Source organism: Oncorhynchus mykiss, chromosome 19 (assembly GCF_013265735.2).
Source record: "Oncorhynchus mykiss isolate Arlee chromosome 19, USDA_OmykA_1.1, whole genome shotgun sequence".
Classification (NCBI taxonomy): domain Eukaryota; kingdom Metazoa; phylum Chordata; class Actinopteri; order Salmoniformes; family Salmonidae; genus Oncorhynchus; species Oncorhynchus mykiss.
The window spans coordinates 20,334,682-20,406,770 of NC_048583.1; the positions used below are offsets into that span (position 1 = coordinate 20,334,682).

General features: G+C 43.6%; 2 protein-coding genes across 3 annotated transcripts; both read left to right on the forward strand.

The window, feature by feature from the left end:
- Nucleotides 1-550: 550 nt before the first annotated feature.
- LOC110498677 (spermine oxidase) lies at nucleotides 551-28,099 on the forward strand. Of its 2 annotated transcripts, none has more exons than XM_036954440.1 (7): nucleotides 551-699; nucleotides 9,076-9,310; nucleotides 10,417-10,643; nucleotides 18,675-18,848; nucleotides 22,018-22,768; nucleotides 24,917-25,077; nucleotides 27,607-28,099. In XM_036954440.1, exons 2-7 carry the CDS (start codon nucleotides 9,103-9,105, stop codon nucleotides 27,754-27,756), a joined length of 1,671 nt encoding a protein of 556 aa, XP_036810335.1. In that variant the 5' UTR covers nucleotides 551-699; nucleotides 9,076-9,102; the 3' UTR covers nucleotides 27,757-28,099. The 2 variants fall into 2 exon arrangements, with proteins under 2 accessions (XP_036810335.1, XP_036810336.1); XM_036954441.1 differs by lacking the exon at nucleotides 551-699 and adding an exon at nucleotides 730-840.
- A 37,550-nt stretch (nucleotides 28,100-65,649) lies between these two features.
- LOC110498561 (5-hydroxytryptamine receptor 4-like) lies at nucleotides 65,650-68,719 on the forward strand. The gene is made up of 2 exons (XM_036955488.1): nucleotides 65,650-65,749; nucleotides 67,368-68,719. The coding sequence occupies exons 1-2, from the start codon at nucleotides 65,650-65,652 to the stop codon at nucleotides 68,393-68,395; spliced, it is 1,128 nt and encodes a 375-aa protein (XP_036811383.1). The 3' UTR covers nucleotides 68,396-68,719.
- Nucleotides 68,720-72,089: the final 3,370 nt, after the last annotated feature.

Sequence of the window (72,089 nt, forward strand, 5' to 3'; positions counted from 1 at the left end):
ATATTTACATACACAGCCCTGATTGGCGGATAGGATTGTCTGGACTAGTCTAGAGCATAGCCACATACCACTTCAAAGTAAGAGGATACATATTATACAAATAAAATATGTGATTGGTCAGAATATTCAGGTTGTGATGTCATCGTCTAGGCCAAAAACTCCATGATCAGTGCTATCCGAGATTCTTGGGACATCCGTACCCTAACCTTAACCTTAACCCATACCTTAACCAATACCTTAACCATAACCATAACCTTAACCATAAGCCTTACCCAACCCTAACCATAACCCTTACTGTAACCATTGTAAATATCAGCTTCAGTCAGGGAAGGGAAGTCCTAAGGATCCCATTTAACAAGGACCAAAACTCCATCCCACCTGAACAGGTTGAAATTTTATGCGTTTTTTTTCCTTTCCAAAAGCTCTTAAACTAACAGTGCATTATCATAATTTCCCAAATTTCAGAATGTTATTGCGATCTCATTGCGCGGAAATACCATAAAATGTAAATACATAAATAATAATAATAAATGAAATCACGTTTTTGCACTGCTCCTTTAAGCAGGGAGGCAGCGGCAACAGGGAACTGGCTGCTTCTGGTTTCTAGGCACATAAATACAAAGCGGAGCCGGGTACGAGGAAAACACAAAGGAAAAGAGGAGAATTCTCACGTTTAAAACTGAAGACTAACGGAGTCAGGTAATGAGCGCCTCCTGAAATCAAGCTTGTTTCGTAGAAGGTAAAACATGTGAAACGCCATTTGTCGCAGGTTATAATATTCATCAACATTGTGGACAGCAAAGAAGTAAACAGCTGAGCTGCAGCTGTCAGTAGGCTATGGTGTGTACTTGTTGTAGGCGAAGTCTATTTATGCCAAATGTTGAATTATGTGCCGCTGTATTAGGCCAATAAAATATAACGCAAATGATCGCAATTCCATTATTCACATCGCTTTGTGAAATTATGCGGTTAGATCTTCAAAGCATTATGGCTATAGCCTAAGTTTCATTCTGTGTAAAAATGTGTATTATATTATATTTTCTATTCCGTTTTGACTCGATATGTCTCCCGGTTGAATGGTTACAGGGAATCAGGATATCTCACAGGAAAAGAACCAGTCGTTCTTCTTTGTTTCCAACTGTGGTCTGTGTTGCCACATTGACTATTACGTGGCAGAGGATGAGATACACATAGCCGTGCATAGCCTGTCTGGAACTCAAGGCTACTTTCTCTGTGGTCAGCAAAATAAACTTGAGATCATTTCAGTGACATTTTCTCTCTCTTTCCGTCTCTATCTTGCCTGTATTATTTATCCCTCTTCATTTTTTAATGAATTGAATAGAATATTAATGGGATGCAATATCATTTCATTCAATTGACTTGTTTTACAATGCTATTGTAACTTGATTAAATCCCAGCCACTTATCTGTAACCCAATGAATAAGAAAATAGATGGACAAAAAATAACCACATCGGTTCTTGCGAAATTCCACTAGTTTATGCATTAATAATTACCAGCATATGCACATTGCCTGAAGGTGTGATAGCCTTGTTCTAGAAATCAAGTGAAGTATTATCATTACGTGAGGTAAATAATATGATCTGTCTGAACTCCATGCTGTCGGGTGGTATCCACATATCTTCACCATTCAGAATTACCGCTCTTTGTTTTCAACCTTTTCAAAAGGCACTACTGTCCATTGTGCACCACCTGACTTGATAATCTCCCTTCCTGTCCCTGCCCTTTTTGCTTGTGAATGAGTTTATTGCAACCTGGGTCTTCACTCGGCACCAAATGTAAGAAAACAGACTGAAATAGGGAGGGAATACTCTGAATTTGTCCAATACGAAACACTCATTTGCATTTTCGGTTGCAAAGTGTTTTGGTACGGTGTACACAAATGAATACTGCCGTGAAGGAGCGCATTCCAACCTGTTCCCCTGACGGGGCGGTACCCGTTTAACTGCTGCTTACCTTTGGCATTGCCACTCTAGTCCTAGGAGCACCACACTCCTGTTTATATGGCTCCAGAATGGATGACACCCAAGCATCCGTTCTAGCACTGCCAGCCAGAGGCCGTCCCCTAGCCCTAACATCCCAGCTCTGGAACACCGGAGCTGGGAGAGAGGTGTGGAATGTCTGGGGCCTGTCTGGCACGGGGCCTGGGCCCCTAAGGCTAGAGGGCTCTTGTCCTTTTTGATGTCTGAGGTTTTGAGGAAGTGAGATGTCATGTTGCCACACTAGCAAGCACCGTAGGGCACACTAGGGGGTTTGATCCAGACCAGAGATGTTCCAGGGTTGTCGGGTATGGCATGAAAGCAGCTGTGGAGTGGACTGAAGTGCAGATGAGGAGGAGATGGATGGAGGAATGGTGTGTGTGTTTTTTTTTACATGTATTTTTTAGGAAGGCTGGTATTTGGGAAGGAAAAGGGTGTTGTGGTGACCTTACAACTCAACAAATGACAGGCAGACTGATTGTTTTTAACCTTACAGTCCCTTTTATGCCCTGGCCCGCCCCTGGAAAGAGCAAACTCGAGCCACGTCAGTCAAATGTAGGCTAGGTTGCTCGTTTCTAGGTCACACCCTGTAGAGTTCCCCACCCCGGGTCCAGCCCCCCATTAATCTGCATGCTGCGGCATGACGGGTGAGAGAGGAGTGGTGACATGTGGCGAGTGCATTCACCGGCCAGGGATAATAGAATCACAGCGGCTCTATGTCTAGGTCCAAGGAGAGAGAGAGAGAGAGAAAGAAGTGTGTGTCTGTGTGGGTGTGCACATGCACACGTGAGTGTGACAGAGCGTGTATGTGACCTGTGAAACAGCAACCCCATTCTGTGATCTTAAACAATCTTACAGCTGTTTTGTAGTAAAGTATAGTAGTATCATAGTAGCTTCACTGTATATGCAACACTGTAAATACACTGTTCTGGGACGTTCAATATCTTTTTGCTCTCCTGTGATTCTGAAATTTAAGGCTGAGTTTGCGTGTTATGCCATTTTTACACAGTGATTTATGGTAGTGCTTGCATACGCATCACCGATTGCTTCCCAAGTAAATGTGGATGCAGGAATAAAGCTTTGGAGAGGCATATGTCACGAGCAGGCTTTTCTGTTACTTCCTTTCCTTTCCGATTTTTGTAATCTTTCTTCAGAATCACTGAAGGAATCCAGGGCCCGCTAACAGTTTGTCCCAAATGGCACCCTATTCCCAATACAGTGCACTACTTCTGACCGGGGCCCCAAGTTGTGCGCTATTTGGGACCCTCTGTGTCTCATTTATTACATAGTCACAGGCCCTTCTAGCCTCTGGGAAAGGGGGATACCTAGCCGGTTGCACGCTGAATGCATTCAACCGAAATGTGTCTTGCGTATTTAACCCCACCTCTCTTAATCAATGTCCACGGCACTCGGGGGAGCAGTTGTTGGTGGTTAACTGGGGCAGAACTGCAGATTTTTCCACCTTTTCGCCTCAGGGGTTTTGAACCAGAGACCTCTAACCGCTAGGCTTACATGCCTCTGTAGAGTGACTGTAGTCTTAAGGATGAGTAGGGGTACTTTGCCTGTTTAGGCGTGTCACCTTGTGTTGTGGGGACGGGGGAAGGAACACATGGGGAAACGTGTTTGCTTAATCTTTTTCATCTCGTATTCCCTCTCACTTGATGAGGCAGCCCTAACACAGATTGAGGACTCAGCCTTAGCACTAATAACAAAAAAAGATCTCCACATTTTGGATTTGGCCCTAAAAATAAAATTAGGAAAAAAAGCGGAAATAGTGGTGTTTGTTAATTTTGAGACGTCTTAGCCAGTGTAGACTTCCTCAGAATAGTCCGAATTAACCTTTTGTGACTCCCAAACCCGCATGCGGGAGCGTGATCATCGCTACTGTTGGTACATTCACAGCTGAATAGGGAGTCATTGGAACACAGCGCTTTCAAAACCTGGGGCACCTCCGGATTGGATTTTTCTCAGGCTTTCGCCTGCAACATCAGTTCTGTTATACTCACAGACAATATCTTTACAGTTTTGGAAACGTTGGAGTGTTTTCTAACCAAAGCTGTTATATGCATATTCTAGCATCTTTTCCTGACAAAATATCCTGTTTTAAAACGGGAACGTTTTTTTTTTTCTCCAAAAAATGAAAATACTGCCCCCTGGTACCAAGAGGAGATCTTAGTGGCCTAATTTTTAATCTAGCTAAGACGTTTGATGCCGTAGTTATCAATGAAAAGATGTGCATGAAAATGAGTCGTCTCTCGTTGAATGACAACAAAGACTTTATTGAAGAATCCCTACTGTTGACCAATCACCGACGAACGGGGCGTAGACTTCAGCTCCAAACTTCGGCTGGAAGTGAAAAAAACCTTCACCGACGTCAAAAACGAATGGGAAAAAAAAACGTCACAATGTCGTCATAGTATATGCACAAACTCTTCTGGGCTGTTTTGGCTGGGAAGCGTGCGGACGCCTTTACCTTATCGGCCTTGGGTGAGCTCCACTGTGGGTCCTCCTCCCGGGTCAACAGGAAATGTCTCAGTGACCTACAATAAGGTCACTGAGACATCACACCCCGCTGTATCCTCACGGAGGCCCGCGGTGTGCTCGTGGCTTATCTTACATGTGTCTGCCTGAACTTAGCAAGAGGTCCATTTCATCCCCCGTTACCTCTCATTTCAATTACATTACAACAACTTACTTTTGTATTTTTTTGGGGTCCGTGAAACAAGCTGCACCACAAATGAGAAGAGCACGTGTGTGTTGGTGTGTGTCAACATTTCAATCATGACAATCAAAGACAATCATGAGCAATAAAAATACCTTTTCATTGTTTCCTCAGCCCGCAGGCACTTAGTCAGCTGACTCTTAACTCCACCATCGTTTCAGTTGTGAGGTGACCCGGGGATGCCTATTAGCCCAAAGAAATGGATGAATGTTGTCATAATTAGGATCGTCATTATCGGGAGCATTATTAGTGTGTGTGTTCGTGTGTTTACCAGTGGAGGCTCCTCAGAGGAGGAAGGGGAGGACCGTCCTCAGTGAATTTCATAAAAACAGTGAAACATTTAAAAAGGTATACTTTTTGTTATAAAACTGAACTAAATATATACACGTCACCAAATAATTTATTGAAACAGTGTTTTGCAATGAAGGTCTACAGTAGCCTCAACAGCACTCTGTAGGATAGCACCATGTTGTAGCCGGAGGACAGCTAGCTTCGGGCCTCCTCTGGGTACATTGACTTCAACACAAATACCTAGGAGGCTCATGGTTCTCACACCCTCCAATAGACTTACACGGTAATTATGACAACTTCCGGAAGACATCCTCCAACCTATCAGAGCTCTTGCAGCATGAACTGACATGTTATCCACCCAATCAAAGGATCAGAGAACAAATCTAGCACTGAAAGCATAAGCTACAGCCAGCTAGTACTACAGTGCATACAATTTGGTGAGTTGTTGACTCAGAGAGAGAAAGACAATAGTAGCACAGTTTTGAACAAATGCATTTATTCCAAAATGAGGGAGGGAGGGATTAATTTACTTAGCTAGCTAATGCAGCTAGCTAGTTTAGCCTGCTCAAACAGAGGGATGTTACAGTATGTGTGTGTAGGCACTCAATTCTTGCTGATAAGGTCCCCCCCCTGCTGCTCGGTTGAGGCTATTCGTTCCATGCCTCAAGGCCACAAGACTAATCCTCTGTTCCTAAACATGGCCTATATACGTAGAAACCGCCATTGCTATGCCAAATGAGAATCCATTCTGAAATGATAAGTAATATCACTGCATTATGCTTTTTTTTATAATTAAATGTTTGTCATCTGTGACAAATACCACAACTTTGTTGATCGAGTTAATTGAGATATGATCAGCACTTTTCAGGATCGTGTGAATATTCCAGGTAAGGCATCACAGTCAAATGAATCAAATCTCATTTTATTTGTCACATACACATGGTTAGCAGATGTTAATGTGAGTGTAGCGAAATGCTTGTGCTTCTAGTTCCGACAATGCAGTAATAACCAACGAGTAATCTAACCTACCAATTTCACAACAGCTACCTTATACACACAAGTGTAAAGGGGTGAAGAATATGTACATAAAAATATATGAATGAGTGATGGTACAGAACGGCATAGGCAAGATGCGGTAGATGGTATTGAGTACAGTAAATACATATGAGATGAGCAATGTAGGGTATGTAAACATATAAAATGTGAAGAAATCGATGCAGACAGAGAAAACATCCCAAATGACACCCTATTCCCTATATATTACAACTACTTTTGACCTTTGTAAAGTGCTACAAAACAGATGCAGAAAGAGGACACATCCCAAATGGAACCCTATTCCCTACGTAGTGCACTATATAGGTAATATGGTGCCATTTGGGATGCATCCCAGCCAGCTAGCACTTGTCCAGACATGTTTTTCTTCCTTCTCAGCCTGCTACGATGATCATTTCCCACTACTAAGTTAACACTCTCAGTCTTGGGATGCAGACAGCTGTGAGGTTAAAGGTGAACACAGCTGGGAAGAAGGTTTTGAACTTCTAGTGTTGCAATCACTGCTGCTTGTGCTTGAAATGTATCTAACCTTTCTGCGACACACTGTGAACTATGTTAGTTCCCATAGTCTGTACAGCATTTTGAATATGATCCACACTGCACTTGGCGCCTGTAATGTTGGTGTCTGACTCTCGTGAGATATTTAGGCTGCGTTTACATAGGCAGCCCAATTCTGATATTTTTCCACTAATTGGTCTTTTGACCAATCACATCAGATCTTTTTACATCAGATCTTTTTCAGAGCTGATCTGATTAGTCAAAATACAAATTAGTGAAAAAATGCCTGTGTAAACACACCCACTGTGTACTCTATTCAAGCCTTATTACACACAGCTAGTTTGAAACCGGTTTCGAAGAGACGCCTTGCCCATGACACATTGTGTAAAGAGACAGTTAGTTCCCAGAGTTTCTACACTGCATGTGATATGATTAAGCAATAAGGCCCGAATGGGTGTGGTATATGGCCATTATATTATGGCAACGCGGAGTGCCTAGTTACAGCCCTTAGCCGTGGTATATTGGCAACACCCGAGGGGCCTTATTGCTATGATAAACTGGTTACCAACCTAATTAAAGCAATAAAAAAAAAAAGTTGTCATACCCATTGAATACGGTCTGATATACCACAGCTTTCAGCCAATCAGCATTCAAGGCTGAAACCGCCCAGTTTATAATCCACATTTTGGTCTGGGTGATAGTAAGTGTACTCAAATTGGTTTGTCGTTTTGGCTGCATCCTCTTGCACTTTGTGTACCAATATGGTGTGATTTGAAACAGGAAACAGCAAACCTTCGGGAAGCTCAGATGAGCAGCATGCTTCAGACGGAGCTACAGTTCTAAATAGAAGGGGTAACGGATTCACTGAACCGGTTTGACCCTTTGACCCCGATTCCCGGAGAAACGGCCTTTTTCTTGTGTGTATTGCGAGACATTTCTCAGTATGGTGCAGCAGCATTTCCATGTGCAGCAGCGTTGCCACGGTGACAGAGCGGGGATGTTTTTTGGGGGAGAGGGGAGTGGAGTGCAGTGCGTCACATGTAGGAACTGAAGGTAGCTGGTCTCACATCTGGGGGGGGGGGGTGCTCTCAGGGATGCAACAATTGAAAGATGGAGGGGGGAATGGAACACATTACTACTCTGTTTAGTCTGTTTCATAATTGCATTTTCCTCCCTGGTCCCTCCATCTCCTCTTCATCTTTCTCACACAGACATACTTTTTTCTCTTTGACTCTCCTTGCTTTTCCTAAAAAAAAATCCCCCTCTTTCTTTCTCTCTCTTCTTCTCCTGTGTCCTTTCTTCCTCTGCCTGCTTTGTGTCAAATGTGCCTATTTTCCATTTGGCAAAGGTGCTGGGGTACAGTTCAGCTCACTTGCGTATACACACACACACACACACACACTACCACTACTCAATGAGAGAGGTGGAAGGAAGTCTGTGAGGGGAAAAACGTGTTTCATTTCACCTCAACGTTTCGACCCTGCAATGCCCTGTCGCCCCAAAACAGTCCATTAAGGACCCGAATGGGCCTCGTTCATTTGGTGTTGCTTAGCGTTTTTGTTTCGAGACAATATTAGATTAGTATAATGGAATCAGCGAGATGCGCTTTAAATACAGTATGCTCCCTTTTTGCGTTGGTTGCCTCAGACACAGTTGTCTGTACGTTATTATACACTGAGTGGTTCAAGACCGTATACCACGGGCATGGCAAAACATGTGTTTTTACTGCTCTAATTGCGTTGGTAACCCGTTTACAATAGCAATAAGGCACCTCAGGGGTTTGTGGTATATGGGTAATATACAGGCACATTGCGTCGTGCATAAGAACAGCCCTTAGCCATGGTATATTGGCCATGTACTACACCTCCTCAGGCCTTATTGCTTAAATATAATAAGCCCCAACTACACAGCGCAGCTACTTGTTAGCCATGTAACAGTGAGGTGTTTTTAATCAGGTCTAGGGTAGGTATGTTTTCCAGACACAGTGGCTTAGACAGCTAGACCACACTAGGCCACGAAATATCAAAACCTGTTGTAATAACGTGATGAACCTGTTCCCCTTTCACACTCAAAGTATGCGTACTTGGGAAGGCGTGATGGAATTCTGTTTCCGGAACGGATTGATGTCATAACGGGTATTTGATCTGAAAGAGGGTTTGTGGTCAAGTACTGTGTACGGAGGCCTTTACTTTGAACTGAAAACACTCCATCGAGTACCCACCGATACCCAAGGATGCTATCTTACCCTGTGTGAAAAGATACTTTCTGTCCTCATCTTGCCCGCGTGAAACTGACTTGCTTTGTTTGTTTTTGTTGTTGTTGTTGTGTGCGGTCCCATTCCATTCATGTTTATTGGACAGGACAGTGAGGAAGAATGAGAGGGCAAGGAGTCCCATTCGAACCCGTGCTGGCAGCGGTATGGGTTCCACAGTCAGCGCTTTACTCCGCTAGACCCCCCCCAAGGCTCTCCTTGTTTTTAACTAACGGTTTCTCTGTTTCTGCTTCCCCCTCAGACCCCCTAGAAGAGGAGCTTGGACGGCATGCAAAGTTGCGAAATATCTTCAGACAGCACTGATGACCCCCTTAGTAGAGACCTCCGCACTCGTCGACAGCCTCGAATAGTAGTGATCGGCGCGGGCTTGGCCGGCCTCGCAGCTACCAAGAGCCTCCTGGAGAGCGGCTTCACGGATGTCACAGTCCTAGAGGCGTCAGACCGCGTCGGAGGGAGAGTTCAAAGCATTCAGCACGGTAAGACATGACGCTGTGAACCTTACAGTACAAAGAGTGAGTGAGGAAACAACACGCGGTGGAAATTATGCTAAACCCAACCTTTGAATTTCATGGGTTATGACTGAATGGGTGTTTTTTTGTTTCTTGAATAATTTACATTTTCTGTAAGCTGAAACCTCACTCACTGAGACATTCGACATGTCTGTGTGTAATCATCAGGTTGTTTCCCCCGCACTCGCATCTAGCTGTCAAACAGTCCCCCCCCCCCCCCCGTCTATTCTCTATGGGGCTACGCTATCAGTGCTAATGCTAAAAGCCTTCCCAAAATAACACTGGATCAGAATGTGTGCTTTGCAAAGTCCAATTAAGCTTTCCCAATTCAAAAATGTGAAATGTGATTGGGGAATTTGTCTCTATCTCTCGGATGGATGTGTGGTTAGTCCTGCGAAATCCCCTTTGAGCTGAACAAGTTAGAAGATTACTCCCATTGCCATACATGGCTTTAATTCAATATTTAAAAATATCTATATTTATCCCTGTTCCTCATTCTCTACGAAGTCGTTTCAATCACAAGTATCTCTCGAATAGGTGGTTGTGGCACCCTCAAAATGTCCTGTAGGCTGCAGTCACATTCTTTGACTTGACTCCCTCTAATTGCACTTCCTTTGCACTTCCATTCCATTAAAACAACTTCCTGTTCTCACTTCTCTGTTTATTTAATTGAATTCAAGTTCCATTCCATTCAACTTATTCCCAAATGAATTGACACAAACAATCAAGTTCTTGGGGGTAGATAAACAAAGTTTGTAAGTGTAACCCCAAAGGTGCATCTGATATGGCACATTATTCCCAATATATTGCACTACTTTTGACCAGAACCTAGGCCTGTCCCAAAATCCCCACTACTTGCTATGCCAAAACATTGTTTCATATTGGGACAGAGACTAAGTCTATTATATATTTTTAGGCCATTTAGCAGATGCGTTTATCCAAAGCTTACATTTTGTATGTATGGTCCCAGGAATCCAACCCACTATCCTAGCATTGCAAACGCCATGCTGTACCAACTGAGCTAAAGAGAGGACCACATTCTTCTTCATCTTATTCTCCTCTCTCTATTCCAGGACAAACGACTTTGGAGCTCGGCGCCACCTGGATCCATGGCGCTAACGGGAACCCGGTGTACCACCTGGCGGAGGACAACGGGCTGCTGGAGCACACCACGGACGGCGAGCACAGCGTGGGCCGTATCAGCCTGTACACCAAGAACGGCGTGGCCCACTACCAGACCAACAGCGGTACCAGGATCCCCAAGGACCTGGTCGAGGAGTTCAGTGACCTCTACAATGAGGTGAGGGTAGAGAGGTGTGTGTGTGTGTGTGTGTCCAGATTACCACTGATGTGTGCACATGAAGGGAGCCACCCATGACTGAATGTAGATACTGTACGTACACAGTGGCACATATGCTCAGGTGAGTGTGTATAATACAGGTGCGAGTGTGTATAATACAGGTGCGAGTGTGTGTAATACAGGTGTATGTGTGTGTAATACAGGTGTATGTGTGTATAATACAGGTGTATGTGTGTATAATACAGGTGCAATTGTGTATAATACAGGTGCAATTGTGTATGATACAGGTGCGTGTGTGTATAATACAGGTGTGTGTGTGTGTTCAATACAGGTGCGTGTGTGTTCAATACAGGCTTGCAGGGAAACTCACCGTGGTCCAGTGAAGCGTGTTCAGCTACCTCAGAGAGTTGTGTTAGTCACACAACATTGGCTTCCCCCCCACTACCATTCAGATCTGTGCAATTAGACACGGTGTAGAGCAAAGGGGGACGCTTTCGACACACTTCCCTTTGTCTGTGTTCCTGAGTAAATCTCGCAATAGTTCCGTTCCATAAGTGTTGCAAGCAGCAAAGTTGCCAATAAAGAACACATGCCAGTCAGTTCTTAAAGGATTCACATTGGGTGGGCCAGAAAGAGGTGTAATCAAGCTTGTGGTGACGTCGGATGTTCGGGAACGCTTACGGAACTGGAACCATTTCAAGGCACTTGAACACAGAAGCACTTTCTCTATTCACCTTCACACAGCATTCTCCACAGCAGCACCCGGTCCTTTATGGACACACTGTACGAACAGGAATAATACACGGTTATAACGCAGAGTTTCTAAACCCAGAGGCGCAACATTGCGAGACTTCTGAGAAGTTCATGAGAGAAGTGGGAAAATTCTTCCTTTTCAGCTGTTGATTTTCTTGAAATCTAAAAGCACGTCTTCGATTCGAGCCGATAAGTAACTGAACTTGTTATGACTACAACATGGTGAAAGTGTTCAAAATGACTTAGTGTCTAAGGAGTGCCTTTCGATTTAGACGGACTGCGCATGCACAGTTCGGCGTGAGACGACCGCAATACCCGATAACGTGTTTCTGCGCATGAGCTTAGCTAGCCAACGTCTCCATGGCATCGCCGACAAGCGCGATTGAGGAGTCCTACTGGAAGCCGCTTCTACATATCTTCATACTAAAACCATCGTTGGTAATAATTAGGGAGCTGCAACATACAGTGTGATCAATGCTTTTCTCCTGATTGCTTGCGTGTCAGTCTGCATACCTCTGTGCTGCAGCAGCATCGACACAGCAGAGCATCGCTATGCATTAGGCTAACCCCCCCGACGTGCATCCTTACAGTAGCAGAAAACGGTTATCCCCACCATGTATCATTACAACTGCGCTAATCCACCTGGAAATCAGCATAATTAACTAAGCTGTAGGATTAGCATAACAAGGCTGACTTGTTGTTTTGTTTCGCATGACGATGTGCGGTACGTAGACATCCTGTTGGTTTAGGTCTAGTGTTTCGTGACTGTGAGGCAACGGACAAGAAATAGCTGTACGTTTTATTTAGTCTTCGAAAAATGTGTTTCTTGAGGATCCCATTTCAACCGGAGGCTGTTTTATATTGTCAACAAAGGTGTGCTGCATCCTGGGTCGGGGTCATTAGGTCATGCAACAGAAAAGGTTTTCAAGTTTTGCTAAGGAATTTTAAAATGCCCTTGTCGGGTAGTCCCTCCCCGTTTCAGTCTGTTTTCTTCCGTTTTGGTGCCTAATGAACAGGAGCCTGGTCTTTGTGTGTGAAACATTCCACCAGGGAGGTAAGACAAGATGATAAGGTTATGGAATCGAATATCATGTCATATTATCACATGACCTTTGTGGCTACAATGCAACTCAGTGCAGATATGATAAACGTAAACGTTCTGATTCCATGGGAAAAGAATGTGAACTTTACTCTGGGACAGCTAAAACAGTCATTTGAACTGCTCTTGAACATTTTTCAAGTCATGCCCCCCTCTGTCCTTGCCTTTTCCTATAAGTCTAAATCAAATCAAATTGCATTGGTCACATACACATGGTTAGCAGATGTTATTGCGAGTATATCGAAATGCTTGTGCTTCTAGTTCCGACAGTGCAGCAATATCTAACATGTAATCTAACAATTCCACAACTACCTAATACACACAAATACACACAAACTACCTAATACTACCTAATCACACAAAAAAACTACAAATCTTTACTGTAAGTAAAGGAATACATATATGGATGAGCAATGACAGAGCGGCATAGGCAAGATGCAATATATGGTATAAAATACATGATGAGTAATGCAAGATATGTAAACATTATTAAATTAAAGTGGCATTATTAAAGTGACTAGTGATCTATTTATTAAAGTAGCCAATGATTTCAAGTCTGTCTGTAGGCAGCAGCCTCTCTGTGTTAGTGATGGATGTTTAACAGTCTGATGGCCTTGAGATAGAAGCTGTTTTTCATTCTTTCGGTCCCAGTTTTGATGCACCTGTACTGATCTCGTCTTCTGGATGGTGGCGGGGTGAACAGGCAGTGGCTCGGGTGGTTGTTGTCCTTGATTATCATTTGGTCCTTCCTGTGACATTGGGTGCTGTAGGTGTCCTGTTAGTTTGCCCCCGGCGATGCATTGTGTAGACCGCACCACCCTCTGGAGAGCCTTGCGGTTGTGGGCGGTGCAGTTGCCGTACCAGGCGGCAGGATGCTTTCAATTGTGCATCTATAAAGGTTTGTGAGCGTTTTAGGTGACAACATTTCTTTAGCCTCCTGAGGTTGACGGCCCATCAGAAAGTCCAAGACCCAAATGCACAGGGTGGGTTTGAGATCCAGGGCCTCAAGCTTAATGATGAGCTTGAAAGGTACTATGGTGTTGAATGATGAGCTATAGTCAATGAATAGCATTCTTACATAGGTATTCCTCTTGTCCAGATGGGATAGGGCAGTGTTATGGCAATTGCATTGTCTGTGGACCTTTTGGGGCGGTAAACAAATTGAAGTGGGTCTAGGGTGACAGGTATGGTGGAGGTGATATGATCCTTGACTAGCCTGTCAAAGCACTTCATAATGATGGAAGTGAGTGCTAGTGGTAGTCATTTAGTTCAGTTACCTTTGCTTTCTTGGGTACAGGAACAATGGTGGCCATCTGGAAGCATGTGGGGACAGCAGACTGGGATAGGGAGAGATTGAATATGTCTGTAAACACAGCAGCCAGCTGGTCTGTGCATGCTCTGAGGACGCGGCTAGGGATGCCGTCTGGGCCGGCAGCCTTGCGAGGGTTAACACGTTTAAATGTCTTACTCACATTGGCCAAGGAGAAGGAGAGCCCACTGGCTGCGTTGGTGGCACTGTATTATCCTCAAAGCGGGCAAAGAAGGTGTTTAGTTTGTCTGGAAGCAAGACGTTGGTGTCCGTGACGTGGCTGGTTTTCTTTTTGTAGTCCGTGATTGTCTGTAGACCCTGCCACATACGTCTCGCGTCTGAGCCGTTGAATTGCGACTCCACTTTGTCTCTATACTGATATTTCACTTGTTTGATTGCCTTGCGGAGGGAATAACTACACTGTTTGTATTTGGCCATAATCCCAGTCACCTTTCCATGGTTAAATGCGGTGGTTCGTGCTTTCAGTTTTGCGCAAACTATCCACGGTTTCTGGTTAAGGTAGGTTTTAATAGTCACAGTCGGTACAACATCTACTATGCACTTCCTTATAAACTCACTCACTGAATCAGCGTATACGTCAATATTATTATTTAAGGCTACCCGGAACATGTCCAAGTCCACGTGATCAAAACAATCTTGAAGCATGGATTCCGATTGGTCAGACCAGTGTTGAATAGTTCTTAACACGGGTACATCCTGTTTGAGTTTCTGTCTATAGGAAGGGAGGAGCAAAATGGAGTCGTGGTCAGATTTGCCAAAAGGAGGGCATGGGGAGGGCCTTGTATGCATTGCTGAAGTTAGAGTAGCAGTGATACATAGTTTTGCCAGCATGCGTACTACAGTCAATATGCTGATATAATTTAGTAGCCTTGTTCTCAAATTTGCTTTGTTACAATCCCCAGCTACAATAAATGCAGCTTCGGGATATATGGTTCCCAGTTTGCAAAAAGTCCAGAGAAGTTCCTTGAGGGCCGTCGTAGTATCGGCTAGAAGGGGGATATAAACGGCTGTGACAATAACCGAGGAGTATTCTCTTGGGAGATAATATGGTCGGCATTTGATTGATGAATTCTAGGTCAGGTGAACAAAAGGACTTGAATTCCTGTATGTTTAGGGGGCTCCCGAGTGGTGCAGCGGTCTAAGGCACTGCATCTCAGTGCAAGAGGCATCGCTACAGTCCCTGGTTTGATTCCAGGCTGAGTCACATCCGGCTGTGATTGGGAGTCCCATAGGGCGGCGCACAATTGGACCAGCGTCGTCCGCGTTTGGCCGGGGTAGGCCGTCTTTGTCAATAAGAATTTGTTCTTAACTGACTTGCCTAGTTAAATAAAAAATTTCACCATGAGTCGTTAATCATGAAACATACAACCCCGCCCTTCTTCCCTGAAATATGTTTATTCCTGTTGGCGCGATGTACAAAGAATCCAGGTGGCTGTATCGACTCCGACAGCATATCACGAGAGAGTATGGTACAATACCTGATGTCTCTCTGGATAGCAACCCTTGCCCTAATTTCATCTACCTTGTTATCTAGAGACTGGACATTAGTGAGTAATATACTCTGAAGCGGTGGATGGTCTGCGCGCCTTCAAAGTTTGACCAGAAGACCGCTCCGTCTACCACTTCTCTGGCGGCATTGTTTTGGGTCAGCCTCTGGAATTAGGTCAAATGCCTTGGGTAGTTCGGACAAAGGATCCACTTCGGGAAAGTCATATTCCTGGTCGAAGTGCTGGTAAGTTGACGCTGCTCTGATATGTAATTGTTCAATAACACTTAAGATTTTCTGGGCAAACAATGTAAGAAATAATACATAAAAAAGCAATATACTGCAAAGTTTCCTAAGGACTAGAAGCGAGGCGCCCCTCTCTGTTGCCACCACTTTGTTTCTATATATCCACACTGTTTCATTTGGTGGTTGCTCGGACACCTGCTCAGTGCTCACCGTTCTAGTTTTTTTGTGCTTAGGCCTCGGCGGTGTACAGTATGTTCAGGCTGAGGCTCAGAATCAGAAGAATAATCATCAGAGATGTCATGATTCATTTCTTTCCACCATCTGAGTTGCCTAAGCACAAAAAAGCCTGAACGGTGCGCACTGAGCAGGTGTCCGAGCCACCACCAAATGAAACGGTGAGACCGGAGAGAGGAAGGGACAGCACCGTTTGGATAGAACAAGCCGGTGATAATGCTATGGGACGATTATCAGCACAAAATGTAATCACTGAGAGAGCAGGCCCTCAAGCAAAAAACAACATCAGTAACGCGCTCACCAACTTTGTTGTTTATGTGACATGGACATGCTCCAACTGATGCAATTACGTTAAGACACACACCATGTAAGCAAGACCTGACAATAATTGACTATTTTTGACTATTGTCATATCGGCGCTTACTCCTTATAATGCCATTTATTGCTTTTGTGCTGATTTTCACTATTTATCAAGCGCACTTGGCGCTTATAAGGATGTTTAGGCTACACTCTTAGAAAAAAAGGTTCCAAAAGAGTTCTTCAGCTGTCCCCATAAGAGCACCCTTTTTGGTTCTACGGGCAACCCTTTTCCTCTGTGGAAACGGTTCTACATGGAACCCAAAAGGGTTCTTCAAAGGGTTATCATATGGGGACAGGTGAAAAACCCTTTTAGGTTCTAGATAGCCACTATCTATCTAAGTGTAAAGGGCGGCAGGGAGCCTAGCGGTTAATAGGTTGGGCCAGTAACTAAGAGGTTGCTGGTTCGAATCCCTGAGGTGAAAAATCTGTCTGTGCCCTCGAGCATGACACTTAACCCTAATTGCTCTGGACAAGAGTGTCTGCAAAAAAAAAGTTTTGTTGTTAGAAAAAGAAGCTGTTACCACGTTCCAACACATGCTTTCTGTTTCATAGTTAAAGTTAAGTATCCCAATGTTATTTAAACTTTTAACGTTTAAACGTTCACACCCCAACGTGACACATGTATTTATACTTATCACGTTGCATAAGGAGGGGAGACATGTGCATGAATAAGTAATAGGGTTTTTAAATTCTCTACCCTAAAACCAAAAGAGCGAGGTGTAAACCTCTAAATAATCATAAAAAAACTGAGCATAGGTGCTCACAAGACCAATGGTCCTAGGACAATGATTGACAAGGACAATGGGGAACAGGGCACATATATACACATACTAATCAGGGGGAATGGGAACCAGGTGTGCGTAATGAGACAGACAGTCCGGGTTTGGTGGTATTCATCCAGTTCGGTGACGCCTAGAAGGCCGCGATGTAGACCTCCTGAGCTGGTGAACGGAATGAGCAGCAATACCGGGGGGGTATCCGTGACAGTACTGTATCAACCGTGACTTTGGGTCCTTGAAAAGCGTCCTTGAAAAACGTTTTTTTTTTTTTATTATTATTATTGCACACAATAATAATATGTGGTTACATAACTTGGCAGAATCACATCACCCGCACAGGCTACGGAATAGGTGGATGCCTTTGGCTTCAAGACATGGTATCACTCATGCCACATAGGTTTTGGTGCTGTATCAACCAAAGATATTCTGTGGTAGCCTACCCCCATCACCCTCATACATGGGCAGAATACCCACAGGCTATTGAATAGGCTTTCGGCTACTTTGCGGTAGCCTACCATAGATCTTATTTCCCAGTGCCAGTGGTGTCTACCTGTTGTAACCCGGCACTCCCTAGGAATGGCCCCCGGGCGATCACCAGTCTCGTGACTGACTGACAGCTCATCTCCAGTTCCCTCCTGCCTCTTTTTTTCAGCTCACTGTTTAACTTATTTAAATAAGACACCTTCACGGTTGCACTTTATTTTACGGCACAGAAATGGCTAGGGCTGCATCCCAAATGGCACCATATTGCCTATACTGCACTACTTTTGACCAGAGCCCTATGGGTCAAAAGTAGTGCACTAAATATGAAATAGGCTGCCATTTGGCATCATCCCAGGTATTTACTGAGAAATTACATGTGAAATGGTGCACGGTTTATTTTTAAAACAGACACCAATTGGTACCAGGTCATTGCCAATTGTGTTGAATTGTTGGAATTAAGTACCAGAAGATATTCATTAAAAAAACAATTTCCTAGTCAATTCCATGTAAATACCAACGGATATAGTGCTACCCGCTTCACTGTGTGACCTCCTACACAATGATGCTCCCCCTATTGTGCAATGAGTGGGCAGTTCCTTCTAAAAGAGGTGTGTGCTTTGGATAAAGAAGTTCTGTCATGCATGTTGCTTTATATCCTGTACTGTAGAAGTCACGGACCTCGGAAGAAAGTGTTGATAAATTAAAAAACGATCTGTTGTTGAATAATGTACTATGGTCCACCCTCTCATGTAGCCATGCCAAGGTGTTAAATTATGTTATAAATTCTCTCCTGGCGGCACCCTTTAAAGGGCAAATTTGGCATTCAAACAACGTGATCACAAAGAGATCACCTTACAGATTGCCCCTTTTAACGTTTTTAGAAGCACCCCAGTAGATTCTGAATGTTCAGACTCCGTTATAGCCACAGTAGCAGGAACACTCTATGCTATTTTGGATTGTTTGGCTGTTGGATAAGGTAGTAGCAAAATACTGCCTGTCTATGAAACTCTGGGTTGTCCAGTGTAGAACCAGAATGAAAACAGACTGGCTCCCAGACAAACCCTGGCAACAAACCCTTTTGACCAGAGCCCTATTTGCCATGGTCAGAAGTAGTGCCCTATAAAGGGAAAAGGGTGTCATTTGGGATGCAGTCCCTCAGCACATTCATTACTGCTTATACCATGACCATCAAACTCACATTTCTCTCCCCTCTTGCCATCCCCTCTACCCCTCTCCTCTTCTCCCCCCCTCTCCTCCCTAGGTGTACGAGCTGACTCAGGAGTTTTTCCAGAGTGGGAAGCCTGTGTGTGCTGAAAGCCAGAACAGCGTTGGGGTGTTCACGAGGGACGTGGTGCGCAAGAAGATCATGCTGGACCCCGACGACTCTGAGAGCACCAAGAGACTCAAGCTGTCCATGCTCCAGCAGTACCTCAAGGTGTGTGTTTGTGGAGGGTGGGTAGGGCTGGGGGTGTGTGTATGTGAGGGGGGGGGGGGGGTCCTTGTAAGAGACAATAAAAGATGCTAGAGCTCTGGTTTATGGTTGGAATGCAGTGGTAAGCCTAGACAAACATGCAAATCCAATAAATTAGAGAAAATGATGGTTTCCTTCTCGGTATGTAGGTTTGCTCTGTGTTGCAAGAAAAACAGTTGTAAAAATCAGGCATGAAGGCATGACTTTTTTTTCCCCATATTAAATCTACAGTGCTGTATTCTGAATCACTCATCTCTGCCGAGAATTGGTGCACCTCTAGCCTCTCTCACAGTTCTGATTCAAAACAGTTCTTTATACTCTGATCAATGGCTGAAGTAGCACATGTGATGCTCCTGCTATGTTTAGTCTCAAACAATATAAGAGTTTACGGCATGTTTTATGACTCAACTGAACAAGCAGGTCAGGAAATCAAGTGTAAAACTCTGACTTCCATCCCCAAATGCTAATGTTGGCATTGCTGTTAGCTATAGCTACATTATCTTGTTTATGTTAGCAATAGCTTAATTAGCTTGTTAATGTTATTGTTCTGTCGGTGATCCTTGCTCCTTGTAATTATACCCAATGACTCATTGGATTCAAATTAGTGTTGATCACTTAAAGGTCAGTTTGCTAATGAAATAGTAACACAGCGGACAACAAAATGGACGCCCTTTTTATTACACCTAGAGCATACTGTGGTACAGCAGGGCATCCAACATTTACCTCAGGAAATGTAGCTATTGCAAGCCTTATTATGTTTGTATATTTATTCAATTAATTTCCTGGTCCGCCGATACTCAATTATTAGGGCTATATCCCAAATGGCACCATATTACCAATGTAGTGCACTAGCATTGACCAAAACCCTATGTACTATCTAGGGAATAATGTGCCACTTAAGATGCATCCCCTGATGTCAAAAGTTTCCTTTAGTGGCAGCCAAGGCCACGATTAAAACTTTTCCTCAGGGAAACGTTAGGCTCTATTGAGGCTACAGAGCCACCGATGCAGAAAACATCCTTACTGTCGCTCTAGTTCGGTAAACAAGCTATTGGGTTCATAGACTTGAGCCATAAAACGATATCCCAACGAGAGTTTAATACATAATGGCCAATAAATAGGTCATTCAACTTGGACTAAGTAGCACATTGATAGAGGAGGTTCATTTGGCCTCAATTCAATAAGGAGTTTTAGCCAATCAAAGAGTAATACAAAAAAATACACTGCTTGAAAAAATAAAGGGAACTCTAAAATAACACATCCTAGATCTGAATGAATGAAATATTCTTATTAAATACTTTTTTCTTTACATAGTTGAATGTGCTGACAACAAAATCACACAAGAATTATCAATGGTAATCACATTTATCAACCCATGGAGGTCTGGATTTGGAGTCACACTCAAAATTAAAGTGGAAAACCACACTACAGGCTGATCCAACTTTGATGTAATGTCCTTAAAACAAGTCAAAATGAGGCTCAGTAGTGTGTGTGGCCTCCACGTGCCTGTATGACCTCCCTACAACGCCTGGGCATGCTCCTGATGAGGTGGCGGATGGTCTCCTGAGGGATCTCCTCCCAGACCTGGACTAAAGCATCCGCCAACTCCTGGACAGTCTGTGGTGCAACGTGGCGTTGGTGGATGGAGCGAGACATGATGCCCCAGATGTGCTCAATTGGATTCAGGTCTGGGGAACGGGCGGGCCAGTCCATAGCATCAATGCCTTCCTCTTGCAGGAACTGCTGACACACTCCAGCCACATGAGGTCTAGCATTGTCTTGAATTAGGAGAAACCCAGGGCCAACCGCGCCAGACCTCACAAGGGGTCTGAGGATCTCATCTCGGTACCTAATGGCAGTCAGGTTACTTCTGGCGAGCACATGGAGGGCTGTACGGCCCCCCAAATAAATTTCACCCCATACCATGACTGACCCACCGCCAAACCGGTCATGCTGGAGGATGTTGCAGGCAGCAGAACGTTCTCCACGGCATCTCCAGACTGTCACGTCTGTCACGTGCTCAGTGTGAACCTGCTTTCATCTGTGAAGAGCACAGGGCGCCAGTGGCGAATTTGCCAATCTTGGTGTTCTCTGGCAAATGCCAAACGTCCTGCACGGTGTTGGGCTGTAAGCACAACCCCCACCTGTGGACGTCGGGCCCTCATACCACCCTCACGGAGTCTGTTTCTGACCGTTTGAGCAGACACATGCACATTTGTGGCCTGCTGGAGGTCATTTTGCAGGGCTCAGGCAGTGCTCCTTCTGCTCCTCCTTGCAGAACAGCGGAGGTAGCGGTCCTGCTGCTGGGTTGTTGCCCTCCTACGGCCTCCTCCACGTCTCCTGATGTACTGGCCTGTCTCCTGGTAGAGCCTCCATGCTCTGGACACTACGCTGACAGACACAGCAAACCTTCTTGCCACAGCTCGCATTGATGTGACATCCTGGATGAGCTGCACTACCTGGGCCAATTGTGTGGGTGGTAGACTCCATCTCATGCTACCACTAGCGTGAAAGCACCGCCAGCATTCAAAAGTGACCAGAACATCAGCCAGGAAGCATAGGAATGGAGAAGTGGTCTGTGGTTATCACCTGCAGAACCACTCCTTTATTGGGGGATGTCTTGCTAATTGCCTATAATTTCCACCTGTTGTCTATTCCATTTGCACAACAGCATGTGACATTTCTTGTCAATCAGTGTTGCTTCCTAAGTGGACAGTTTGATTTCACAGAAGTGTGATTGACTTGGAGTTACATTGTGTTGTTTAAGTGTTCCCTTTATTTTTTTGAGCAGTGTATATATTTGAAACTAAGTAGATACACCAAGATGGAGGATATACATTTGACCAGAATTGAACCGACTTATTTGTCTGTGTTTCTATACGGTAAAAGCCAGTGTCTGGTTCCTCTTTTTAGGTTTCTTCCATCCAATGAGTTTTTCAACTGTTCTGCTGCTTGCTCTTTGGGCTTCTAGGATTGCATATTAAAAAGAGCTCAAATACATTTGACTGATTCACTGATTGATGAGTTGATTGATTAATGGAAAGAGGTGGAGAGTTGTGAGAGCAGCTGATAAAGGAGCTCAATTTGATCTGAGTTGAACTGACTGTTTGTTTGTATGTGTGTCATTCCCAAGGTGGAGAGTTGTGAGAGCTCGTCCCCCAGCATGGATGAGGTCTCGCTGAGTGAGTTCGGCGAGTGGACGGAGATCCCCGGGGCCCACCACGTCATCCCGGGAGGCTTCATGAAGATCGTGGACCTCTTGGCGCAGGACATTCCGTCCCGCTTGATGCGCCTGGGGAAACCCGTCCGCTGTGTCCACTGGAACTACTCCGCCCAGCGACAGGAGGAGATCGCCCATGGCGACAACAACAATCGGCACGACGACGGCGACCATAACGACGACCGACGTTGCCATGGTGAGCCCAACCCCAATCCGGGTCACACGTACCCCATCAGCGTAGAGTGCGAGGACCTCGAGTCGCTCCCCGCCGACCACGTGATCGTAACCGCCTCTCTCGGCGTCCTCAAGAACCGCCATGAGGCGCTCTTCTCACCCTCGCTGCCCGAGGACAAAGTCCTCGCCATCGAGAAGCTCGGCATCAGCACCACTGACAAGATTTTCCTGGAGTTCGCCGATCCCTTCTGGAGCCCCGAGTGCAACAGCATCCAGTTTGTGTGGGAGGACGAGGCGCAGCTGGAGCAACCGGTCTACCCCGAGGAGCTGTGGTACCGTAAGATCTGCTCATTTGATGTGCTGTACCCGCCCGAGCGCTACGGCCATATGCTGAGTGGCTGGATCTGTGGCCAGGAGGCACTGCTCATGGAGCGCTGCGATGACGAGACGGTGGCTGAGACCTGCACCAAGCTGCTGCGACGCTTCACAGGTCAGTGTGCATGTCTGTGTGTTTGTCATTGTGACGTTGACATAGGTCAGTTGACATTTGTGTGTGTGTGTGTGATATGTAGTAACAATCAGAGTTTTCTGAATCGAACCCGCAGCTTTTGTACACGTCTTGCACTAACACTAGATTTCAGGTACTTAAAGGCCTTGTTGATGAATCAAATCATATGTTCTTGATGGAGTGAGGGACCACTGACCTAAATTACTCACTGAGATAGGCCATCATCAGCATTCCCTCACTGAGTATGAATCAAGCTCTGTGCTTCAACTCATCAGTATAGAGCAGGAATACTCTCACACACATCACGCACACTGTTACGAGCACACTGTGACCTTGAGGGCTGAATGGGTGCATCACTACTGTACTCCCAGTGAGTCACGGTGACGCACTGAAGAGCAATTCCACTTATTCAGCCTTAGTGGGCCTCTAGGTATACATTAGATACAGGAAATGACATCATCATGTGACATCATTCCTGAGCCTTGAGTTATGTCCTCTCCCAGAATGGGCTTTTGGGGGGATGATGCTGAATCAGTCACATAGATGTCTGGCAGAGTGGAGGTGTTGAATACATGTGCATCCCGTAACAACTGGTCCAGGGTCAGTTTTAGTCACTGTGCTCTTTATAGGTGGAATAAGGATCGGGATGAAGAAATGCTGATCCTACAAAAGTTGGTAGAGGAGTTGCCTGTGTGTTTGCATCCCAGACATACTTTATGAATGACCCAGTATTCTCACAGAAGAGATGAGTGAGTCAATGCCATAGCTGCTCGACTTTATCAAGTTGTTCATTTCTGTCTTTCACCCATGAGCAGCCCCCTTTTTAAGAGTAATGATGACAAAAAGAAACACAGCAAATTGAAATTGGCTATAACTTTCGTCGAGACTAACCGGCCTTTTTTAAAGAAAACCTGACAGAAAATCAATTGTCCGATTCGACGGGTCTCTCTACATGAGACGGGAATCATTGCTCTCTTACGTTAAGACCATATTAAGTTTCTGCTCCCTGGAAAACACTGTAAATGATAGTGTAGACGAGACACACACACACACACAGTCGTTCTTGGGATGCCCTACACCGGGAAGAAAATAATGACCATTGATAGAGATGAGCCCCCTGTATGTGGCTCTGTACAGCTTCAGTCTGTTTCATATTGACAGAGAAAATAGGTTAAGAGATATAAGAACGCTGTCCTGGTTTTAAATAGTTTAGATAAAGGTGTGTGTGTGTGTGTATGTCTGTGGAATGAACATAAAATACAGAGTCCACTACTTTTGACCAGAGTCTGATGGGCCTTGCTCAAAAGTAATGCACTAGGGAATAGGTTGCCATTTGGGATGCATCCCATCTCATGGGTGGACAAAGCTTGGTATTACGGCAGACAGTAAGTGACAATTGTCCTCCTTCAAGGACTAAGTTATCCTCTGGTCAAGCCAGTTAGCTGACAAATAGGTCATAGTAGAGTCAGGTCTAAGCTTAGCATATGTCGCCGACCCTGTTACCATCACTTAATGATGACGTCAGAGGCTTTCCTGGACACACACAAACACATACACACCTCACTGCAGTTACTCCTCCCTATGCAGCCAAGCCAACGGACACAGTGAACCCTAAACCCCGCCTTCCGCTCTGAGCAATACTCGCTTCCTGCCCTCACTTTGTTTACTTCCATAGGAAGGACACACTCACGGGAACTCATTTACCCACACACTGACACACTCCCCTGATGTAGGTCAGTGCGGTTTAATCCCCCTACGAAGCACATTCATCACAGACAGACTAGAGTATGTGTGTGAGTGTGTATGGCCTCTGAGAGGGACCATAGCTTATTAGTACCGATACAGGAGATTGGATTGGATGTGTTGGAGGATCACCTATGGGAGATTGGTAGAGGATCACTCACCATGCATCGCCATTACCGTAGGAAGTTTTCAATGGCTTATTTCCACCTGCGGAAGAGTTGTAAGAGAGGGTGTGTTTGTGTGTGTGTGTGTGTTCGCGCGCATGCCTGTGTGTGAGAGAGCGTTGGTGTGTGTGGACCTTGATGTTTCCGTGTCCATCCAAAGGGTTTGTATTGGACTGACCGTCCTCACCATCCACCTCACCGTTCTTTTCTCTCCCTCCTTCAGGGAACCCCAACATTCCGAAGCCGAGGCGGATCCTGCGCTCGTCGTGGGGCAGTAACCCTTACATCCGGGGCTCCTACTCCTTCACCCGGGTGGGCTCCAGTGGGGGTGACGTGGAGAAGCTAGCCATGCCCCTGCCTTACACCAAGAGCACCAAGGCTCCGGTAAGAACCACATCTGGATCTGGATGCAGACTTGGGTTCAAATACTATTTAGGGTATTTCAATTATTTTTCAAGACATTTCAAAGTAAGTATTTTGGAATGCATCTGGAAGTACACTTGGAAAGTATTGGCTTGTATTTGAAAATACTAAACTCTGCAAAAAAAAAAAGAAATGTCCCTTTTTCAGGACCCTGTCTTTCAAAGATGATTTGTAAAAATCCAAATAACCTAATTGTAAAGGGTTTAAACACGGTTTCCTATGCTTGTTCAATGACCCATTAACAATTAATGAACATGCACTTGTGGAACGGTCGTTCTGACACCAACAGCTTACAGACGGTAGGCAATTAAGGTCACTGTTATGAAAACTTAGGACACTAAAGAGGCCTTTCTACTGACTCTGAAAAACACCAGAATATAGATGCCCAAGGTCTCTGCTCATCTGCGTAAACGTGCCTTAGGCATGCTGCAAGGAGGCATGAGGACTGCCGATCTGGCCAGGGCAATAAATTGCAATGCCCGTACTGTGAGACGCCTAAGACAGCGCTACAGGGAGGCAGGACGGACAGCTGATCGTCCTCGCAGTGGCAGACCACGTGTGACAACACCTGCGTGGGATCAGTACATCCGACCATCACACCTGCGGGACAGGTACAGGATGGCAACAACAACTGCCAGAGTTACACCAGGAACGCACAATCCCTCCGTCGGTGCTGACTATTCGCAATAGGCTGAGAGATGCTGGACTGAGTGCTTGTAGGCCTGTTGTAAAGCAGGTCCTCACCAGACATCACTGGCAGCAACGTTGCCTATTGGCACAAACCCACCGTCACTGGAACAGACAGGACTGGCAAAAAGTGGTCTTCACTGACAAGTCGCGGTTTTGTCTTACCAGGGGTGATGGCCGGATTTGCATTTATCGTCGAAGGAATGAGCGTTACACCGAGGCATGTACATTGATTTGGAGGGCGCGTCATGGTCTAGGGTAGTGTGTCACAGCATCATCGGACTGAGCTTGTTGTCATTGCAGGCAATGCCACCAGCCATACTGCTCATTCTGTGCGTGACTTCCTGCAAGACAGGAATGTCAGTGTTCTGCCATGGCCAGCGAAGAGCCCTGATCTCAATCCCATTGAGCACGTCTGGGACCTGTTGGATCGGAGGGTGAGGGCTAGGGCCACCCCTCCCCCCCCCTCCCAGAAATGTCCGGGAACTTGCAGGTGCCTTGGGGGAAGAGTGGGGTAACATCTCACAGCAAGAACTGGCAAATCTGGTGCAGTCCATGAGGAGGAGACGCACTGCAGTACTTAGTATCTGGTGTGGCCACCAGCTGCATTGACTGTTACTTTTGATTTTGACCCCCCCCCCCCCCCCTTTGTTCAGGGACACATTATTCCCTTTCTGTTAGTCACATGTCTGTGGAACTTGTTCAGTTGACATCTCAGTTGTTGAATCTTGTGATGTTCATACAAATATTTACACATGTTAAGTTTGCTGAAAATAAACGCAGTTGACAGTGAGAGGACGTTTCTTTAAATTTTAAATACTCCATGCATTTTAACCCAGGTCTGTTTGGTCCTAGGGCTATTTGAAAATGGTTTTGTATATTTTATAGGAAGTCGTTTGAAAATACTTAAAAATACTTCAAATAGAAGTTGATTTGGCCACTTTATTTGAAAATACTCTAACAGAAAATAAGTATTTTAAATAACACATAGTTAAATATGTATGTATTTAAACCAAGACTGGATATAGTGTATATCAGCTGAGTCGGGTTAATTAGGGCACACCGTAGCAAGACGTTTTAAAACTTTCATTGGTCTTTGGAGGCGTGACGCTTGTTTACAGCCACCAGAGGAACTCGTAGCATGTTGTCAAAGTGCCTGTGTCATCACTATGTCACCAAATAAGGCAGCAAGGGACATGACAGTCCGTGTTGGATCGATTATGAATCATGGGTCTTGGCCAGCAGCGTAGCCCCTGAAACTTGATGCATGTGTCCTTATCTTAGAGTGTGCGCGTGTCTACTGTGTGTGTGGCCACTTAAAGACTGCTAAATGAGCAGTGTGACCTTTGAGAAATCCACCCTACCGTCAAAAGAGCGACAGATCGTCACAAGCAGCCTTATTACATATAGACAGATACACTCTGTCTAGAGCCTAAAATAGCTCCCCGTGGCTGCGTCTAAATCGTTCACTATTCCCTATATAGTGCACAAATTTTGCCCAGGGACCATGGAGCTCTAGCCAAAGGCAGTGTGCTATGTAGAGTATAGGGGGCCATTTGGGATGACAGCCCATGGCTCGGAGGCAGTAATGCCATATGTTGGGTCATGCCGACATTCACTGGTTTGTTTAGATCTTGTCTTTTTTTCTCTCGCCGCTCCTCATCTCTATCTCTGCCCTCTCCTCTATCCACCTATCTCCTTCTCTATTATATTCTTCTGTATATCATATCATATATCTCTTCTCTATCCTCTCCTTTTTTCCAACCTCTCTCCTCATCCTTCCTTTCCTCTTTACCCACTCAGCCTCTACAGGTGTTATTCGCTGGGGAAGCCACCCACCGGAAATACTATTCCACTACCCATGGTGCATTGCTGTCAGGACAGAGGGAGGCCACTCGTCTTACAGAGATGTACCAGGGCTTGCACAAAGAAACCATAAAGCCTAACATGTAAAAATTACAAATGAACCACTGACTAGTGATAAAAAATAAACAACTTGTTTTTATGCTTTCTGTATTTTAAGTTTTTTAGATTAAGTTATACATGTAAAAGCATAATAGGGGCATTAACAATTATAACTATTAATACTGTTTTTACTGTATTGCGAGGTAGATTTTACCACTTATATGAGATGTACTGTAAAAAGGCAAAGGGTGCCGTCATCTCTGGTCCTTCATCAATCTGTACGTTTAAAAAAAAGTCATTGATAAGTTAACGTTTATATAATGACATGTCTATAATTGAACTGTTTTTTGTAAGTGCCTTCCGTATTTAATGTCATGTTATTGAAAAACAAGAATTAATAAACTTGTTTATTAATGTGAGAAATGGTCATGTTTAATTGTAAATGTAATACCATTTGAATGTGCACCAGAAGATGCCAGTCGAGGACAGACATTGGCAGGCGTTGACACTATGTTCCTTAATCTCAACCAAACATAGACGAGGACACTGAAGCACACTGTGTAACTGTGCCAAGGTAGCAGGTGGCAATGGAGCCTCAGGCAAGTCTTCACACCTCTCAGATGTGTTATCATGTGTGTTTGTTCTTTCCTTGTGGGTGAAATGAAACAACGTGTTGTGGTGCGTGCTACATCAGGTACTTACAGTTGCAAAGAAATATTGGCTCAATTAGCAGAACTAGATTTGAGGGATGCAATGCAACACAATTGGTTCAGTTCCTTCCAACAGGACTGATCTGTGGCCATATGTATCGAGCGTCTCAGAACAGTTTAAAGTTTCAATGTCACATCCAAAAGGTCGGCGAAATGCCTTTCAAACTCAAAACCCAACAATACAATAATTATGTTTTACAAGAAAAAAATGAAAGACACAAGTAAGTAAGCATTACTCAGCAGGTCAGTTAACATACATTTTATTATTTACCTTTATTTAACTAGGCAAGTCAGTTAAGAACAAATTCTTATTTTCAATGACTGCCTAAGAACAGTGTACCTCGACAGATGTGTACCTTGTCAGCTTGGGGATTTGAACCTACAACCTTCCGGTTACTAGTCTAACGGGCTAACCACTAGGCTACCCTGCCGCCCCATAACAACAGAACGGAACAGCTACCGACGAGAGAAAAGTCAGCCGATTTGCTACTGGAGTTACAGCATCAGCTCTGGAAATACAGCGGGAGAGGGGAAAGGCAGTTTGTCAGTTCATTTACAGCAGTGCATCCCCTGAACGATAACGAAGGGGTAGGTGAGAAGTCTGACCACAGAGACGGGGGTGAGAAGGTGATGAAGCGTACTTCATTAGCCTTAACCGGAAAAAAAACAACTGGCTATAGGAAAGTTTGAGGTGAGGGAGAAAGTGTGGTGTGCCAGGTCATCATCGCGTTAAGTATCTTGCTAGCTTTTTCTAATGATCTGTTAGCTAGCCAGAGAAATGATGAGCGTTGGCCAACGTAATTGATCAAATAATTGAGTTTATGGTGTGAAAACTGGCTGGCTAATAAAGTCTAATGTTACAACAGATGTGCTAACGTTGGTAACCTAACCAATTCGCCTCGACTACTTGCCGTTCCTCAAATTAAACGCGTTAGTTGCTTACTGGACCCTGGCAATCTGTGGAATGTTTACGAGTTATGGTTAGCTAACGAACAAACTGTTTTTCCTCTACAGTAATTTGTGGTTAATTTTCAGAATGAGAGAATTGGGTGAAAATGAGGCGTTGCTTGTTATTAAACAGGTGCAGCTGAGGCAATAAAATATCACTGACACAGCCCGCTACCAAAACCTGCTGGCTTTCCTTCACCGCAGCCAACGTGAGTAAAACATTTAAACGTGTTAACCCTGCAAGGCTGCCGGCCCAGATGGCATCCCTAGCCGTGTCCTTAGAGCATGTGTTTACGGACATATTCAATCTCTCCCTATCCCAGTCTGCTTGTTCCCACATGCTTTAAGACGGCCACCGTTGTTCCTGTTCCCTAGAAAGCTAAGGTAACTGAGCTGAACGACTATTGCCCCATAGCACTCACTTCCGTCATCATGAAGTGCTTTGAGAGACTAGTCAAGGATCATATCACCTCCACCCTACCAGACACCCTAGACCCACTCCAATTTGCTTACCGCCCCAATAGGTCCACAGACGACGCAATCGCAATCACATTGCACACTGCCCTAACACACCTGGACAAGAGGAATATCTATGTAAAAATGCTGTTCGACTACAGCTCAGCATTTAACACCATAGTACCCTCCAAATTCGTCAGTAAGACTGAGTGGTCTCGACCCCACCCTGTGCAATTGGGTCCTGGACTTTCTGACGAGCCGCCCTCAGGTGGTGAGGGTAGGAAACAACATCTTCACCCCGCTGATCCTCAACACTGGGGCACCACAAGGGTGCGTTCTCAGCCCTCTCCTATACTTCCTGTTCACCCACGACTGCTTGGCCATGCACGCCTCAAACTCAATCATTAAGGGTGCAGACAACACTACAGTGGTAGGCTTGATTACCAACAACGACGAGACGGCCTACAGGGAGGAGGTGAGGGCCCTCAGAGTGTGGTGTCAGGAAAATGACCTCACACTCAACGTCAAAAATACAAAGGAGATGATTGTGGACTTCAGGAAACAGCAGAGGGAGCACCCCCATATCCACATCAACTGGACAGTAGTGGAGAAGGTGAAAAGTTTTAAGTTCCTCGGCGTACACATCACGGACAAACTGAAATAGTCCACCCACAGAGACAGCGTGGTGAAGAAGGCGCAGCAGCGCCTCTTCAACCTCAGGAGGCTGAAGAAATTCGGCTTGTCACCAAAAACACTCACAAACTTTTACAGATGCACAATCGAGAGCTGTATCACCGCCTGGTACGGCAACTGCTCCGCCCACAACCGTAATGCTCTCCAGAGGGTAGTGAGGTCTGCACAACACATCACCAGGGGAAAACTACCTGCCCTCCAGGACACCTACAGCACCCGATTTCACAGGAAGGCCAAAAAGATCATCAAGGACAACAACCACCCGAGCAACTGCCTGTTCACCGCGCTATCATCCAGAAGGCGAGGTCAGTACAGGTGCATCAAAGCTGGGACCGAGAGACTGAAAAACAACTTCTATCTCAAGGCCATCAGACTGTTAAACAGCCATCACTAACATTGAGTGGCTGCTGCCAACATAGCCGCTTTTTAATAATTTAAAATTGGATGTAATAAATGTTTCACTAGTCACTTTAAACAATGCCACTTTATATAATGTTTACATAACCTACATTACTCATCTCATATGTACAGTGCCTTGCGAAAGTATTCGGCCCCCTTGAACTTTGCGACCTTTTGCCACATTTCAGGCTTCAAACATAAAGATATAAAACTGTATTTTTTTGTGAAGAATCAACAACAAGTGGGACGCAATCATGAAGTGGAACGACATTTATTGGATATCTCAAACTTTTTTAACAAATCAAAAACTGAAATATTGGGCGTGCAAAATTATTCAGCCCCCTTAAGTTAATACTTTGTAGCGCCACCTTTTGCTGCGATTACAGCTGTAAGTCGCTTGGGGTATGTCTCTATCAGTTTTGCACATCGAGAGACTGACATTTTTTCCCATTCCTCCTTGCAAAACAGCTCGAGCTCAGTGAGGTTGGATGGAGAGCATTTGTGAACAGCAGTTTTCAGTTCTTTCCACAGATTCTCGATTGGATTCAGGTCTGGACTTTGACTTGGCCATTCTAACACCTGGATATGTTTATTTTTGAACCATTCCATTGTAGATTTTGCTTTATGTTTTGGATCATTGTCTTGTTGGAAGACAAATCTCCGTCCCAGTCTCAGGTCTTTTGCAGACTCCATCAGGTTTTCTTCCAGAATGGTCCTGTATTTGGCTCCATCCATCCTCCCATCAATTTTAACCATCTTCCCTGTCCCTGCTGAAGAAAAGCAGGCCCAAACCATGATGCTGCCACCACCATGTTTGACAGTGGGGATGGTGTGTTCAGCTGTGTTGCTATTACGCCAAACATAACGTTTTGCATTGTTGCCAAAAAGTTCAATTTTGGTTTCATCTGACCAGAGCACCTTCTTCCACATGTTTGGTGTGTCTCCCAGGTGTCTTGTGGCAAATTTTAAACAACACTTTTTATGGATATCTTTAAGAAATGGCTTTCTTCTTGCCGCTCGTCCATAAAGGCCAGATTTGTGCAATATACGACTGATTGTTGTCCTATGGACAGAGTCTCCCACCTCAGCTGTAGATCTCTGCAGTTCATCCAGAATGATCATGGGCCTCTTGGCTGCATCTCTGATCAGTCTTCTCCTTGTATGAGCTGAAAGTTTAGAGGGACGGCCAGGTCTTGGTAGATTTGCAGTGGTCTGATACTCCTTCCATTTCAATATTATCGCTTGCACAGTGCTCCTTGGGATGTTTAAAGCTTGGGAAATCTTTTTGTATCCAAATCGGGCTTTAAACTTCTTCACAACAGCATCTCGGACCTGCCTGGTGTGTTCCTTGTTCTTCATGATGCTCTCTGCGCTTTTAACGGACCTCTGAGACTATCACAGTGCAGGTGCATTTATACGGAGACTTGATTACACACAGGTGGATTGTATTTATCATCATTAGTCATTTAGGTCAACATTGGATCATTCAGAGATCCTCACTGAACTTCTGGAGAGAGTTTGCTGCACTGAAAGTAAAGGGGCTGAATAATTTTGCACGCCCAATTTTTCAGTTTTTCATTTGTTAATAAAGTTTGAAATATCCAATAAATGTCGTTCCACTTCATGATTGTGTCCCACTTGTTGTTGATTCTTCACAAAAAATACAGTTTTATATCTTTATGTTTGAAGCCTGAAATGTGGCAAAAGGTCGCAAAGTTCAAGGGGGCCGAATACTTTCGCAAGGCACTGTATATACTGTACTCTATACCATCTACTGCATCTTGCCTATGCCGTTCGGCCATTGCTTATTCATTAGTCCATATGTACATATTCTTATTCATTCCTTTCCACTTGTGTGTATAAGGTAATTGTTGTGAAATTGTTAGATTACTTGTTAGATATTACTGCAGGGTCGGAACTAGAAGCACAAGCATTTTGCTACACTCGCATTAACATCTGCTAACCATGTGTATGTGACCAATACAATTTGATTTGATTTGAGCTGGGCCTGGCTTAAGCTGGATGCCACTATAGAGGTGAAAGGAACGCCACACACTTTCCCTCTTTCTCACTTTTTCAATACATTGCATAAAAAGGGGTATGCCAGGTGTACTCTCTGCCTGAAAGAGATCAATTATGCCAAGAAAGGGTATCATGCTCTGCTGGCACGTTGTAGAGTAGATTTCCACAGACAGAAAGTGTACAATGTAATGATGTGCAGTGTATCCCAAAGATATTGCTTTGTTGTGTGAACTTGACAGTAACATTTGTGTGTGAGTGAGGGGGGATTGTTACATTTTGTACTCGGTGAACGTTATTTTTGCACACATGTAGCCTTGTGCACTTGATCAATGTCTATAGTGGCCACTATAATAGATCAAAAATAGAATGCTTGTTTGTTTCATTCTATTTCTACTTTAAGATGTTTTTCCACCCCAAGTGTACTATTTAGATGTGTGTGGTCACAAGCTTTCTATTATAAAGGCTATCATGGCTAACTGCAATATTAGTGTATTGTTCTTTCTCATTTGTAGTGAAGTCTAGGCAACAAATAACATTGGATTGCTTTCTTTACATTATTTTAGCTGTGAGTTAGGTTCACATGAACCACTTTTCATTTTACACACAGAGACTGATCATGTACAGTTCCATGCGAAAGTATTCACCCCCCTTGGCATTTTTCCTATTTAGTTTTTTTTGGGGGGGGGTTGTATCATTTGATTTAAACAACATGCCAACCACTTTGAAGATGCAAAATATTTTTTATTGTGAAACAAAAAAAGACTATTCACCCCCCATAATTAAATACTTTGTAAAGCCCTCTTTTGCAGCAATTACAGCTGCAAGTCTCTTGGGGTATGTTTCTATAAACTTGGCACATCAAGCCACTGGGATTTTTGCCCATTCTTCAAGGCAAAACTGCTCCAGCTCCTCCAAGTAGGATGGGTTCTGCTGGTGTACAGCAATCTCTAAGTCGTACCACAGATTCTCAATTGATTTGAGGTCTGGGCTTTGACTAGGCCTTTCCAAGACATTGAAATGTTTTCCCTTAAACCACTCGAGTGTTGCTTTAGCAGTATGCTTAGGGTCATTGTCCTGCTGGAAGGTGAACCTTCATCCCAGTCTCGAATCTCTGGAAGACTGAAACCTGTTTCCCTCAAGAATATGCCAGTATTTACTGCCATTCATCATTCCTTCAATTCTGACCAGTTTCCCAGTCCCTGCCGATGAAAAAAATCCCCACAACATGATGCTGCCACCACCATGCTTCACTGTGGGGATGGTGTTCTCGGGGTGATGAGAGGTGTTGGGTTTGTGCCAGACATAGCGTTTTCCTTGATGGCCAAAAGCTCAATTTTAGTCTCATCTGACTACAGTACCTTCTTCCATATGTTTGGGGAGTCTCCCACATGCCTTTTGGCAAACACAAAACGTCTTTGTTTATTTCTTTCTTTAAGCAATGGCTTTTTTTCTGTCCACTCTTCCATAAAGTCCAGCTCTGTGGAGTGTACGGCTTAAAGTGGTCCTATGGACAGATACTCCAATCTCCGCTGTGGAGCTTTGCAGCTCCTTCAGGGTTAACTTTGGTCTCTTTGTTGCCTCTCTGATTAATGCCCTCCTTGCCTGGTCCGTGGGTTTTGGTGGGCGGCCCTCTCTTGGCCGGTTTGTTGTGGTGCCATAATCTTTCCATTTTTTAATAAAGGATTTAATGGTGCTCCGTGGGATGTTCAAAGTAATAAAATAAAAAACTCAACCCTGATCTGTTCTTCTACACATATTTGTCCCTGACCTGTTTGGAGAGCTCCTTGGTCTTCATGGTGCCACTTGCTTGGTGGTGCGCCTTGCTTAGTGGTGTTACAGACTCTGGGGCCTTTCAGAAAAGGTGTATATATACTGAGCTCATGTGACAGATCATGTGACACTAGGATTGCACACAGGTGGACTAATTGTGACTTCTGAAGGTAATTGGTTGCAGCAGATCTTATTTAGGGGCTTCATAGCAAAGGGGTGAATACATATGCACGCAACACTTTTCCGTTTTACATTTAAAAAAAAAAAAAAAAAACGTTATTTTTTTCATTTCACTTCACCATTTTGGACTATTTTCTATGTCCATTACATGAAATCCAAATATAAATCCATTTAAATTACAGGTTGTAATGCAACAAAATAGGATAACGCCAAGGGGGATGAATACTTTTGCAAGGCACTGTAGATAATATTATTTGTTGGTTCATTAGTTAAAACCTGCATTTCCCCCTGGCAGGGATTTTTTTTGCACATTTCAGTGCAAAAAAAGAAGAAGAAAAGTGTCACCTTTTTGGGCCCTCAGAAGGATGCATCCCTGATGAGGGGTAAGGAGACTAGGCAACAGAATATTAGATAAACAGAGTAGCAGCAGCTTACATGTGAGTGGGTGTGTATAGAGTCAGTATAAATGTATGTGCATATTATGTGTGAGTGAGCAAATGAGTGAGTGTTTGTGTGTGTGTGTTGGAGTGACAGTGTGTGTGTATGGCCCTGTGGGTCGTATTGTTTGGGGATAGAAGCTGTTCAAGAGGCTGTTGGTATCAGACTTGATGCACTGGTACATCTTGCCATGGGGCAACAGAGAAAATAGTCTATGGCTTGGGTGGTTGGGGACTTTGACGATTTTCTGGGCCTTCTTTTCACACCTCCTGATATAGAGGTCCTGGATGGCAGGGAGCTCGGCCCCAGTGATGTAATGGGCTGTCCGCACCACCCTGTGTAGCGCCATGCGATCAAGGGCGGTGCTATTGCCATACCAACAGTGATGCAGCCAGTCAGTATGCTCTGAGTGGTACAGCTGTATAACCTTTTCAGGATTTGAGAGCCCATGTCAAACTTTTTCAACCTCCTAAGCGGAAAGAAGCACTGTCTCGCCTTTTTCACAACTGTTCGTGTGTTTGTACAATTTGAAGTCTTTAGTGATTTAGACACTGATGAACTTGAAGCTGTCTACCTGCTCCACTCCCGCCCAGGCGATGTGGATGGGGGGGGGGTGCTCGCCCCGTTTCCTGTAGTCCACGAGCAGCTCCTTGGCCTTGCTGACTTTGAGGGAGAGTTTTCTTTCTTTTACCCCTTTTTTTCTCCCCATTTTGTGGTATCCAATTAGTAGTTACAGTCTTGTCTCATCACTTCAACTCCCATACGGATTCGGGAGAGGCGAAGGTCGAGAGCCATGCTTCCCCCGAAACACGACCCAACCAAGCTGCACTGCTTCTTGACACAATGCCCGCTTAACCCGGAAGCCAGCCACACCAATGTGTCAGAGGAAGCACCATACACCTGGCGACCGTGTCAGCGTGCATGCGACCGGCCCGCCACAGGAGTCGCTAAAGCACGATGGGACAAGGACATCCCTGCCGGCCAAACCCTCCCCTAACCCGGACGACGATGGACCAATTGCGCACCTTCCCATTGGTCTCCCGGGCCCCGGCCGGCTGAAACAGATCCTGGACTCCAACCAGGATCTCTAGTGGCACAGTTAGCAACTGTGATGCAGTACCTTAGACCACTGCGCCACTTGGGAGGCCCGAGGGAGAGGTTGTTGCTCCTGCATCACACTGCCAGGTCACTTACCTCCTCCCTGTAGGCTGACTCTTCGTCGCCGGAGATCAGGCTTATCACCGTCGTGTTGTCAAAGAAATAGATAATGGTCTTGGAGTCGAGCGTTGCTACCCAGTTGTGGGTGAACAGAGAATACATGAGAGGACTAAGCACACACTTCTGTGGGGCCCCTGTGTTAACCTCACTAGCGTACGTGGGACGCTAGTGTCCCACCTGGCCAACATCCAGTGAAATTGCAGTGCGCCAAATTCAAAAACAGAAATACTCATTATAAAAATTCATAAAACATACAAGTGTAATACATCGGTTTAAAGATTAACTTCTTGTTAATCCAACCATGGTATCAGATTTCAAAAAGGCTTTACGGCGAAAGCATACCAGCCAAGTAGAGGAGTTACACAAGTCGGAAATAGAGATACAATTAATCACATACCTTTGATGATCTTCATATGGTTGCACTCACAAGACTCCCATTTACTCAATAAATGTTTGTTTTGTTCGATGAAGTCCCTGTTTATATCCAAAAACCTTGTTCGCGCGTTCTTTTCAGTAATCCACAGGCTCAAACGCAGTCACAACAGGCAGACTAAAAATCCAAATAGGGTCCATAAAGTTCGTAGAAACATTTCAAACAATGTTTATAATCAATCCTCAGGTTGTTTTTAGCCTCAATAATCGATAATATTTCAACCGGACAATAACGTCGTCGATATAAACGGTAAACAAGAAAGGCGCGATCTCGGTCAGGTGCATGAAAAAGCTCTGGGACACTGCAGTGTCCACTCGTTCAGAGTGGTCTTACTCCCTCATTTTTCAGAATACAAGCCTGAAACAATTTCTAAAGACTGTTGACATCTAGTGGAAGCCATAGGAAGTGCAATTTGAGTCCTTTGAGTCAATGGATACTGTAATGGCATTCAATAGAAAACCACAAACATAAAACAATCCCACTTCCTGGATGTATTTTTCTCAGGTTTTTGCCTGCCAAATCAGTTCTGTTATACTCATAGATATTATTTGAACCGTTTTGGAAACCTTAGAGTGTTTTCTATCCAAATCTAAATTATTATATGCATATCCTAGCTTCTGGGCCTGAGTAGCAGGCAGCTTACTTTGGGCACACTTTTCATCCGGAAGTGAAAATAGTGCCCCCTACCCTAGTGAAGTTAAAACTTCTTTGGAATAGGGGGAAGTATTTTCACGTTAGATTTAGATATAAAACACTCTAAAGTTTCTAAAACTGTTAAAATGATGTCTGTGAGTATAACAGAACTGATATGGCAGGCGAAACCCCGAGGACAACCCCCCCCCCCCACCCAAATACCAAATAATTCACCTTACCACTGTTTTCAATGGCTAGTACTATAATTATAAGCCCAAGTCCTCCCAAATTGCAGTTCCTAGGGCTTCCACTAGATGTCAGTCTTTAGAGAGAGTTTCAGGCTGGTTTTTGTGAAAAATGACCCAGAAATTGTAGTTTTTCTAGGTGGCTCCCATTTTGGCTGTAGTGTTTCCAAGCATTAAATTGTATTGTTTGTTTGCTTATTAGGATAACTAAGGTTTGATTATAAACGTTGTTTGACTTGTTTGGAAAAGTTTATTAGTAACGTTTGGGATTCATTTTGTATGCATTTTGATGGAGGGAAACTGGATGGATTATTGACTGAAGCGCACCAGCTAAACTTTTTATGGATACAAAGAAGGATATTATCGAACAAAAGGACCATTTGTGATGTAACTGGTAACTTTTGGAGTGCACTGATGAAGACAGCTTGGCTGTCGAAACGTTGGTATTACATTTTTGCATCTGAGCTCCTAGAGTGTGCAGCTCTCTTTTATTTTCAACTTTTGGAGTGCCAACAGAAGAAGATCATCAAAGGTAAGGCATTGTTTATATCGCTATTTTTGACTTTCGTGTCGCACCTGCCTGGTTGAAAGGGCGCTGTCCTCAGATAATCGCATGGTTTGCTTTCGCCGTAAAGTATTTTTTAAATCTGACACGGCGTCTGGATTAACAACAAGTTAAGCTTTATTTTGATGTATTACACTTGTATTTTCTTGAATGTTAAATATTTGTAGTCGTTTCATTTGAATTTGGCGCTCTGCAATTTCACTGGATGTTGTCGAGGTGTCCCGCTAGCGGCACGCCTTTCCCAAACAGATCAGTGTGGTGAAGGTGATGTTGCCTACCTTCACCACCTGGGGGCGGCTTGTCAGGATGTCCAGGTTCCAGTTGCAGAGGGAGATGTTCAGACCCAGAGTACTAAGCTTGGTGACGAGGATAGGGCTGGTGATTTAGGATCAGTTTTGCCTTTAAGATCACAAACAATAGTACACAGACAGAGCGACCTGTTCCCAGATCAGCACTCCTACTGTGAGACACTTTATGAATACAGGCCCAGAGTTTGATTCTATTTGCCTAGAGTTTAGAAAGGATATGACTGCCATCTACTGCATAATATTATGTACTGGATATGGGACTCAAGTGTACGGTAGTCCCAGCAGTTTTTCCATCTGTTGTCTCTAGGTACTTGATATGCTCCATGTACAGAACAGTCAATCCCCAGCCTAGACTATGACCAGTGGTAGAAACGGGAAAGGGAACCCTCCAATGCAAAATCCTTGAATTTAATGTAAAAATGCACATTTTACATGTCAAAATTATTACAATCCAGGACCCATGGTTCCACCTGGGATGCCGAATATGAACCTAACAAGTTCAGTGCAAGTATTTCACTCGTATTTGCCCCTAAAAATAGATATGTGTGAACCGGAAAAAATATTTACGAGCACGGTGTGCGATTAAAGATTGCAACCTACCGTAATCTATTCCCCCCCGCTGCTAATTGTGTAACAACTACAAGTCCCACATTCCACAAGCGGCATGCGCCAACCACAGTAGAGTTTTCTGTGATGACGCAGTCCAGTCAGAGAGAGAATGGTGAACAACACTGGAAAATAGTATCGGTATAGCATCAACAACAGCTGAAGTTCAAGGGCGGGGGAAGAAGGTCAGTTTTACACGGGAAATGTAATACCACCCTAGTTTTAAAAAATAGGTTCAAGACTCAAATTAACTTTCAGAATCAAGTAATTGACAGGTGACAGTTTATTTACTTACTACTTAACAGAAAAAGTGGGAAATGGAGAATGCACTCTTGTGTATTCTGCCATTTTCTTTCAGACATGTTTGAGGAGCTATCCTCACTTAGCCTCACCCTGCAAAGGAATGACCTGACCTTCCCCCAAGCCACATCAGAGTTGAGGAAGACAGTGACCAGACTGGAAGCACTAAAACTTAGGGCAAAGGCAGGAGGCATGCTGGAAAAGATCCAGACCATGCTTGCTAAGCAGCAGAGTGATGAGAGGAGATTCCAGGTGTGTTAGGATGAGAGCTTGTTAGGATGTAAGAGAAATTATTTAAAATGGATGACTAAGACAGATTCTCAGTGTGAGAATCAATGTATTCGTTGCCCAATAGAACGATTTGAGGATAAGGAGGGAAATGCAGTGGAGAAGTCTTTACATGGGAGACAGACAAATGGCCAGACATTTTGTTGTGTGTTGGGTGTGTCTCTCTGTGTGTGAAGGGAATAACACTGAAGGGGAATCTGAAAGGCTTCACGGACCTCACCAATCCCCAGCTGAAGCAACACGTGGAGGCGGCCATCAACATGGGCGTGGATGATCTCAAAGCCAGATTTGGTGGTCTGCTGAAGGATGAAGATGTCCAGACCCCAGTGGAGTCTTTCAGAGTGCTACACCCTGACACATGGCCAGAAGACCAGGCCAGCCTCCTCACCTTTGGCGATGATGGTGTGGCACACCTGATGAGGCATTTTTCAAGGAGCCTCTAGAGAGGTAAGAATTTATTTGACACTGCGTTGCCATATGAGACAATGTTATGTTTGCATATTTGCAAACTCACTTGCTCTGTTCAATTTTGCAGATCGGGGTGCAACATGGCTGCAATCCAGGATGAGTGGCAGGGGCTGAAAATCCTGGTCAGCCACAATTTTAAGGACAAGTCCTACAGTGGCCTGTGGGAGACCATGTTGACAAAGAACCCCTGCAGGCACGATTACAAAAGAAGACTACGAGTCCTGAGTGGTTATGAATGGTATCCTGTGGTTGGTTTTGATAAGTTAATGGTAAGAGTTTAAATGAAATTGAAAGATATCGTCTTTTCCCTGGAACATACTGGAGTTGGTGCAGTTTATGCTGGTGCTGCCCATTTCAGCCGCCCGGTGTGAGCGAGGCTTCTCTGCGCAGAACCGGATTAAGAATTCGACAAGAAGCTGCCTTGGGGTCTCCACCAGCGAAGACCTGATGAGGATCAGCCTGGAGGGGCCTTCTGTCGAGGAGTTGTGGATCCCACTCCTGCCGTGGACCGCTGGCTGACCTCTAAGCGTGCCAGACGGCTGACCTCTAAGCGTGCCAGACGGCTGACCTCTAAGCGTGCCAGACGGCCGACATACAAAAGCAGCTGGACAACTGATATCCTTTGCGTCTAGTAGGCATGGGTCAATGTGTGATTTTGGTGCTGTTCCACAGATGTGTGTCCTTTGGTACGCACACACACACTCACACATGCAGTATGAATATGAATGTAATAAATTGTTTGTTAATAAACTCTGTGTTACATTTTTCACTGTGCTCCTAAATTACTTTGTGTGCTCCTACATTTTTTTTCATTTAGAAGCACATGTACTCCTAGGGGAAAAAGTTAGCGGAGAGCTCGGGAAGTTAGGACATGTTATGTCATGCTACAGTTGAAGTCGGAAGTTTACATACACTTAGGTTGAAGTCACTAAAACTCGTTTTTCAGCCATTCCACAAATTTCTTGTTAGCAAAATATAGTTTTTGCAAATCAGTTAGGACATCGAATTTGTGCATGACACAAGTCATTTTTCCAACTATTGTTTACAGACAGATTATTTAACTTATAATTCACTGTATCACAATTCCAGTGGGTCAGAAGTTTACATACACTAAGTTGACTGTGCCTTTAAAGAGCTTAGAAAATCCCAGAAAATTATGTCATGGCTTTACAATCTTCTGATAGGCTAATTGACATAATTTGAGTCAATTGGAGGTGTACCTGTGGATGTATTTCAAGGCCTACCTTCAAACTCAGTGCATTTTTGCTTGACATCGTGGGAAAATCAAAAGAAATCAGCCAAGACCTCAGAAAACAAATTGTAGACCTCCACAAGTCTGGTTCATCCTTGGGAGCAATTTCCAAAAGTCTGAATGTACCACGTTCATCTGTACAAACAATAGTACGCAAGTATTAACACCATGGGACCACAGAGCCATCATACCACTCAGGAAGGAGACACGTTCTGTCTGCTAGAAATGAACGTACTTTGGTGCGAAAAGTGCAAATCAATCCCAGAACAACAGCAAAGGACCTTGTGAAGATGCTGGAGGAAACAGGTACAAAAGTATCTATATCCACAGTAAAACGAGTCATATATCGACTTAACCTGAAAGGCCGCTCAGCAAGGAAGAAGCCACTGCTCAAAAACCGCCATAAAAAAGCCAGACTACAGTTGGGGACAAAGATCACACTTTTTGGAGAAATGTCCTCTGGTCTTATGAAACAAAAATAGAACTGTTTGGCCATAATTACCATCGTTATGTTTGGAGGACAAAGGAGGACGCTGGGAACAAAGATCACACTTTTTGGAGAAATGTCCTCTGGTCTTATGAAACAAAAATAGAACTGTTTGGCCATAATTACCATCGTTATGTTTTGAGGACAAAGGGGGACGCTGGGGACAAAGATCACACTTTTTGGAGAAATGTCCTCTGGTCTTATGAAACAAAAATAGAACTGTTTGGCCATAATTACCATCGTTATGTTTGGAGGACAAAGGGGGACGCTTGCAAGCTGAAGAACACCATCCCAACCGTGAAGTACAGGGTTTTTAGCATCATGATGTGGGGGTGCTTTGCTGCAGGAGCGACTGGTGCACTTCACAACATAGATAACATGAGGAAGAAAAATTATGTGGATATATTGAAGCAACATCTCAAGACATCAGTCAGGAAGTTAAAGCTTGGTCGCAAATGGGTCTTCCAAATGAATAATGACCCCAAGCATACTTCCAAAGTTGTGGCAAAATGTCTTAAGGACAACAAAGTCAAGGTATTGGAGTGGCCATCACAAAACCCTGACCTCAATCCCATAGACAATTTGTGGGCAGAACTGAAAAAGCGTGTGCGAGCAAGGAGGCCCACAAACTTGACTCAGTTACACCAACTCTGTCAGGAGGAAGGGGCCAAAATTCACCCAACTTATTGTGGGAAGCTTGTGGAAGGCTACCCGAAACGTTTGACCCAAGTCAAACAATTTAAAGGCAATGCTACCAAATACTAATTGAGTGTATATAAACTTCTGACCCACTGGGAATGTGATGAAAGAAATTAAAGCTGAAATAAATCATTCTCTCTACTATTATTCTGACGTTTCACATTTTTCAAATATAGTGTTGATCCTAACTGACCTAAAACAGGGCATTTTTTACGGGGATTAAATGTCAGGAATTGTGAAATACCGAGTTTAAATGTATTTGACTAAGGTGTATGTAAACTTCTGACTTCAACTGTATGTTATGACATTGGCAAAAAAAAGAACTAAATCCATCTCCACCATTTAGCTCAGCAGCCACCAGCACTCATGCCTGTCATGATCTTGTTGACAATAAATCACTGCAGCAAAGCAACAGTCCATGACCTGATAGTAATGGAAGGTCGCCTAGAACCACATCAACTCCTCTCTATGGTAGGCCTACTGACACATTACTCGCTCTCAAGCTTTCTCTCTCGCTTTCGCCCTCACTCACGCAGTTGTAGGCACACATGCAATATCATCAGTGACGGAGAGTAAATGGCTGACCGATATCGGACTAATGACCAACTAGTGTCAGGGGTTAGGGTTAAGGGGGTGAGATTGACCTCTGACTCAATAATGACAAAGGTGAGACCGAAAGGGGATGGAAGGTTCGAGTCTAACCAAACCTGCTGATGAAACTGTTAGATAGGAAAAAACTGAAGTGTGCGTTTGTGCATGTGGGATAGAAGGGGAAACTTCCCAGAGGGCCTTATTGTGTGATCATTATTTTTTTTAGATAAGATTAAAGTATAACCCCATAGTGGTTTAACTGACCCATATTTTGTGCTCAGTGCTTTTTGGTCCAGGAGTAGGTTTAATCCGGGTCAGGGACTCTGGCCCTTATAATTTAATCTTATCTACCCAATGTGACAATTCAATATTTTGATGTTTATGAATCCAGTTTCTTTCTGGAACATCGCCACCATAAATTATGTGCTATCATGTTGTTTTAACATTGACTTCTGAATAATTGCTACGACACTGACTTGGGTCCAGTCCTCAATATAAACATAGCTGTTTTTCTAAGAGGAAGCTACTCTTTTCTGAAACGTCCTTCTTCAGGCTGAGCAGACACCGTTTGTCTTTATTTCTCATGCAGACTAGTGGTGTTGAATCTATTTGCAGTAGCGATAGGCCTCCTTTGGCTTTCAGCCTGGTTGGAGCTTCAAGCCATTTCCCATGATCCTGTTTTCTCACAGTTCATAGATAAGGGGACTTTTGTCAATAAAAAAAAATAGATATATTTTTCTTTCATATATGTGTTTTTCATAAAACTTTTGGCTATTTTACTTCCCAAATCCCCTGTGAAATAAGACAAATGAGAAAACAACCATTCTTAAAAAGGGAATTGTTTGAAACTGCACTTGGAGAAATCTATTAAATTCAATGTAACATCCCAGTTGGGACTGTAGCCCCAAGGAGGAAGTAAACCTGAACAACTTAATTTATTAACCATTAACAATCTCAGGGTTGGGTAGGTTGCTTTCTAAATGTAATTCATTACAGTTAGTAGTTAGTTACCTGTCCAAAATTGTAATCAATCACTAAACTTTTGGATTACCTGAAATTCTGTAACGAAATTGTATCACTTTCTGTTACTTTTGTATTGCTTTAATTTAAGAAGCATTAGAAGAAGACAAAAAGGGTCCGTTAAACATATTTGGTGTGTCATCATAGTGGTCTCTGACTTACAGTGAGACTTACTCAGGTGGAACAAACTTAAACTTGCACCTTTTTTCAATTCTGAATTGAATGTCATTGAGAACACAGAAAAGTGTCAATGTATTGTTTTCTCAAACCTTTTTTAATTCAAAAGTAATCCAAGCAATAATCGTGTAGTGTGTCCCAATTGGCACCCTACACTACAACACAATACTACATGGGAATTTTGGGAATGCTACTGGAATTTTATAACCTTAGGACGAATCAATGAATGGTGTTGCTGTGTTGTAGGAGATGTGGATGACTCCGTGGCTAAGCAGGCCTTACCAGGCTCTGTTTCTACTCTCTCTGTACAAACCCAACGACCAGAGGTACTGGAACTTCTCCAATGACGTCATCCGCAGATCCAGAGAGGACTTTGGCTATGCCTACTCACCCAACGAAAAGGTGTGCAATAAAACACACACACACCTGTCGCTTGAACCTGTCTGGAGTGCCAGATGGGGTGGCCTTTGTACTTTTGGGACTATTTCATTCATTCCATTGCGCCAGGCAAGCTCAATTAAGCACAGCTAAAAGATTTGACTGATTTCCAAATACTATTTTGAAACCGGGTCTGGTACTTAGCTACTGTGTTTAACTATATATACTGTACACTCTTAGGAAAAAAAGGTGCAATCTAGAACCTAAGAGTGCTTCGGCTGTCCCTGTAGGAGAACCCTTTAAATAACCTTTTTTGGTTCCAGGTAGAACTATTTTGGGTCCCATGTAGAACCCTTTCTACAGAGCATTCTACCTGGAACCAAAATGGGTTCTGCGAAGAATCCTTTTACAGTATATGTAACTCTCTGTTTATTAACTGTTTGTCCAATGGCAGGTGTCAGTCCTGGCAGCCATAGCCCATGACTGTATGGCTGTACGCTCAGGCTCTGAATGAAACCCTGGCGGAACGTGGAGACCCATACGATGGCTTCACCATAACTCGCAAGATGTGGAACCGAACCTTAACAGGTCAGCCATTTTGTATTATTCATTTAACCTGTATGTTATCAGATAGGTAGTTATAACTTTAATGGTTAATGGTTGCAGTTAAAAATTCATTGAGATTATATACAGATATTATTTACAGTTATAAACTACAATTATTTCATTTTATTCTTTATGTTTATTATTTCATTTTATTCTTTATGTTTTGCACAGCAGTCCCATTGAGGTCAAAATACCTATTTTTCTATGGAGACCTGGCCAAGAAGGCAGCTTCTTTGCCTCACAAAGAGATGTACAGGTAACTGCAAAAACAGAGAAATAACTTGAGTAAATGAGGAATACAAAGTATATTGAAAGCAATTGCTTCAACACAGGTGTGGTTCCTGAGTTAATTAAGCAATTTACATTCCATCATGCTTTGCGTCTTGTATAAAAATAACCAGTAGCCCATTATTTTGGCCCTATGCCTTAAAATGTGTTTCCTTTATTTTGGCATTTACCTGTATATGACTGTATTTAAAGCATAATGACACTTCAGGTGTGGATAGCCCACATGTTTGTTTTCTGGACGTTACCATGGACGCCAATGGAGACAGGGAGTCTGCCTATATGATGAAACACATCAAGGACAGAGACAACGACAGAGAGCTCAAAGTCAGACGCTAATACACTGTCACTCTTTCTCTCTGTCACTTGCTCACTTTTTTTGAAGGTACCACACAATAGGACGCAAGTATAAACACCATGGGACCACGCACCCATCATACTGCTCAGGAAGGAGACGCGTTCTGTCTGCCAGAGATGAATGTACTTTGGTGCGAAAAGTACAAATCAATCCCAGAACAACAGCAAAGGACCTTGTGAAGTTGCTGGAGGAAACAAGTACAAAAGTATCTATATCCACAGTAAAACAAGTCCAACATACTTCCAAAGTTGTGGCAAAATGTCTTAAAACTTCTTTGGGATAGGGGGCAGCATTTTCACTTTTGGATGAATGGCGTGCCCAGAGTAAACTGCCTCCTACTCAGTCCCAGATGCTAATATATGCATAGTATTATTAGTATTGGATGGAAAACACTGTGAAGTTTCTAAAACTGTTTGAATGATGTCTGTGAGTATAACAGAACTCATATGGCAGGCAAAAACCTGAGAAAAAATCCAAACAGGAAGTGGGAAATCTGAGGTTTGTAGTTTTGAACTCAGCCCTATCGAATACACAATGGGATATGGGTCAAGTTGCACTTCCTATGTCTTCCACTAGATGTCAACCATCTTTAGAATGTTGTTTCAGGCTTCTACTGTGAAGTGGGACCAGATGAGAGCTCTTTGAGTCAGTGGTCTGGCAGAGAGTCACACGCTGGTCACGCACATTTCACATGAGAGGTAGCTCCGTTCCATTGCTTTTCTACAGACAATGGAATTCTCCGGTTGGAACATTATTGAACATTTATGATAAAAACATCCTAAAGATTGATTCTATACTTAGTTTGACAAGTTTTTTCGACTTGTAATATAACTTTTTGAACTTTTCGTCCGACTGGATCTGAACGCGCTTTTGGATTTGTTTACCAAACACCCTAACAAAATAAGCTATTTGGACATAAATGGACATAAATGGACATTATCGAACAAAACAAACATTTATTGTGGAACTGCGATTCCTGGGAGTGCATTCCGATGAAGATCATCAAAGGTAAGTGAATATTTATAATGCTATTTATGACTAATGTTGATTGCGCAACATGGCTGATATTTATTTTGGCTGGTTTGGGCTCTGAGCGCCGTACTCAGATTATGCCTTTTCCGTAAAGTTTTTTTTAAATCTGACACAGCGGTTGCATTAAGGAGAAGTGTATCTAAAGTTCCATGCATAACACTTGAATTTTCATCAACATTTATAATGAGTATTTCTGTGAATTCATGTGGCTCTCTGCACAATCACCGCATGTTTTAGAACTACTGAACGTAATGCGCCAATGTAAAATGAGAATTATTGATATAAATATGCACTTTATCGAACAAAACATACATGTATTGTGTAACATGAAGTCCTATGAGTGTCATCTGATGAAGATCATCAAAGGTTAGTGATTCATTTTATCTCTATTTGTGCTTTTTGTGACTCCTCTCTTTGGCTGGAAAAATGGCTGGGTTTTTCTTTGGCTTGGTGGTGACCTAACATAATCGTTTGTGGAGCTTTCGCTGTAAAGCATTTTTGAAATCAGACTGTGGCTGGATTAACGAGAATTCTATCTTTAAAATGGTGCCTAATACTTGTATGTTTGAGAAATTTGATTTATGAGATTTCTGTTATTTGGTGCCCTGCAATTTCATTGGCTTTTGGCGAGGTGTTCCGCTAGCGGAACCCCAGTCCTAGACAGGTTTAAGCTATCACTTTTATCACAGCCTGTCCAAAAGTAAAACGCCCATGTCAACACTTCTGAACAATTACAGTGCTGATTTAATGCCCTGCCACTGTATTTATTGTCGTTTTGCCTTTCAACCCAAATCTGTCTCCTTGGCCCACATTTCAGTTGTCTGATTTCAGTGTATTTCTGATCATGAACACTCACCCACCCACCCACACACGCATGCACACACACACGCACACGTAAATAGTCCCCGAATCTTAAACCATGCCCAACTGGCACTGCTGGCAGGCTTAATCAAATGCTCAAACAAATACTACTTGAACCCAGGTGCGGTAATAAAAAAGAACAACAGAATTGCAGAGTGGCGGAGGCCCCATTGTACAGGTTAGGGATGACCGACTCCCACTTGCAGTACGCAAATGGGCGACATGACGGGCAGACTCCTGGGAGAGAGAGAGAAAGAGAGAGGTGGACATGCAGGGCAACACACACACATACACACACACACACACACACACACACACACACACACACACACACACACACACACACACACACACACACACACACACACACACTCTCTCCCTTACTCTTATTTCAAGTACCCACCTAGGACCATCTTGGCAATCAGGGCCACTACTAAAAGCTCTGGAGAGTGCAGTCTTTTTGTTATTGCCTAGAAATGGCTCTGAAGATATAGCTATTTATTATACACTTCTTTTGATGCAACATTCTTCTCTCTTGGCCTTCGCTGCTGGTTTCAATGTGGCAAAACAAAATGAAGGACTTTCTTTCCATGTTATTTTGGTTTCTGTCAACGTGGTTTCATCCGACCATGCATCACCTTTCAAGACTCAGGGCATGCATACCGGGAAAATAACAATGATCATTAGCATGCACTGTGAGACATTCAGTATTACAGTAGATCTGGCTCTAGTGTATATATAAATCATTGGTCTCATGATATACATTTATAATTTATTTAGTCATAATTTATTTCCGGTCTTTATTCATTCAACAAAATACATTCATTTGTTTAGATAATTTGTTTACTTGATGAAAAACAGCAGGCAGCAGGCATTGTGGTCTGTCCTCTCCAGGCATGTATGTCATTATATGTCATGTAAGTATTGTCACTTGACAGCACTTGCAGTATGTTGCCACACCAACAGGGGGGGCCAGAGCCCCATATATCCTCTAAAGCTGTGTCTGTTCTGTTGCTGTCGGTCCCACTTCTCTGCTCTCTGATATGCTGTGTTTGGACCTGATTGCTCCGGCTACACCATAGGTCACCCAACTCCATCAACCTTTGTACCGGCACTGACTCCCTCAAGATTAACCCAAGGAGGGAGGGAGAAAGAGAAAGGAGTGCGTCAGAGAGAGGGAGAATGACAGTGGCAGAGAGAGAGAGAGAGAGAGAACCAGAGAGAACAAGAATTGACTCCCAAAAACAGTTACTCATTGAATTATTCACGTATGCCTGCAGGACGAAAGGAAATCGTTATTTTATTTTCCACTGAAGTATTACTTCTTTTAATGCCGTTTTATTAAAGTCCCCTCAGCTACCTAGGTAGACCTCAGTCTACCTCATAACGGTCTAGCCAGGGTTATGTAACGGGTTGCGTTACAAATGGCACCCTATTCCGTACACCCTACCCTATTCCGTACACAGTCCTGGTCAAAAGTAGTGCACTGTGAAGGGAATAGGGTGCCATTTGAGAAGTAGCCAAGGTTTTTATGCTTTGTTATCAACGGTCCTCTATCTGGGATTCTCTCTGCATGGATTTGATATATTGTCCGAATATGTTTTCTTTGCTGTTGCTTCTAGCTTGCTTTGGCACACGGACTCGTACATATGGTCCCTAGAAGAATGTGTGGAACTTAATGATGTTTGGGCTTTATTTTTATATATATATATATATATATATATATATATATATATATTAATTCGTGTTAAGACGGCATTCATGTGGAAGAGATGCAAGAATGCAAATGAGAAAGTTTTGTTTGGCCACCTGTTTATGAAAATAACACTTTCCTGCGTGTATTTGATAAATGAATCCCCTTAAAAGGATTGTAAAGATTAGAACCTGTAATCTGCTACATTAGATATGCAGTTCATTATTGATTAACTTCTCCTTCAGTTACTCAGGAGTTTATATTGAGATGAGCAAATCTACTTTTCCAAATGAGTCATGAAAAGCAATAAAAATCAATGTTTTATAAAAGGTTTGTTTGAAAACCGTACTTTTTGGCATTGTTGACCTGTTATCGAACCTAATGCTACAGTGTATTTGCCTATTTGTGTGGCAGAGAGGAGGTTCGATATAGGGGAACCTGTGGGAACCATTGCTGTTTTCCTGGCCATCGGGACACTTATCGTTGGTCTTCTCTACGGGTACACACACAGAGAGAGAAAGAGAATGGTACACTGTACTACTGTGAAGGCCCTATCTGCAGCTGTAGGCATTGTCTTCACAACACATGCAACAAGTTCTGACATGGTTTATTATGTAGAGCAAGTGTGTCGATTTGAAATTGCGTCTAAGTCCCATACAACAGGTCTGCAGTATTGTTGCAGACACTAAAATGATCTAGAACCATGAAAACTAGAATTGACAATTGTGTTCCCCTACCTGTAAAGGAAGTAGATGAAATACATTTGACATTGTGTATAAAAACCACATGGAACAGGTGCCAGTGTTGTGACCCAGGCACAAACATGTGCATGTGTGACAGAGAAAGAGAGAGAGAGAGGGGGAGAGAGAGAGAGAGACAGAGAGAGAGACTTCTGTATGTGTAATGTTTACTGTTAATTGTCATTGTTTATTTCCCTTTTGTATATTATCTACCACACTTGCTTTGGCAATGTTAACACATGTTTCCCATGCCAATAAAGCCCCTTGAATTGAAGAGAGAGAGAGAGAGAGAGAGAGAGAGAGACTCATGATAAAGTAGTGTGTCCATCCACGCCTCTGGAGTCCATCCTGGGAAATATGCAGGTCAAACCATCCTCCCACAGAACGGCCGTCTTTAAAGTGAGAATTGCTTGTCCTTATTGGTAACTTTTATGATGTTGTATTTGTGCCTTTGAGTTTGAACTTATGATTGGTTGTCCTTATTGTCAACACTTTTACAAAGTTGCATTTAAGGCCTTGAGTTTTTCCTGTAAGTGTGATTCAATTGCTTGTCCTTATTGGCCACACTTTACTTATACAATGTTGCATTTAAGGCCTTGAGTTTTTCTTGACTGGAAGGGGAGAGAGAGGTGAGAGGGAGAATATAACTTGGGCCGAGAGTTTTTTCTGGCTGTAAACTCTAGGACTATGTCAAGAGTGTGCAAAGTTGTCATCAAGGCAAATGGTTGCTATTGGAATAATCTCAAATATAAGTATTTTATGTATTTATATGAGTATTTTATGATTTTGTCCTCCCTCAATGTAGGAAATAGTATAAACCTCTTGACTGGGAGTGTATACTTTGAGACTTTTGACGCAGGTGTCCAAACTCTGACACCTGGTCCTGTGAAAAGACATCTAATTGAATGATCTTGCTGATTAGAAGCCAGGCTTCGTCCTCATCATCATCATGGGGCATTTTAGATTTAATTTAATTTTAATTTTGCCTCTGTCATTCCCTCCGGCTTCTTTCAGGAGAACATCTGTTCTGTGCGACTGCTGAATGTGAATGCTGCTCACTGAACTGGAACAGGTGAGGCCCTCCTCGTTGTAGAGATGTGTTTGCGTCTGTTATCGAGTGTTGGTAGAGATTGCAGTGCTTAATGTGCGTGTTATGAACTCTGTACGTTTAGAGTTTTGTCATATGTGTTTTGTATGGACTCTCTCGCACACACACATGCGCGCGCACGTGTACAGTGTGGAGATTTGAGCCACCCAAAACATCTGCAGCTTCATTGGTGCTTGTCTGGAACCTCCACAGCTCTTTCTGCTGACTGAGCATTGTCCCAAAGGGAGCCTGCAGGTAACGCACACACACACACACACGCACACACACCACTGCTGTAAACGCACATAACCCTATCTTCACTGCTTCTTCGGGAACATCACGAGATAAAACAAGTCCAATTGCACCTCCCAAACTCCAAGACATTTTGAAGAATGGCTCCGTTAAGCTTGACTGGAGCTTCAGGTTCTCCCTGATGCTGGACATCGTCAAGGTACATTTTCTCACAACTCTAGATTGTTCATGCCGTATGAGTTACATAATGTCTACGGCTGTCTCTATGAGCTGGATACAAGGCAGACAAAACTGGGGTGGAAGTTCATATCAGTGCAATTCCCGTCTGTGGGGGATTTGGTTCTGTCAAACTGAAATGTGTGTGTGTGTGTGCATCTGCTCTAGGGGATGGACTACCTGCACCGCAGCCCCCTGGTCACCTGTCGTCATTTAACTGTCCTAAAGGAGACCGACCATGGCCTCAGTCTCCTCAGAAGACCCCCCCGACCAGGACGAGGAGGGCTGGTCCAATGAACACTGGACATGTGTAGGGTGTAGGGTTGCAAAATTCCAGTAACTTACCCACTTACCTCAGATTTTCCAGATTTTGACCAGTTTCCCTGAATCAGGAGGGAAAAGGCAGCAAGTCCAGAATCTTCCAATCAGGATTTCTGGAAAACCTTGGAATTGTGTAAACGTTACCATAAAAAGGGAGGGTACGGCGAGAGGGGCGAGAAAGAAGAAAGGAGAAGAGAGAGAAAGAGAGACCGAGAGAAAGAGATTACAGATATAGACTTGTAAACAGTATAACTAACAATATGAGCTTTTCATACATTAAGCCCCTCTCTCTTCCCAGCCTTGCTGTGGAGGGCCCCGGAACTGCTGAGGGACAGCATGCCTTCCTCTGGCACCCAGAAGGGGGATGTCTACAGTTTTGGCATCGTCGTTCAGGAGGTGGTGTACCGCAGCGGCCCTTTCCACATCCCAACAACACCCTCAAGGTAGTAGCGGAAGTAGCCCATTCAGGCCCCACACGGACAGAGTGTCCAGAGGGTGTGGATGCTCTGCTGGGGGCGTGCTGGAGTGAGAGGCCCAGTGACCGACCAGACTTCTCCTCCCTCAGAGTGACCGTAAAGAGACTCTGCCCCAGCGGGTGAGACACCACAGTCCACAATCACATATACACCCCTCTTTGCCCTCAGAACAGCCTCCATTCGTCTCCAATCCTTTCCACGGTTGTGTCAAGTTGGCTGGATGTCCTTTGAGTGAGGGGGCCATTCTTGATGCACATGGGTAAACTGTTGAGCGTGAATAACCCAGCAGTGTTGCAGTTCTTGGCACACTCAAACCGGTGTGCCTGGCACCTACTGTACAACCAACCATACACCGTTCGAAGGCACAGCGAGAATCGCAGAATGGTGAACTTACTACATGACTGAGAGTTTGACTGTGTGATATTAGATTGCTTCTTGTGTAAATATATTCTGTCTGGATTTGAATGATTTGGGTAATTTTGAGCTGCAATATGTCACTTTTTGGGCGACCTGACCAAATGCACATAGAAATGTTAGTTATAGATCTGTCATTCTCATTTAAAGAAAGTCTAAGAAGCTGCAGATCTATTCTGTGTGCTATGTCTATGCTTCCCGTTTCTTAAGTTTCGTTTTTTTGCGTCTTTTACTTTCGGTTTTGTATATCAGCCTCAAACATCTGAAAATATAGTATTTTTTATAATAGAAAATATACCGTATTTCACAGCTATTTAGATGGCACACTGATTCTCTACACTATACTTGCTTGTTTTGTCAAATAAATTGAAATAAGGCAAACTAAGGGACATTTTTCAACCAGGAAATGGCAGAGCAATTTCAACACAGGCCCTGAGGGCAATAAAGGCCCTGTTGGGACTTAAAATCTCTGAGAGGGCCGTTGGGCAAGTTACACACAGATTGGGTACAAATAACATTTGTTTTCTTTCAGACACTTTATCCGTGCATGCCTGGCACAGTAGAACCAATACAAATTGTCCCGAAATGGGCATTCTATGTTTTGTTATCTATGACTTAGTTTAGGGCACCTAGCCTTTAGCTTCATGGTTTGTTTTGTAGCGTTTATAGTTTTGTTCTGCGTCTTTTCTAAAAATAAAAGAATATGTACGCTCAACACGCTGCACCTTGGTCCAGTTCATTCAACAGCCGTGACAGTGATTTGATTGGGGTGAAGCCAAATCCAAACTGACCTCTCTTGGGGGGTGATTTGCTGCTCCAGGACAACCCACAGCTGATTGGCTAATTATTTTATACTTTTTTTTATCAAGGGAGGCCAAATGATTGCGGGCATCAATCAATCAAATGCTACGTAGGCAACATGTCATACTCTTTTGTTGCAGACAGCATCAGATACATGGGCTACACATACTGAGACAGAGGTGGCTCTGTTTCCCTCGATAGGATGATTTATCCAGTGAGATTCAGCCACTAGCGAATTGACAGAAAAAAATTACTAGAGGCGAAATATGCACCTCCGTTCAAAAGTTTTGGGTCACTTAGAAATGTACTTGTTTTGAAAGAAAAGCTAATTTTCTGTCACACACTGACCTGTTTCACTTGTCCTCGTTATTGTCTCCACCCCTCCAGGTGTTGGTGTTTTCCCCAGTGTATTTATCCCTGTGTTTCCTGTCTCTCTGTGCCAGTTCGTCTTGTATGTTCAAGCCTACCAAGGCTTTCCCCACCCCAATTTCCTGCTTTGCCTTTTCTCCTTTTTCTAGTCCTCCTGGTTTTGACCCTTGCCGATTCGGGACTCTGTACCTGCCTGCCTGACCTCGAGCCTGCCTGCCACTCTGTACCTCCTGGACTCTGATCCGGTTATGCCCTTTTGCTTGTCCACGACCATTCTCTTGCCTTTGGATGTATTAAACATCTTAAACTCCAACCATCTGCCTTCTGTGTCTGCATTTGAGTCTCGTCTAGTGTCATGATAGGTTCAGGTTAACGAAGCATATAGAAGTGGACTAATTCCACTAGGACTAGGCAGATCATTCTGTAGATGGAGAAGATAAATCCAACTTAAACAAATGGGTTACTGCTTTTTGTATGACCCCTATCTCCTCTCATTTGTCTCTATTAAGGAGGATACATAAAAGCATATCAAGTGTACAACATTCTTGTAAAGTAGCGGCCATTTTAGTTGATTGGCCACAGCTGGAGCATGGGATAAAAATAAGCTTGGCTGCATTATGACAGCTTTTTCTATTGAAGGCAATTTCTAAGTTTGTCCACTCTATACATTTTCACCCTCTTTGTTTTATTGCAGGGGAAGGGACTTTTGAGGACATTCAGGCTTTTGGGAGAAGACCAATGAAAATGTTATGTTTTCTGTCATTTGATTTGGTCCGTCTCTCAGAAGTAAAAACTAAATCTCATATATTTGTATGTATTGTAACTTTCTTTTTTTCCTGTGGTTGCAAGTTGTAGTTTGAGTACAATGTCAAGGATCACTGAGCAAATGCATGTTCTTGGAAAAACTGATGTAATATCAAAAGCTATCACCATTCCACTTCTTGGATGTTGTGTAATGTACAGTATTTTCTCTGCCTTTATGTTTTTTTAGGACTTATTTATTGGTTCACCTTTAAAGAGCCAACTCGATTCACTAGAGGTTTTATATATTTCTACATTTTATATATATGCAGTGGGGAGAACAAGTATTTGATAAACTGCAAAATCGGCAGTGTTTCCTACTTACAAAGCATGTAGAGGTCTGTAATTCTTTATCATAGGCTGCTTGCCTATTGTCCTGTAGCTCATCCCAGCCTTGTGCAGGTCTACAATTTTATCCCTGATGTCCTTACACAGCTCTCTGGTCTTGGCCATTGTGGAGAGGTTGGAGTCTTGTTTGATTGAGTGTGTGGACAGGTGTCTTTTATACAGGTAACGAGTTCAAACAGGTACAGTTAATACAGGTAATGAGTGGAGAACAGGAGGGCTTCTTAAAGAAAAACTAACAGGTCTGTGGGAGCCGGAATTCTTACTGGTTGGTAGGTGATCAAATACTTATGTCATGCAATAAAATGCAAATGAATTACTTAAAAATCATACAATGTAATTTTCTGGATTTTTGTTTTAGATTCCGTCTCTCACAGTTGAAGTGATAAAAATTACAGACCTCTACATGCTTTGTAAGTAGGAAAACCTGCAAAATCGGCAGTGTATACAGTAAATGTTATATACAGTAAATGTTTTTAAAATCTTATATAAGCACCCCAAAAAAACAATCACGCTCACTGCTTTGTGTGTTCACAATACTTTACAAGGGCATGATATATATATATATATATATATATATATTTCACAAATTATTTTTCAGACTCTAGTAGAGTGGAACATTTATGTTATGTGATTCACAGCATTTCTTTATTTGTTTACAACCAATTTGGATAGATTAAGCAACTAATGGAACTCTTTTATTGAGCAGTGACAATGGTAATTTCACTCTGAACCAGAGAGATAAGCTAATTCAGCTTAGTTCACTTCCTAAAGGGGTGCAGCCTATGTCAGCACATTTTAATGGAAAAAAACATTATTTTATCATTGTTTTGACTCAGTGGCAGATCGTTTAGGAGAGATCAATCGTTAGAAGGACAAAATTAGACTTGACAATAGCAGGCCATTCAGGCCATTGACCGAAAGCACACACGCACGCACGCACGCACACACACACACACACTCCCCTACTCTCCTCTCAAGTACCCACATAGGACCAGCTTGGCCATTAGGGCCACTACTAAAAGCTCTGGAGAATGCAGTCTCTTAATTACCGCCTTGAAATGGCTTTGAAGATTGGATCTTAATGTTGTTTCAAATTACAGTTGTTGAAATGAACTTCTTTTGATGCAACATTCTTCTCTCTTGGCCTTCGCTGCTGGTTTCAATGTGGCAAAACAAAATGAAGGACTTTCTTTCCATGTTATTTTGGTTTCTGTCAACGTGGTTTCATCCGACCATGCATCACCTTTCAAGACTCATGTCTTCCCAGCAAACGAGTGACTGGCAATACAATGAGTCATTTTAAAGAAGATCTATGGGAAATGTAAACAGATCAGCCAGGAGGTTTTGAGCTTGCCAATAGTTACCGGGAAAACAACGATTAGAATTGGCATGCACTGTGAAACGTTTAGTTTTACACTAGATTTGGCTTGCATTTTGGATAGCAGCCGGATGCTACATTGATTACTATGGCAAGTTAAGGTGATGCCAGCTGCTATGTGACGTCCATAGACCATTTCTAAAGAGGAAATTGACTTATACACTTTTACTTCCTGGTCCTCCTTCCTGTGATTGCCTTCCCTGAAATGGGTTGCTTTCCAAATGGCACCCTATTACCTCAGCCTATAAATTGGAAGCACCGTATAAGGAATCAAAAGTAGTGCACTTGATAGGGAATATGGTGCCATTTGGAACTCAGACATAGTCCTACTGATGCAACTAAACTCTTAAGTCAGCGTTTATCAAACTCGGTCCTGGGGACCCCAAGGGGTGCACCTTTTGGTTTTTGCCCTAGCTGATAATGAACTCATTATAACTCTTTGATTATTTCAATCAGCTGTGTGGTGTTCGAGCAAAAACCAAAACGTGCACCCTTTGGGGTCTCATTTTGGGAAACGCTGTCCTAAGTACAGTGAGGGAGGAGGGACAAATGAGAGACCGATAAAGGTTAAAACCCTTACAAAATTGACTCATAACAGATGGCTTTAAAGGTTGCTCTGCATGCTTGAAGATTGTCCATTGAAAAGGTGGTCCCAGTGTATCATAGTCTAAGGTTCTTTTATTGATCTAAAATGCCAGGCTTTGTATTTTTCTTATAGCACTGCATTTACCCTCAGTGTGACTATTTAAAGGTGGCCTCTCTTTCTTTCTTGTTCGTCTACTGTTGTGGTCTGGTCTGGTCAGGTCTCAAACCTTTATTAAACATTTATCAAACATATTTTTCAGAAATGTTTTATTAAACACGGACCTTTATTAAACATTTACCCCCCTTTCATGTGTGTTATTTGATGTGTGTTCTTCGAAATATTTACAGTATGTTAATTAATAGGGAACATTATTGCACCGACTATTGTTGTTTTATAGACAAGGACCAGTCTTCTGTTATCCTTGATTCAAGACGGGTTTTTAGTCTGTGGAGTCGACGTTTCAAACGCGTTAGGTGTCGGGTGGTACAGTACATTTAGTGTCCTGCCTGAAATGACACATTATTCCCTACTTAACCATTGGACTCTGGTCCAAAGTGGTGCACTATGTAGGGTGCCATTTGGGACACATGCCAAATAAAATTATTAATAATAAGTACATGGAAGACCTATTATGGAAGTGTATCGAAGGAACGACTGCGGCTGTCTGAATGCAGCACTTCCTTTTAATTGAGTATCATTCAATGGTTGATTTAGATACTTTAAAGTAGAACATTGGGTTTTAATACACACAAATGTCTATTTTAAAGCATCCCGACTTCATTAAGAGAACGCAGATGAGGACGAATTAATCCCTAATAAGCAAACTCATGAATATTGGTCTCCATAGCAATAGCTGTGAAACAGGATATGAAAGTATAATTATGCTCAGGGCTGGGATGGATTTAGTGCTACACTTTAGAAAAGCAATTGCTTTTCATTTAAAATGTCTATTACACCTATTTATTCTCAGGATCTTGTGGTTATTCTATGATACTGTAGTGAGAAAGATTTTTCATAGGTTTTTCCTAAGACCAGTAAGACAACCAGTAAGGCCACAGTTTAACCCAGTTTTTTTGCATGGGCTGTGTCTCAATCCTCCATATCTGCCCGACAACGCCCTTTCACATCTGTGGTGAAAGTTGGCAGAGCTAGAGTAGGTTTGTCGGACCTTGAGATATCCCGAAAATCGGTCTTCTCACAAAAATCTCTGTAGCGTCCGAACGGTTTGACCTGAAAAGTATTGACCACGAGACTCTCACAAACAAGATGGCCTTCTCCGTTTTGCTCTAGGATTGCCCTCAAGCCTCACAAGACTCGTCTGAAGTCAGTGCAGCCTCTTCCGCCAACTTCTGTCTGTAGCGGCCGAATGGTTTGGGCTACACACTAACATGACCCCTCTGTGGACAGTGAGACACTCACGAACATGATGGTGTTCGCCACAACTCTCACAAGTCTCGCCTGAAGGTCCCGATACCAGTAAAAATAAATAATGAATGGAAGCGTGTACGGAGATAGTTCAGTGCCTAAAATAAGGGGATAAATAATCCTGATATCTCTTCTATCTCTCAGATATATGACAGACACTTCAGAACAAACTTCCTTTTGATTTTTTCGGGGGGGATTATCTGAAACAGAAATGCCAAATTAAAAAATTTCATCCAATAATTTTGGGATATTTTTTTTTCTCTTAAAATTCAAAATCAAATAGCTAAATGATCCTTGGTATGACCATCTTAAAACAATTCCATACGTTAGACTGGGTCACGGTGCCCTGTCCCTGCCACGAGTAACAGTCAGACACAATTTGACCTGGGTTCAGATCGTACTTGTTTTCTTTCATGAGAGTTTGATTGAGCACTTTTGGAATAGTCCCAAAAGTGCAAAGTCTCTTCCCATCCTGCACTCTAGGCAGTTTAAATCAAATATTCAAAGTGTTTGAAAGTAAACAGATACTACAGAACTCCACTGTAAGCCTTCAATCTCTTGTGGCAGACAACTGATGGCCCTTTAACAATTAGAGGTAATTTTGGGGATAAGGGTTGAGAGGATTTTGTGATTGGCTGTGAGTGCTTTTTCTAGGACTCACAGAAACAATTAGGTGCCATTGTTGTGAGAAAGACTCGATCTTGAGGCACAAAATTCCACGCAGTTACTGTACATCATTACAAGTGACCAAGATTTGAACCCAGATCTCCTGCGCACCAGTAGAGCACATAAGCCTTTTAGCCAAAGCAAGGTAAGGTAAGGTTCCTTGAGCATGGTTCACTCCACAACTCGCCTCTGTTACATCAGTTGCACATTGACATCATCAAAACATTCTTCCCCATCATAAACCTCATGCTGCCTCTTCCTATAATAATATGCGTGATCATGTTCTCGATTAATCAGCCAGGCCAATTGAGTGAACCCCTTGAGTGAACATAACAAATCGCCCATTGCCCAAGAATCGAACCACGTCCTCCCTTTTCAAAAGCAACAGATGTGCCCGCCGACTGCCGCTCCTCTCTTCCTCACCTTTCCTCTACGCTGCAGAGGGAAACACTCACATTACACATATGAATGAAAAAACACTAGTCGGGCAAGCGAGGAGGAAAAAAAATGCTTTTCCCCCCTGCTTAATTAAAAACTCTCAGCATGGTTAATTAATTCAAATACATCCACCATGCTGCACTTGAGAGACAGAAAATGGTCCACTCCCCTGGCTGAGATAGAGATCCCAGGTATGTAGAATAGGGGTGGGAAAATCGGCTCCACTTTAATGCATTACTGGGGAGATGAAAGAAGAGTGTGAGAGCCGGGCGGCATACCAAAGGCACCCTATTCCCTAAATAGTGCACTGCTTTTTACCCGGGCCCTAGTCAAAGGTAGTGTACTATGTAGGTAATAGGATGCGATTTGGGAACGCAACCTTTGTCTAGTGGTGGGAGGACAGCAGGGATGGTAGGTACCTATCGGATACTCAGGTAGTCACCCACTATGCATTTATGCTCTTGTAACAGGGTGGTCCGGAACCACGCTCAAGTGAAGAGTAACCTTGCCCGAGACCTGAAGACTTGCATTGGCTCCCAGAGCTAAAACCTTGGCTTTAACTCTGTGAGCTAATATAGTCTTGTGGGTAGTAGTCTTGTACAGTATGCGAGTCGCTCCCATCCTCTTGTAACGTGGCATACTTGCCTCATCTGGTAGAATCAAGGTGATAGAATCAGGGATGTAGCAAAGTTGTCTTTAACAGAGGGATGAAAGTGAGAGACAAGTGTGAGTATTAGCATCACAATGCCCAACCCTGAGTTTCCCCCCACCCACCTCCCTCCCTTCCGTTACCCATCCACCCTTTTGTGTATGATGACAGGGGACTGTCTTCGTTTACCCTGATTAGCGCATCACGCCTTATCATTAGAGGGACACACTTCTCCGCATCTCCTCATCCCTTCACCGTGACGAGGTGAGCGATAAGAAAGGAAGCCGACGCCTGTTGTCCTGTGATGTGCAGCATGGCGAAATGAGGACGGGCGACCAACCATCTCACTCACAGGTGAGTGCTACTGTGCTTTCACGCTTTTCCTCTTTTCTAAAAAGGTGTTTGTGCCAGGCATTCTTTTGTTAGATAAAATGTATTCAAATCAAGTGTTGGATGAATTGTAATTTTCGTCTCCAATGACTACAGATGGTATCTGAATAATTGAACTCTATTATGACTTGCAGATTAAAATTAGCCGCCGGTTAAATCTGGTAGATTCATATACGTTTGGATGAATGCGCAAAGTTACAGTTTACAGCTTTTTTACACATTTGATAACTCCATCGCTAGCTTTGTTTTTTTTAACCGTTTTTTTTTCTCACATTGGTTAAACCGGATGCCATTGGTTAGACATGTGTAAGGTGTGCTTTACCATTGTCTTGCTTAGGTTCACTCTCTTTTTCTCACTGTGGCAAAACCGTGCAGTTTTGGAGCAGTGCACTCTTTGACAATATTATTTTCTATATTGTCACATTTAGTCCAGTCCCAGTTTATATCAATATCAGTTTCCACATTTCCTCAAGGAATGACACAATCCACAGCCATTACATGTGAATTGACCCCTGGTGAACATCCAGCATTTTTAATCTGTGTTAAATCTGTCAGCAATGAATGTAATAAAACTCAGATAAACCGGCCAGGAGTCAAATGATGATTAATTTGAATGAATCATTTTCAATTATTACTTAAACCCACGTGCTACTCTTCTGACAGAAAGATATCAAGTGATACTCTCAAAATGACCAGTTGTGGATTTACAGTACAGTAATGACAAATATACTGCTAGACAATTTGGAAGAAACCCTCGCTCCCAATAGAAAGTGAAGTCAAAACATACTTGCCAAGTCTACTGGCAGAGCAAATCATTAAGATTGACTCCCCTAATCTGTTTATTTTGGAAAATGCCATAGGAGTGCTCGCACAAAAATAACATGCCTCAAAAGTGCATTAATAGGCTAACTCCACTCCAAGGTCTTGTTCACAAGGCACAAAACGGAAGAAACCTGGCTGAAATGGGATGATACGTTTTCTGTTTCTGTTGCACAATCTTTTGAAACGCTGCACCCTAATGAACAACTGCAACATACAACCCCTCTGCTTTTGAGTGTGTGGATAGATTAAAAGGGACGAATAGGAAATGATCCGTGTCAGTCCTTAGTAAGGATTAGATAAGAGATCGAAGCTAGAAACAAATAGAGGACATCCAAAACCGTCTTCTCGTCCCTAGAGGGATGAGGTGTGCTGTCCACCCCAATGGATTTTATTGAGCTTCACGCTATTATGGGTTATATAGACTAATTGAGTGTTGCACTCCTCTGATCATGGAAAGTGAATGTTTAATGTTGCTGGTTGTTCGCAACGTTGCATCGAATCCTCTCTGCAGTGTGTCACGAACCGGACAGAGTGGGAGGGTCGTCACAAGTGTTTTTTTCAAATGATGCAGATATATGGACACAACACTCGGCAGACAGGAAGACCAGGCTGATTACTACAAACAGACTGCGATTTTGGAGTCTCATAAGGTCCTGAGAATGCTTATAACACCACGCCACCGCAGTTCACAATGTCCTAGCAAGCCGCGAGAATACTTGATGATAGTTGATGGTAATAGCGCCTCCTTTTTTAGTTATTTTGTCTTCAGCCTTCCCCAAAACATAGCCCTAACCTTTTAACCACTAAGGATGAATACCTAAATGTAACTATTTGAAAACAAATCAACGTTTATTGGTCGCCTACACAGATGTGCAGATGTTATCGCAGGTGCAGTGACATGCTTGTGTTTCTCGCTCCGACACATCAGATTGAGCCATGTCAGAGTGCGGAATATATATATATATATATATATGTATAATATTATATTATATATGTGTATGTGTATATGTATATGAATAGAAAGGTGTGTACAGCAGTAGTTATATAGGATGAGCCATGACTAGAATACAGAATGTACATATAAAGTGTGTAAAACAGTAGGTACACATTATTAAAGTGACCAGTGTTCAATGACTCAGTTTCTGTTTTAACCCTGTAACCACGAGTCAAAAATAGATGTTCATCCATAATAAACTCAGCAAAAAAAAGAAAAACCATTTTTTCAGGACCCTTGTCTTTCAAAGATAACTAGGAAAAATTCAAATAACTTCACAGATCTTCATTGTAAAGGGTTTGAACACCGTTTCCCATGCTTGTTCAATGACCCATAAACAATTAATGAACATGCACCTGTGGAACGGTCGTTAAGACACTAACAGCTTACAGACGGTAGGCAGTTAAGGTCACAGTTATGAAAACTTAGGACACTAAAGAGGCCTTTTAACTGATGCTGAAAAACACCAAAAGAAAGATGCCCAGGGTCCCTGCTCATCTGCGTGAACGTGCCTTAGGCATGCTGCAAGGAGGCATGAGGACTGCAGATGTGGCCGGGGCAATAAATTGCAATGTCCGTACTGTGAGACGCCTAAGACAGGATGGACAGCTGATCGTCCTCGCAGTGGCAGACCACGTGCAACAACACCTGCACAGGATCGGTACATTCGAACATCACACCTGCGGGACAGGTACAGGATGGCAACAACAACTGCCCGAGTTACATCAGGAACGTACACCAGGAACGCACAATCCCTCCATCAGTGCTAAAACTGTCCACAATAGGCTGAGAGAGGCTGGACTGAGGGCTGTTGTAAGGCAGGTCCTCACCAGACATCACCGGCAACAACGTCGCCTATGGGCACAAACCCACCGTTGCTGGATCAGACAGGACTAGCAAAAAGTGCTCTTCACTGACGAGTCATGGTTTTGTCTCACCAGAGGTGATGGTCGGATTTGCGTTTATCGTCGAAGGAATGAGCGTTACACCGAGGCCTGTACTCTGGAGTGGGATCGATTTGGAGGTGGAGGGTCCGTCATGGTCTGGGGAAGTGTGTCACTGAGCTTGTTGGCATTGCAGCTTGTTGTCATTGCAGGCAATCTCAACGCTGTGCGTTACAGGAAAGACATCCTCCTCCCCCATGTGGTACCCTTGCTGCAGGCTCATCTTGACATGACCCATCAGCATGACAATGCCACCAGCCTGCTCTTTCTGTGCCTGATTTCCTGCAAAACAGGAATGTCAGTGTTCTGCCATGGCCAGCGAAGAGCCCGGATCTCAATCTCATTGAGCACGTCTGGGACCTGTTGGATCGGAGGGTGAGGGCTAAGGCCATTCCCCCCAGAAATGTCTGGGAACTTGCAGGTGCCTTGGTAACATCTCACAGCAAGAACTGGCAAATCTGGTGCAGTCCAAGAGGAGGAGATGCACTGCAGTACTTAATGCAGCTGGTGGCCACACCAGATACTGACTGTTACTTTTGATTTTGACCCCCCCTTTGATCAAGGACACGTTATTCAATTTATCTTAGTCACATGTCTGTGGAACGTGTTCAGTTTATGTCACAGTTGTTGAATCTTGTTATGTTCATACAAATATTTACACATGTTAAGTTTGCTGAAGATAAACGCAGTTGACAGTGAGAGGACGTTTCTTTTTTTGATGTTTCTTCACATGTTCTTCCAACCTCACAGAAAGACACGCACAAACGCACCCACCCACACACACACCCACACACATTCCACGCTCCTGTTCTGTTCTGATGTGTTCTGATGTTCTGACCTACCCTCTTGACCACTCAGTAGTGGGCGCGGTGTTCTGTCTGTTTGTCTGTCTGTTGACACGCCCCCTTCTTAGAAGACCAGAAGCAACAAGCAACCCTATGTGCCCTGGGTAGAGTTATTATTTTAGCTTGTACTCATACTGTGTGTTGAAGGTGTTTGTGTGAGTGGTGGGCGGGTGGTGACACAGGGTGGTGCATGTGTGTGTGTGCACTGTGTGCACTGTGTGGAGTCTGTCTGTCTGTGAAGTTGAGAGAACATAACATATTTCTATAATCACATTGACCAAGATTCATCTCCCTTGATCCTTTGAACCAACGTCCAAAACTCCAAAGATCCATCATGTGCACTGGAAAGAGACAACATATCGGGTTTAGTGGAGATGTTTTGCTCAGGGGTTGGTGTGGTTGTTTAAGCACTAACACTTCTGGAATAAGAGGGTAAAACAATAACTTATTTCAATTTTTTTCAGAGAAGCGTCATTGATTTGACCCACTGATTTACTGACTGAGATAGAACTTTTCCGTAACTTGTCCTATTACTTGTCCCGCCGACCTTCTCTGTCTGCGTCCCAAATGGCGCCCTATACCCTTTATAGTGGTGTGGGGCTCTAGTCAGAAGTCGTGCACTGTATAGGGAATATGGTGACATTTGAGACAAGATATTCTCTGTGTCAGGCTGTGAACTTTGTTTATATTCTCATTGCCGAGCCAATATAAGTAGGTTATGTGGAGTTGCTTGATTTACAAATACAGTGTTGGTTTTAGTATAAATAAGGAAAGGTGAAAACTTTCTGATAGAATCAGGTCAACTGTCATAAGATGAGAGGAATGGTGTTCCTTCCTGCTCTTTTGTCTCTTGCAAAAGCATGAATTCTGCTCATGAGAATGATGACAGGGATGACGACCATGATGACCAGAATAGGAATGACAGCGTTGTTGATGGTGATGAGAAGGATGACGATGATGGTAAGTAGTGGCAACAATATTCACAAGGATCGTGACAGCGTTAAAGACGGTGATGATGACGATGATGGAGGCCTTTGTTTTGACATGTTAGTATGACTGACAGGAGCAGGGGATATTGCTTCCCTGGGCCCCTACAACACTACAGTCCCTTTGGTGTTAATTAAAAAAAACATTCTTACTGAACTAGAACCATTTCTCTATGCTTCCTCTGTTTTAGTCTCCGGAAACAATGAGCACCTCCGGCTGCTGCTATCGCGTCACAGTAACCCGATGAGTTGCGTACCAAACGCCCATCCGAGTAACATGATGTTCACTGAGCATGATAATGTCTAACAGATCAGACATTATCACTGCAACAGCGAAGCAGTGCTATCCCTGCTTTCAATCAGCCCTTCTCAGGAATATTGTGAACATATTAGGACAGGTTGTGGACAGATATCTATCCGAAATATGGACACCATACTCGACCACGGACAACCTACTCTACCAACCTGCCAGATAGGAAATCCCCAGAACACCCTGCAAATATCAGTTACGTTTAGGAGAGAAAGGAGTAGACTGCTTTGTGCCACGGTTAAATAGGTCCCCGAAGGGTTCAGTGGAAAGGTGTGAAATGGTATGCCTGTCTATCTGTCACTGTGTGATTATGTTTCCTGCTGGATAGTTCCACTCCAACAGAACTGATGACAGCTGTATCCACAGTGGAATATTCTTGAATGTTCCACTGGGGAAAAGGGAGCCCAGGGAAGGTCAAACAAAGTGCTTTCTTTTGCAATGTGCTTGACAGTTTTCCAAAATGGCCGCCTCCGAGTCCCACACAGGCATCATCCCAGCAAACATGACCCCATTGGCCCCATGTGTGTATTCTTTGGGCAAGGTGAGCACGGGCTAGCACACACCAACCCCACACCAAGCTCACACCAGCCCTTAGGCTAGCCCAGCACGAGCTAGCCTAAGGCAATCCCACACCAGCCCAACACGGGCCAGTCCTCACCAGCCCAACACAGGCCAGCCTATACCAAGCCCAGCTAGAGGCGGGGGCACGTTAGAATATTGTGGGCATGTTTACTGGGAGGTGTCTCGCTGTTTGATTGTTTCTGATAAGTTTTGCCAACATCGTTCATTTGTGATTTCCTTTGCGCTGGTGAGGCTTGTAGATAAACTCGAGAGAGCATCTGGTTTTCCTCAGTTAGCCCACCAGGGAGATCGCAGTCTAGATAGGAACCCGAAACCGGCACCAGAACTATTAGCTTCTTCCGCCAAGGTTCCTGGCTGTGTGATCTCATCAAACACTGATTTAGCTACGTGTCAGGCTAAAACACACAGTTTGAGGTTTAACTAACAATGAAGTGCCTTGGAGAGGGATGGATTAAGCAGAACCAGCAGAATTCTGGGTGGTTTGTTTGTATTGGTAAGATTGTTTGAGTACACAGATTCCACACAGGGGGTATATTTCCTGTTTTGGAAATGTCTCAACCTACTGCTAAATCATGCCAAAACGTTTATTAACATCATGGATGTTGTGTGTTTTTGACAGAACAAGACCAAGCAATGGATAATACCAGTTTGGGATGGCCAGAGGATCTGGATGATGATGCCAACCTTTCTTCTCTCCAAGGTGACCTGGAGGACTTCTGCGCTACGTCGTCAAGGCACCAGGCATCCCGGGTGATCCTGTACGCCTTCTTTACAGCGGGCATCGTGTGCACGGTGGTGGGTAACTTCCTGGTGGTCCTGGCCATCGCGTACTACAAGCAGCTGCAGTCGCCCACCAATTCGTTCGTCATGTCCTTGGCGGTGGCCGACTTCCTGGTGGGGTTGGTGGTCATGCCCTACAGCATGGTGCGCACCGTGGAGGGCTGCTGGCTCTTCGGCGCCCTCTTCTGCCGGGTCCACTCCAGCCTGGACGTCATGCTGTGCACCGCATCCATCTTCCACCTCAGCTGCATCGCCTTCGACCGCTACTACGCGGTGTGTAACCCCTTGGTCTACCACCTGAAAATGTCCCAGGGCCGAGTAGCCTTCCTGATCGTGGTCTGTTGGGCCGTCCCGTTGCTCATCTCTTTCGGCCCCATCATGCTGGGCCTCCACAAGGCTGGGGTGGACATGGTGCCCATGCCGCCCGAGGACGCCTGCGTCTTCCTGGTCAACCGCGTCTACGCCGTCATGGCCTCCCTGGTGGCCTTCTACCTGCCTATGGGCATCATGCTAGCGGCCTACTGGAAGATCTACAAGGCGGCCAAGCGGCAGGCCATGCAGATCAGCGCCATGGAGAGCCAGTTTTCGGCCGGGGTGGGCAAGGACTCCAGCAAGAAGCAGAGGCACCGCAACGCCATGAGGAGGGAGAGGAAGGCGGCTAAGACCCTGGGGATCATCATGGGGGTCTTTCTCCTCTTCTGGCTTCCCTTCTTCACGGTCAACATCGTGGATCCCTTCATCGACTATAGCACAGCGGTGGAGGTGTGGGAGTTTTTCCTGTGGCTGGGGTATGTTAACTCGTCGCTTAACCCATTCTTGTATGGGTTCTTCAATAGATCCTTCCGTAGAGCGTTTATGATGATTATGGGATGTCGGATATGTCTGTCGAGCTCCTCACCGGGTCTGGACTTATCAAAAGAGAGCAACGAACGCAAGGTCAACCAATAGGAGACAAGAATCGCAACACTCCACACATGGATGTGACATCGACCTATCACACGCCAAGAAAGAGGGCAACGGGACACACAGACAACCAATAGGAGACTTTTAAAATACTTCAATTACCGGCTAATTGTGTACAGGTAGAGGACAATTGAAGGGATTAAGTTGTTATTGTAATATTAAAGAGGATTTAGCCACTGACTGATGAAAACATTGACGTTTAAAACAATCTGTGCATTTCTGAGACGGATAAAACTGAAATAAACACAAACCCTCAAATGACAGGGTGCAAATAAACATTGTATTTTGGTAGTCGTTAAAAATGAAGAAAGAGAGAAAGAAAATGCATGTAAAAAATAAAGAAGTGACTACTCTTCAGCAAATGTTGTTCTAGTGTGGAAATAAATATAATGTCTGGTTCTTCTTTTGCGTTTCAAAAATCTCAGCGATCCAAAATAAATAGTCAACCCAAGTGTTTGGGTTTTCTATGACGATTGACGTCATTATTAATGTCTGGGGTTTAAGAATGTACACAACCAAAGTTTTTACAGTTTTGTGTTTTTATATTTGTTTTTTTATTTCAATTAGTTTTTTTGATTTGGTTTTGAATTCAATTTAGTTTCAGTTAGCTGAAGTGATTTGTTCAAGTGTGAATGCTCTATCTAGAAACAATTGACCCCTGATTGCGATGCGGTTTTGGAAACCTTCTACACCAACTTGATTATCATCCAAAATGACTTTACATACCTTTTGTGTCTGTAAAGGGAGGGGGGGGGGGGGTGATATGAAAGTAGAGTTTCTGAGGTTTCCGTATTGAACGCAGTGATTATCAACTTGTGGGCACAGCGTCTGTACAGTTGTGGTCAATTGTTCAAATGCAGTGGTGGGCCGTCAGGGCCAGCAAGGCCTTCTCTGCTGGCCTAAACATCATCAGAATATATATATTTTTTTAAATATATTTTCCCACAAATATGTATTAAATTATTCCCCAGAGTAAGAGTTACATTCTTCATTTCATAGCTTTCCTCTTGGTTGCACTGCTTCCAGCCCCAGGTTGAGAGTTGGAGGGCTGGTCTTTATGTTAGATCTTTTATCCATATTCAGCCATCATGTGTTGCCAGGGGTCTAAAATCTGCCCCCAGGCCTTCAGAATCAACAGTGCGGGCACTTGTAGCTTAAAGTGAATGGAAATGAACATTTAGTGTCAACCAATCAGCTTTAGAGTTGGCTATTGTACGCCTGCTGGCTGGCTCCAGTGTTACACAGGAGCCAGCCAGCAGGCGTAGTGCGTGCACGTCTTTTGATTGGATTACCAATATTGAGAGGCAGGTCCTATATGGGCAGGTCTCAGAACTAGGAAACTGATAAACAAATTAATTTGCGTACTACTAAGCTGTTTTTTCAACCCACAATGGCGGAAGGAGAAGATAACGATTTGGTCGAGGATATAATTATAACGCCATTCTCAAGACAAACTTTTCAAGAAAAGTTAGACATTGTCAGGAGAGGTCGACGCCGACGCTACAAAGCCTGTCACAGGCGGGAAAGGGGTTCGTTCAACACTTTCAAAATTCCAACTACGAGCGCTATCAATGGCTCACAGGCTCCGAGAAGCACTGCAAACTGTACTGCTGGGAATTCCTATTATTTGCAAGTGATCGATTTGGTGTTTGGAGCCACACTGGCTTTTCAAACCTGAGTTGTCTAACCAAGGCAGCAACGAGACACCAAAGTATGGCTGGGCACTTACAAGCAATGGTGCTTTTGAAAACTTTTGGGGACACCCGAGTGGATCTACAGCTCAACGAACAAGCGTGCAGGGCAATGAAGCTGCACAATGAAAAGGTAATGTACTCTTCCCCTGCAATTCTCTGAATAAAAATGTCAATTTCAAGGTGACGCAACGCCTGGTTATACTGCGTTTCTGTCTAAATGTATAGTGTCTAGACCCATGGCATCATAATGATGGTAATAAGAGGTGGATTAATTCGGGTGGGACTGTGTAGGACTTCACTGAAGGCCCAGGACCCAGGCCCACGGCACGCCACTGTTCAAATGAGAGCCCTATGGCTGTCTGTCCTTGGGTTCTCGAGAGCTAAGGTTAGGTTATGTTGAAATTATAAAGACAATCTTATCGGAACCTCGTCCTCGGGCAATTGCTCACAGTGCATCAACGATTCAAAGTTAGCCTTAGTGGGGCTGACCAGAGGACTCTATGGGATTGACCTTGAGTGGAGTATTTGTCGTCATCAAATCACACAACTAAGAGGTGTGGCTCTGTGCTTGTAGTCTGCTAGCATAACGGGGAGGGTTAGGGAGGAAAGTAGTTGGTAGATTAAGCTAATTAAGCCAATGCGCTGGGAGTTTCTCCCGGTCTTTCTATATTGGCTAATAAAGGCAAAATTGGACATGTTGGTCCACCAGACTCGATGCGCATTTGGGATTAATCTTAATGGGACTTGGATTTGAACGGAATAGCGCTGAGGCTGGTGCAAAAATATATATATGGTGGAACGAATCTCTCTCTCACCCATTTTTACATCAATCCAATGCTTTTTGTGTAAGAAGGATTAAGTTAGCCTCCTGGACGTTTTTTATTTTTTACATTTTAGCAAGTGGTAGTGATGCACAGGCTTTTTTGAAACATCGCCATCTCCTGGCCGCATTAACCCGCAAGATTCAGTTGCTTAAAAACGCCCCAAATGCTTGAAAACCCCATTCGGTTTAGCTAAAAATAATTCATGATGATTTTTATTTGATTTTAGTTTGTTTTGGAGTCAAAGATAATGGCTTTGTTAATTATTTTACTAAATCATTTTTGTTTTCGTTTAATTTTTAGCTTACAATAATAACTTTGTACACAACTCTGATGAACGTTTTAATCATCTTACAGTCACCTTATAATGAGGATACTGTCCACACTCTGTTTGCATAGAGTGCTTATGACTACCGACTATCGTGTTGATTAGAGAAGAGAGGAGCACACGGAAGTAATTGGGCTCAACTTGTTTACAATAAGAGGATGGTCTCTGTATGACTTTGCCATGAATGTGAGATGTGTCCCCTGCCAAGTGTGGACCCATTACAAACTAGTTTCAAACTGATTGCTGTAATAAAGCAGTATGCACACACACACACGCACGCACGCAAACATGCACACACACATTCGCACACACATAAACACACACGGTATAAACACTTGGGTTTAGATTGCCTCTCAGGACATATTTGTTAGAGGAAATAGCCGGGGCGAAAATAGAATCTGAAATATGGTTATGTTTTGATTAAATGGTGCTCATGAAATGATTACTGCCTGTGACTGGACAGACGGGGTCAAGCACTGGCACCAGCCAGTCCGGCCATGCCAAGTAAGAATAATAAGGGAGAGAATGGACTTTAGGTTCGTGCCAAGGAGAGAGCGGAAGAGAAGGATAGCGGGGGAAGAGGGGGGAAAAGGAGAGATTAAGTAAGAGAAGGAGAGGGTGTCAGTGAATAACAATGTGAAGAAGGAAAGGAGGGAATAGCACGAGATGAGAAAGGAAATTCCACCTGTGTTCTCCAATGTACTTTGTGCAAAAAAGCTAACACATCTCCCAAATGTTCTCTCCACTCTCTATTCTAACAAAGTGAGTCTCCACATTCTTTAAGAGACCAAATGAACCACAAATAAATCAGAACCTGGCCAACAATGAAAACAGCC

Bases quoted from the DNA above. Each gene is read 5' to 3' on its own strand.
- LOC110498561 (XM_036955488.1), top strand. From the start codon at position 65,650: ATGAATTCTGCTCATGAGAATGATGACAGGGATGACGACCATGATGAC. The intron at 65,750-67,367 runs GTAAGTAGTGGC...CTTCTCTCCAAG, and splicing joins TGAGAAGGATGACGATGATG to GTGACCTGGAGGACTTCTGC.
- LOC110498677 (XM_036954440.1), top strand. From the start codon at position 9,103: ATGCAAAGTTGCGAAATATCTTCAGACAGCACTGATGACCCCCTTAGT. The intron at 9,311-10,416 runs GTAAGACATGAC...TCTCTATTCCAG, and splicing joins AGTTCAAAGCATTCAGCACG to GACAAACGACTTTGGAGCTC. The intron at 10,644-18,674 runs GTGAGGGTAGAG...TCTCCTCCCTAG, and splicing joins TCAGTGACCTCTACAATGAG to GTGTACGAGCTGACTCAGGA.